This window comes from Larimichthys crocea, chromosome V (genome assembly GCF_000972845.2).
Source record: "Larimichthys crocea isolate SSNF chromosome V, L_crocea_2.0, whole genome shotgun sequence".
Taxonomy (NCBI): Eukaryota; Metazoa; Chordata; class Actinopteri; family Sciaenidae; genus Larimichthys; species Larimichthys crocea.
In genome coordinates this window covers 285,388-357,476 of record NC_040015.1, presented here as the reverse complement: position 1 = coordinate 357,476, position 72,089 = coordinate 285,388, and the positions used below count along the sequence as shown (strand labels likewise).

Below are 72,089 nucleotides of genomic sequence, written 5' to 3'. Positions count from 1 at the left end.
ACCAAAGCTGAGTCAGTTCTGTTAGCTACATGTCTAAGTTAATGACAGTTAGCAGTTCACTAGTAAAGTCTGTTGAACGTTATTCACTGTTGGTATGAGCTGTGCTTGAATCCGGTCCACTGGTTTTGTTGCCTGCTAATGGCAGATTGCCATAGAAGCAGCTATTTGGCAGGTAGCTACTTTTGCAAAAGCTAAAGCTATTGGCCCATCAGGAAATTCACTGAAATACCATTTCTTAACTTCATGGAGACTAACCTCACTTGATGCTGGTGGAGCAGCTTGGTGGGATTTTGACTCCACGTCTAAGAGCATCATCATGTCTGCCAAACCAGCTACAACTTCCTGAATGACTAACGTGCAGTCTAATCAGGTTACCGTTCGTCAGTGCCGTCACGCTGTGAGAAGAGTGACTTGGGTTTAGACGCTCAGCACGGGAGATCGTTTCACATTTAATCCTATAAACCATCTGTAACATGAGAACACCCACTTTAACCTTCCTCGTCTTTCCACTGATATCTACGCTGCCCTGTGGCCTCTCAGCACAGTTTACCAGCCCTGGAGATAGTTGAGTGGAAACTGCAGACCCTAGTCTGTCCCTACATCCTTCTTTCCTTCACTACATCCTCTTCTAGTTTGTTAGGATGTTTGTCTCCTGCTGCTAAGAGGAAAGTCACTTTGTGTGAAGAGTAGTCTGACAGGAAGTTTCTTTGATGCCTGGTCCATTTAATGACAGAGACATGTATTAGGTCAAAGCCTGCCCCACCCAGCCTCTGATCAGCAACAATAGACATGGCTGATGAACAGTGAACTTCCTCTACAGAAACATCAAAGGGAAATTCCTGTTTATTTCAACCTGATATTTTCCCATGAATGTGTAGAGTCATGCTGACTTTGCACTCACCTCCTCCTCCTCCAGAGAGATTCAGGTAAACAAGGACTCGTACAGCTCAGGGAGAAGTACGTAACACTTTACGGCACTAAGTCACACACCACCAACTATTTGACTGATTTTGGTGAAACTGGATCATATTTTATGGAGAAAATGTTTTCTGCTTTTCCCTCTGATGTCCTCCGGCTGCTCCGCCTCAACTCTCTGTGATTTACAGAGTTTCCTGATGGACAGTGAAGTAAACTGCTGCCAACTGTAGCTGCTGTTAGCTAAAGTTAGCTCAGAGCTGTGCAGGCCATGTAACCGGGCTCAGCAGCCTCTATGGACATAATGGCAGAGGAGAAGAGACTGAAGAGGACGTTGACGGAGGAAGAGTAAATGTGGGACTGACTTTTAGTGGTTGGTGAGAGCTTGGTGAAATAAAAGGCTGAAAGACAGACGCCGAGCTGGGCTGACTGCTGTTGGACTACTCAGTAATATTAGCTGCTGCTATGTCTGCTGTTGTTGACCTTGTAAAGTTGTCAACTCGCTAGTTTTGGATCATAAGTAATGTAATCAGAACAAATACACATGTACAGCTGTCCATATTTACTACAGTGGAATTACACAAATCACAACACTAAAGATTTCTATGTAATGTTGCTTTAAAATATAATAGATCAACTTATTCAGAAGTATGAGACCATGTGCTTTGTCACATTCAAATTAGTAGAAAAGTTCTAAGTAAGAAAAAGTTCATGCCGTCATCCATGTGACTCATCGATCAACATTATCACTGAAAGGTTTTTCAGTCAAACTGAAGGACCTGAACACAAGAATCAAAACATAACACAGAATATTGAAGTTGCAGTCATATTATTTATCATCAGCACCATGAAGTCTGGAAACAGCTGGAATTCATGAACACAAAAACACAAACGTGAACAGAACTGAGGAAACATTTCAGGTATGCTCACTCTTAAAAATCAGGATTAACTGCTGGTTTGTTTTCAACCTGTCTGATCTTGTTTCTCACTCAGCAGTTATCAGGAATCAGTACGACGTCTTGAACCCTTGACTGCACCCAATAAAATGTTTATAACTTCCTGAAAACGACAATCCAACAATCAAACCAGCATTCAGCTGCAATGGACCTTCTTCCCACAGCAGACTTTTTGTCACGTCATAGCAAGAAAAGCACAAGGTTCTGGTCTCTGTTGTGATGTCTGCCACGACAAAGGTCTACCGGTCAGGTGCGTTCGGAGACTCTTTGTTCACCCTTCACACAAACTCTTTGTGTGAAGGGTGAGTACAAACAACATCGCTGGAAGCGTTTTGTACAATAATTGCTTCCCTTCCTCTCCCTGTGACAGCAGACCGTTCGCCCCGCCTTCACACTTTTGCTTTTGAACGTTGCATCGTACAAGCAAACTTCGGAAAAAATACGAACTTTGAGAAAAGCTGAGATCGGGTCAGAAATACTCGCTTGGTAAACACCGATCACAAACCGACACATTCTGCCCTCACATGCTGGAACGACATGAGCAAACCAGTCCAGTGCAGCAGTCAAGACGGCCCAGTATGGAGCAGGGCAGCAGACTGGGAACAGAAGAGGAGGAGAGGTGTTGGCCTCTTTCTGTATGCAGCAGGCAGAGCGAGCTCTTCTGCAGAGCAGGCCTCCATAACAAAAGCTCAGAGAGAGAGAGAGGGGCACACTGGGAGTCACCTCCCTCTGCTTCTGTCTCTCTTTATCTTTTCCTCACATCATCCTGGCAGCGTTAGCATCAAACAGCCTCATTAAATCAGCATTCCACGAAGGATTAGGCTTGACACACACACACACACACACACACACACACACACACACACTTCCCTCTTTCATATACACAAAACAGGAAGGAGGGTTCACAGAGGAGCTTCAGCAGTACGTACCGCATCTCTCTTCTTCTCCTGCTGCTTTAGTCCATCTTCTCCTTCCTGAGTGTCGGATGTTGGAGGATGAACAGACAGACAGAGAGAGAGAGAGAGAGAGAGGGAGGGAGGGAGGTGCCTTTAATGTTGTGGCAACCTCACTGCAGAGAGAGAGAGAGAGATGCTAACAGAGAGGAGGCTAACGCTACACTAGCCACCAGCTCAGTTTGGGACGGGTGGGATGGACGGATGGGAGGGATGAGGATGATGATGCGGCACCTTTCAGTATGGAAACAGAGCGAGGGAGAGAGAGGGAGAGGGGTGCCCTGTTACCTTGGAAACTGAGATGATGTGATGGAGAAGGTGGAGCTGAGCTCTGATTGGCTCACAGGGTGTGGTGCTCCCCTTCCTGCAGGAGAAGGAGGGGGAGGAGGGGGGAGGAGGAGGATGACAGAGCAAAGGATGTGAGAAGCAGCTGCTCTCTCTTTTTCTGTGCCGGAGGAGAAAAATGCTGCACAGGGACGACAGGACGTCATCGACGCCCCCAACTGACGGCTCCTAGAAGTGCAGAAGAAGAAGAGAGAATATATCTGAATACTCAGATATGTAAGAAGGTTTCCAGACAAATAAATAAATACATATATGGATATATATGGAGCTAAATCAAATATCTGAGAACATTTAAGGGAACAAAAATTCAATTCTAATTCTGCATGACCATTGTTGAGCTGTGAATCATCCCCATTGTTTGCATTACTACACATCACAGTTTGATTAAAATTTTACACTGTACAGACGCCTCCTGCTGTTCAAAGATGGGACCAGAATTTAAACATTTAAATGCTTCACTTGTAAACACTGAGCACGAACCAGCACGACATGTTTAACATTACTGTGTAACTTTTCCCTCATAAAGTAACATCTGTTAAATCCTGTTGATGCTACACTGACTTGTAATCAGATGAATGGTGTCTCTGTCATTCGTACGTCTGTTTTCACACTATGCAACTTTGGGCTTCGGGTCAGGAGAAGTACGTAACACTTTGCGGCACTAAGTCACACACCACCAACTATTTGACTGATTTTGGTGAAACTGGATCATATTTTATGGAGAAAATCTTTTCTGCTTTTCCCTCTGATGTCCTCCAGCTGCTCCGCCTCAACTCTCTGTGATTTACAGAGTTTCCTGATGGACAGTGAAGTAAACTGCTGACAACTGTAGCTGCTGTTAGCTAATGTTAGCTCAGTTTGTTAGCCGGGCTGCCCAGACCGTGAGCTCAGAGCACCGGGGGAGTGTTAGTGTTTTCAGGCCTGGGGCACAGACGGAGAAATAGTATCCTAGAAAATATCTATATTACAGTGTATGTGCATTTCAGTACAATACAGCATAATTATTTCTTTAAAATATATATATACATGGATTCATGTATATCCATACAGTGTATATAACTTTTATTTATTTTTAAATTTTATTTGATCGATTTTTAGTATATTTTTGATTTATTTTTATTATGTATGAATATTTTATAAGTGTTGGTATTAAAATTCTTTTCAGAAATGTCTTTTGTTTCTCTTTAAACTCTGAAGTATTTTTTAAATATTTATAACTAAATTCATCCTGAATCGATGCATCTCGATTTTGCACTTTGGGAATATTTTTCAAATGAATCCTGTGAAATGCTTCTTAAAATCTCTTTTATCATTTCTATATATTTTAATCATTTTTTTGAACAGGTTATTGTTATAACCTATATTATGTTTTTACTTCTTTTATACTATGTTTATTCTAATGTACCAAAGCAAACTCCTTGGAGGTGATGAACTGGCAATAAATCTGCTCTGAAATGAACACGTTCAGGTTTTCTTAGAAACACATACAGTATAACTGATGCACAGCGCCACCTGCTGACGCATGACAGGAGAGTCGACATCATAAAACAGCTGCAGCTATGTGAAACACTAAGATGAAATCCTCTGTCTGTCTTCACTATGAGCACAGTGAGCACAGCAGAGACACAGCTGTCTCATTATGGAGGTCCATCTCTGTGTTTAACCACGTTAATGCTCATAGAGGTTTGTCAATCTGGCAGAATCACGTTAACTCTCTTGATCCACTTTCATAATTTTAATACAGTAAATGTGTTGAATGTTATTCATTAAGTACAATCTGGAGCTGTACTGTTACTGTTACTTTATACGTTTACATTTATTTGACAGCTTTAGTTGATTTTTGCAGATTCAGATAAATACAAAATCTCAACAGCAGCAAAAAAAAAAAAAAAAAAAAAAAAAAAAAAAAAAAGATTATGTATTATTACAAATGATGGTGCAGTCTCACATCACAGGAAGAAGATTCGTGGTTTGACCCCGAGTAAGGCCTGATGCATGTCCTCCCTGTTCTCTCCAGGTACTCCGACTTCCCCCCACAGTCCTGCAGACGTGCAGGTTATGGTGGGTGAACTTGTTCAGGGTGTACCAAAGTCAGCTGGGATTGGCTCGGGCCCCCCAAGTCTCTGATCAGGATTTTCTCGCAGTGATAAACACATTCAGTTAATCAAGCACAGAATATTTGAATAACAATTTGCACATAACACAAACACAAAAAAATCTAGATAATACATAATAAGAATAAAATAAAATACATTGAAATTTATTAATAAATAGACAAATAACTAAATACATAATAATAATATGAATGTAACAAATAATGAAATATAGTTTAGTCAAAGCTAGAACAAAAAGATCCATGCTGAGTTTGCTTCTCTCATTCATTCACGTATCACTGATTATAATCCAATGACATCATGACTATTTTTATTTTACCGTGTATTTTCATTTGAATGAGAATCGGTTTTGTACTTTTTTTGTGCCATGCAGTTCAGAGTTTAACCACCAGGTGGAGCCTGTCACCCTCTGAGCACCAGACAGGAAGTCATCTGTTAACAGCACAAACTACAAACTGTAAATCTTTGTCATACTCAGAAAATAAATATTTCTACTCTTTAGTGTTTCTAAACATAAGACTGCCACGACCACAAGAACTTCATCGACGGGGAGAACACACAGAACCACTGTAAAGACAGATTAGTTTTAGAATTGATTTTCAGATCCTGTAATTAGTTTTTAAATCACTGACTCTCTCAGACATATTACTATACCGAGCAGGTCGCTCAGATCCACTGCAAGACTATCATTATTATTATTAGACGATTATTGCACCGACATTCAGAACAATGAAGGTGCTAACTGGAAACAGAAATGGTTCTTCTGAGTGATGCCAGTAGTACGGCCCGGGGGCCAATCACAGCAGATTTCATGCGAGGCCCAAAGCTTCATATTTATAATATATTATATATGGCCTGTTAGGCTTTCAGACACTGTATGGCTGGAAGATTTGGCTTTTTTGGTTGACATAATGAAGCATTTTAAGATTTAAGGACATAACTGCTGGTGTCATGTACCTGTGGACGTGACACAAAATATTACTTTCTGAATGATTTTGAGCCATAGTATTATTTTTTAAACTCAAATGTTAACAGACTTTGCATTACTCATAATAAGTCATGTTTGAAATGAATATGTTCTTAAGATTTGTATCAACTTCATGCAAGTTTAACGTATTCCATACAATTTATTCTTTGTTATCTGACTCCAGATGTGAAAGAAAGAAGAGAGTAAAAATAAAAATTGTTAGAGACACTGCATTTGTATGTAACTTTTATTGGTAATTTTTTCATTTTTTAAATGTTAGTGTTGGCCCCTGGACATCTTCACATTGTCAAATCCGTCTTTAGAAAAAGTTTGGACAACCCTGCCATAGAAGAACCTTTTTATGAAGAAGATCTTTGAAGAAGCATTTCAGCAAACAGTAGAAAGGAGCCTTAAAGAAACTTAGAAATAAAGAAATTTCTTTATGGATCTGGACTGTTTGTCAGACACAACAATACATTTCAACATGTCCTCTTGGGATTTGGGAAATTGTGACAGATATTTAAAAAAAAAATTGTTTTCTGATGTTTTATCGACCAAAATTGAAAGTTTCATTGAGAGAATAATCATGAGCTGCAGCCTGAATTTCATACTATTACCCACTACCAAATAAGTCAATAAAAATAAGGAACCTTTCGTGCTTTACATAAAGTCTGTGATGAACCATCTTCTAAATAAAGAGGTTCTTCAACTGGTTGTGGCTCCTTGTGGAACCACAGAGCCTTTTGAAGAACCATTAAGTGTAGGACCTCAATAAAAACACACAGGGAGTTCGCCTTCAGTCACCGTAGCCCGTGAGACTTCACCTCTTTGAACATTTTTAAATAAACCTAAAGAGAGATCTTTTTTTTTTTTAAGGCTCCTCATCAGTTACTAAAATAGATTAGATGGGTGTGATGAGAGTTGTCATTCTGGACCTTTTCTAACACCCAGAGATGACTTTCTGAGACAGGTGAATTACAGTCATCTATCTGGGATGGTAATAAAGTGTAAGAGACAATAGAGTTTAGTGATGTTTCTAATGTCATTCCACATTTTATATATTGCTCGACGTACAGACTGATCGAAAATAACACCTAGACTTCAGTGTTTCAATCACAGGTATTCTTCATGATATTTTAGAGTTTGTCATTTCCTGATAAATCATAAAAACTTGTTGATGATGTCATCCTGCACTGGGGGGCGTGTACTAATTTTACATCCAATCAAACGTTTTCTCTCTTCTGACGCCGCCGGAGCAGAGTGCTTCCTGTTTGATACAGTCTATGAGTGATCCTGAGGACTGCTGCAGTCATCTATGGCCAGGCCTCACTGCTTACTGTACAAAAGCACAACTCTATAACTTTATTCAGTGATTTTGGTCAAACTTGGATCATATTTTATACAATATATATGCTGATTTTTTTTTTCTTTTAGTTTTACAGACTTTCCTGGTAGAAGGATTCTTAGTAGTGAAGAAATCCACCTCAGTAGGCTACTGTATTCACTGCCAGACTGACCACCGCTGGTTTCGTTCTTGGGTCTGAGTGCGTTTACTGGAAGGTAACGCTGACACTCAGAGTGGGGGGGTTTTTACCACACACTGCATATACAGTATAAGAAATAAGAGACTTTGAAGGAGCTTTGGAAAAAAAGAAACTTTATTTGGAAACATTATGGAGAGAAAACAGAAAAAAAACTGGTTTTAGAGTTTTTTCATTTCTGAAAATCATTTTTATTTACTATAATACACAGCGGGTGACGTTAAAGTCAGTTGGTTTGTACACCGGTGTGACTGTATGAGAGCAGATCTTATTGACAAAATGATTTAAAAAAAAAACAAAAACAACAAGTGGACTGATTGATTGATTGATGAAAAACTACAGACGGACAGCTTAATCTTTTATTATCTAGCAGCTGCTGAATCCCCCACCTCCCTCCTCACCCTCAAATCCCAAACCCCAAAAAAAGATTTAAGCATGTCGATCAGGGAGCTCCTGGCTCTGTTCCACTCTCACCATTCAATGTGCCCTCCAACGTCCTCTTCAGTCCCACATCATAAAACCTTAAAATGGGTTTTTGGCTACGTTCCATTCTGAATATTTATCCCCTTTAACACACCCTTTACCCTCTCATTCACATCTCAAAAAAAAATGATGTCTCATTTGTCTGCAGCGGGTCCCATTCCAAACACGTGTCCCCTTCAAAGTGCCCCTTAAAGTTCACTAAATCAGATTTGTGTCCGTGTTAAAGACAGGCCTCATTTCTTTCCTTCAGTATGACCTTTTGAACAAAACAAAACAAAAATATTTTACCCGTGTTTGGCTTTAATGTTTGAATGTTTGAATGTTTGAATTTAGCAAATTATCCAGAGTGAGAGCTTTTAATATCTTGTTATGTCTGACCAAAACACAGAGGATATAAGACCTAGAAGTCTATAAAACACAAACATCAAGCTCTAGTGAGCTGGAACCAGCAAATACCTGGAATTTTTGATTCATAAATGATCAAAATATATCTGCAGATAGCACTTGTGGGAACATAATTTGGGTTTTGTGAAGAAAAATGCGTCAATAAATCTAAATATGCCGTCAACGTTTGACAGAAAAGGAAAAGGAACACATGTTTAAAATGGGACACACCCCTACTCAACATTTTTGTATGGTTAGACTCATCCCCGATCGCTGACGCTCATCGAAACACTTCAAAACCTCTGGAAAGATTCAAGTGAAGCAGAATGTCCGTCACTTCCTCTCCATGTTTTCTACTTAGTAGCACCAAAAAGCCACTGGCAGAGCAATGCATTCTGGGTGTGATTCTTCCATGAAGCATCCAGCTGACAGATGCTGAGTTTTAAGGAATAATGTAGAAACAGCACCAGACTGCACAAAGAGCAGAGGGGAAAGTTAAAGCCTCAACTCTCTGTGATTTACAGAGTTTCCTGATGGACAGTGAAGTAAACTGCTGCCAACTGTAGCTGCTGTTAGCTAATGTTAGCTCAGTTTTTAGCTTCCCAGACTGTGAGCTCAGAGCACCGTGGGAGGTTTACAGGCAAGGGAATGCAGCCGGGGTGTCGTGCCAGAACTGGAGCTGGGTGAGCAGACAATGTAACCGGGCTCAGCAGCCTCTATGGACAAAATGACAGAGGAGAAGAGACCGAAGAGGACGTTGATGGAGAAAGCTAAGAAGCAGCCGGACAAGAGTAAATGAGGGACTGACTTTTAGTGGTTGGTGAGAGCTTGGTGAAATAAAACGCTGAAAGACAGACGCCGAGCTGGGCTGACTGCTGTTGGACTAGTCAGTAATATTAGCTGCTGCTATGTCTGCTGTTGTTGACCTTGCTTGATTTGGCTGTTGGCAAAGTTGTTGACTCGCTAGTTTTTCTTTTAATATTGCGATCAAACTTCTTTGTGTTTTATCTGTCCAAACATGACAAAAAAACTGAGGGCAGAAAAAAAAAACATGAATAGAAGTGAGTTGTGAATCGTTTTTCTACATCAGGAAGTTCAAAACGATCAGTATTTCATCTGTTCAGTACCTCACAGTGTGTGCCTCTCGTGTCAAAGCTCAGGTCAACCTTTTAAAACCCGTAAAGTCGTTTAACTACAACCAACACTGTTCTGTTGTTTCAACTCTTCAGTATGTGTGCATCAAATATTAGGTACGAATTCTCCTGCAGTATCTCCACATCACTGTATATAAATGTACGTATCGGGAATAGCATTAATACAAACACTATAACTGATAAAAGAGCTGAACAGAACGTCTGACGCGCTGTATTTAAGGTGTTTCAGGTGAAGAACTACGTCACTAATTAAAGGATGAACTCATTATTAATTTATTAGTTTTTTCTCTCCACATGTTGTTCGCCCGTCGACACATTTTGCACTTTTGCAGCTGACCTGCTGTGTCCTGATTAAAAGACTCTCTAGGTGACGCCGGCAATTAACTGAAATTAATTGATTAAAAGTGTGCTAATTTGACACTTTCTATTAGAACTATAATTAGTACCAAATTACCATTGTGGGACCAGTACTCAGGTAAAAGTGGGAATACCATCATGTAAAGAAACAAAAAAAACAACAACACTCTGTTACCATTTAAAGACCTGCAACAAAACGTGTTTGGATGCAAGGCATTTCCCTCTGAGATGCAGTAGAAGTAGCATGAATTGGAAATAAAGTACCTACAAATTGTACTTGAACACGGTACTTTCGTAATCGTGACTTCTTTCCAGGTCACTTGAAATCAGTGTAAAAAAAAAAAAGTATTACCAATATTTAACTTCCTCTTTGTTGCAACATGAAGAGCAAGGTAAAAGTCATTCTTGTGTTCATGTTTCAAGATTATCTGGGATTCATCAGTCATAAATTTATTTTATTTTTTAAAACGGAGCTCGGCCTGCGGACAAACGTGCGAAACAACAAGAGTTGACAATGTTACTGAATTTAGATTCAATTCTGTGTTATCGATGAAGAAAGCGAGGAGGGATGTTTGTTTTGGATTTAAATCTACCGATCTGTTTTTAAACCCCTCCCCTCTACACACGCACACACACACAGCATCAGGAAAAACAAAGAAATATGATTATAGCTTCTGACAGATTATACAGTCCAGTACCCCGTGAATTTCACTAAATCAGCAACCTCTGTCGCTGATAAATTTATATATATATTTATAATATTATATTATAATTATATATAATCTATATATACTTCTTTCCTCTATGTAGGGGAAAACTATTCAACATATAACCAAAAATATGATATTAAGAGTTGATTTTGCATGACGGAAAACAACAAATGCAAAAAAATGTAACCCCCTCTGAAGTTTTTCTGTGGCAATGTTCCCCTTAAACCGAAAGATTCAGATACAACGATGCAAATCTGAACAAGTGTTTCATTTTTTCTTTTTTTAACCCTTAAAGTTCTTTTTTCTTCATAGTGCCAAAAAACAGAGACATGCAAATTAATTTTAGTTTCACAAACCGACAACAAAAAAAAAAACAACAAAAAAATCGAAATGACAAAGCGGGAAGCATTAGTCGAACACTGAAGACGCCTCCTCGAACCGAACGGATCCCGAATGCAACGCGATGTAGTGGTTTCCTCACTATGTGCCATCATCGAGGGGTCGAGGAGAGGGTAGGGCGGGGGGTGGGGTCGTTGCGTTAAGGTTAGAGGCTCCAAAGACGAGACGGTTAGGCTGAAGGTTTGTGTGAAGTCCGTAAAGTCTGATTCTCTTGTCGGAGTGTTGCGAGTCCGTCAGTCCACATTTTTTTAAATTCCTTTTTCCCTCCTGAATCCCTCTCTCCCCTCTGCAGGGAAGTACAAACTGACCAACAACAGACCACAGGTCAGTTCACACAGATCACACACATCATCGTCATCACACACACGAAAACAAACAAAACAAAACGGTAAAAAAAAAACCAAAAAAAAAAAATATTAAAAAAAAAAAAAAAAAAAAAATCAAAATGATAAAAACATAAACTACACAAACAGACATGAAATTGGCATGTGGGACCTTTGACACAAATCGTGCATGTGCTGTTCTTTTGAGGGGGTCAATGTTCATGTTGCAGGTTGGGGGGGGTTACTTTCACTTTTGTCTTTAAGTATTTAAAACAAGCGTTCCCTCCCCCATCTCCCCGAGACTAAAAATAATCCACAATTTCTCAGATTTCTATGAGGCATCGAGTTCATAACACTGAGCCAGTTCACTGCCTCGCCTCCTCTTACTGACCGGGTTTGGGTCAAAGGGCAACAAAAGAAGAAGAAGGAGGAGAAGAAGGAGGAGAAGAAGAAGTTTTCCTGTGCCGAAATGTGGAGATCTGCAGGAAGACTGTGAAATCCTTTCAGCCAGCAAACAGTGTCGGTGAGTCGAGGAACCAGTCAGTCGAATAATCGAACGAGTCAGTTTCATGTTTCAGTTGCAGTCGTGGGGACTCTCAAAGTTTTAACTTCCCTTTTCTCTCGTCTCGGAGCACGGTGAAGGAGGGCAGGTCTTAAGGGGGGCTTGTTTAGGACCCCAGTGTGCTATTCCATCAGGGTAAGGTAGGAGGAGAATCTTTATGTTGCCCCACACGTGTCCCAGAATCCCCAGAGTCCAAGTCAGACCCTGCTGAACGATTAGTGTCGTTGTTATGTGCCAAATCAAATCAGTTCTTTCTTCAACTATCCTCAGTCTTCGTTTCATAAAAAGGGGCAGTCAGATCCAAAAATTGTAATTGTAATTCTCTAATCCGGGATTCACCGCGCAGGATGAGTCCATCTCACAGATTAGTTTTAATCCAACAAACGGTCGATGAAGCTAGTTCACCTCAAAGTCGATGAGAAACAGCAGCTGATGATTCCTCAAAATTCACCAACCGGGTTTTTTTATTTTATTTTATTTTTTTTTATTTCAACAGCCGACCAGCGTTTTGCAGAGCAGAAGGCGACCTACAAGTGACTGTTGGCCGAAAGCAGCCAGCAGCCGCACACAATCAACCCCAGACTTCATTTCCCATCATGCTCCTGGGGCTCTCAGATGAGCGGGTCGGGGTGCAGGGTGTGTTGGATCTGCTGCGGTTGCAGGGGCGGGGGCAGCTGCAGCGGGAGCAGAGCTTCCACCATGTTGTGGCAGTGTGGCGGCGGCGTGCCCTCGCTGCTGGAGCTCTCGGCCACCTCGCCGCCATGGAAGAAGTAGTCGCTCTGCACGATGAAGGACTCGATGACCGCCTGGTTCAGCTTGGTGGTGGACAGTGTGTCCTTGTTCTCGAAGTCGGGACGCATTAGTGTGGGCCAGAAACAGATGGACAGGTTGTCGGCCGTCATCAGGGTGGTCTTGCTGTGCTGGCTCACCCTGCAGCAGGAAACAGAAAGTCATCCACAAATTATCATCAGTGACAACAGCAGAACACTTCGAGGTCATCATGATGTCATCAAAGCAGCCTGTCACATCATCATCACATCAAACTAATGCCCATTAAATCCTGTTTGTGCTACACTGGCTTGTAATCAGGTGAATGGTGTCTCTGTCATTCGTACCTCTGTTCTCACACTATGTAACTTTGGGCTCCGGGTCGGGAGAAGTACATAACGCTTTACGGCACTAAGTCACACACCACCAACTATTTGACTGATTTTGGTGAAACTGGACCAAGAAGAGGAGGTTTTCAGGCCCAGGGCACGAGGGAATGCTGATGGGGAGTGGAGCCAGTGTTGTGCCAGAACCTGAGCTGGACAAAATAACCGGGTTTAGCAGGCTCTACGGAGGAAGCTAAGAAGAGAAAAGGAGAGAGTGAGCGAGCAAGAAGCCGCCGGACAAGAGTAAATGTGGGACTGAATTTTAGTGGTTGGTGAGAGCTTGGTGAAATAAAAGGCTGAAAGACAGACACCGAGCTGGGCTGACTGCTGTTGGACTAGTCAGTAATATTAGCTGCTGCTATGTCTGCTGTTGTTGACCTTGCTTGATGTTTGGCTGTTATCAAAGTTGTCGACTGACTAGTTTTTGATCATAAGTAATGTAATCAGAACAGATACACATGTACAGCTGTCCATATTTACCACAGTGGGATCTAACTCTAAAACTAGAGGAGACGAATCACTAAAATGTGAATTTCTATACAATGTTGCTTTGAAACAATCAACTGTGTTTCACAGTTTATATTACAGGAGCTAAAAGTGTCAAACTAAAACTGAAGTAATTGATGTTGTTTCACTTTAATTACAGTTTGCTCAGAATCATTACATGTGACAACAGGAATGTGTAGAGCGATAACACGATGAGATCAGATCATCAGAAATATTGAATTATCATCATGATGCGGCGTATTAATAAAAATAAACCTAAAAGCTCTTTCAGCCTTCATTAATGTGACTTCTCTCTCCTGGTTCACAGAAGCGCCTCCAGCTGTGAACACACTTGATTTATCACTAAGATTAAAACTCAAACTGAACGACGGTTCCATGCGTGGTCGAGGAAACAGAATTTGTCAGGCGTGACGAGCTCCATTTAAGAGGAAGAAGGAAATGAGCTGATTTCGCTGTGTCGGAGCGTCAGCGGCTCGGTCTGCGGCCTCATCAGGACACAAGCAGCGTCTGATCTTTGAAATCAATAACCGATGGAAGCGTGACATCATGATTGGGGTGCTGAAGCATTAAAAGTTAATCAAATTAATTTCAGCTGAACACTGTCCAACTTGTTGGCTAATGGAATCTGCTGCGAGGAGACAACTGTTGACATGATCATTTCATCAATTCATAGCTGCTGTTGGAGGATTTAACGCCAACACACACGCACACTAAACAACATCACACTGACTATGGAGTGTGTGTGTGTTTATATATGTGTGTATGCATCTTCTTACCTGTTGAGGTGTGTGATGATGTATTTAAAGACCTGGTAGTTGACGGAAGGAAACTTCTTCACGATCTCCCGTAAGACCTGCAGACGCTCGATGTAGTCCACGATTTCTGACACGCACACACACACACACACGGGGAAAAGACAGAAGGCGTTTTATATTTTACACACACTCTCTCTTGGGAACGGAAATTATACTCTGTGGAAAACAAAAGGCTGAGATGCTGCCAAAAGCAACTCCTACACTGTGCTAGCTCTCACACACACACACACACACACACACACACACACACACACACACACACACACACACACACACACACACACTAAAGCTTGTGGGCAGAAATGATTGTAGCCTGCATCATGTCTTACTCTGCATAGTTTTTTTTGCAGACTAAGAAAACAAACTTATTTGTGTTCGACTGTTTTAGAAAAAAAAACACAAAGAACTTTTACTGAACTTCTACTTTGGGAAATATTATTTGTATTAATAGTTTTGTTTTTTCCCCTGTATTGTTCAATATTTTAGTGTTCTTCCTGTTGTTAGGTTAGCACTGTTGTCTCACAGCAGTGAGAGAAGGTTCTGGGTTCAAACGTGCAGACGGGCTGTGACGAGTTTGGATGTTCTGCCCGTGTCTGCACGGGTTCTCTCCGGATTCCTCCCACAGTCCAAAGACATGCAGGTTAAGCAGTGAGCGTGAATTTGTCTTTATGTGTCAGCCCATGATGAACAACCACGCCTCTCCCCCAATGTCACCTCACCCCCGCAACCTTGATTAAGGATAAGTGGTCATGGAAAGTGGATGAAATATATTTTAATTTAATTGTTAGGTGTTCAAATCTGAAAAACGTGAGATGGCATGAGCTTAATGCTACGCTCACACACAAAATCAATCATAGTGACTCATCGTCTCAGCGGCTTTATTTCTATAAAAACAACTAGCAACAAACTCAGAGCCTTATTCAAACGATCAGGAACAGGTCTGCAGTTTGCAGCGATGAATTTATTGATCAAAGAAAAACAGGACGCAGAAATTCAACCAATAACTGAAGGAATCATGAAAACTGACTGTGGTCAAACACGTCCGGTGACCGACTGCCACAAAACTTACAAATGAATAGCTCAAGTTGCACCTGCTTATGTTATTATTCTATTATTATATTTATTTAACAGCATTAAAGAAGCAGCAGGACAGAAGATAATGATGTACAAGTAATATAATTATATCAGATTCTTTCTCTATTAATTAACTAGTTAGTCAACTTGTCTATAAGATGACACTGTGTTCCATCTCTCTCTAATAATATAGAATATATTTGAATATATTTGAATATTTGTAAATTAGTGATTAGAAGCTCGAGTTTCAAGTGGAAAAAGTGAAGCCTGAGAATATTTGGTTTGAGAAACGGTCCTGAAGCTGACGGTTGAAGCTGGTAGACATGAATATGAAGTGACAGGCAAACAAAAACAAACAGAGAACGTGTCCCATCATATTCATAAAAAAGTAAACCGTCACTGTGCACTTCCTCGATGTTCTTCGTCCTCCCGAGAGAATCCTTCACTTTTCCCGCCGGCGAACGCTCGTCGGAGCTGAAACGCTCCGCTAGGTTATAAAATATTTAAAGAGCAGACGTGAAATACGAGCTTTTACCTTTGTCACAACAAAGCTACCATAACACAAACCCTGAACTTCCTTCTCTGTCTGGAAATATTCTCCAGGATATTCCAGACATTCCAGGAGCAGCGGGGAAGCCTTTGAAATTTTTTAGACGGAAAAATTTACAGCTGCACACGTAACAGCAGATTTATTCGCCGTGCACGCGATCAATCATCTTAACGAGGAGCCGAGGCGAGCCTTTGACCCTCTAATGGCTGTAAGAGGTCAAAGGTCATTAATCCATGCAGCCATATGTCAACATTAACTGGGAATATAACAGACAGAAACATTACCAAGACAACTATTTAATCCCCTTTTATCAAATATAATATAGATATATGAGTCAGAAGAGAACAAACACTGCTGTCTACACTTTGCACCCACAATGCAATGAGTTCAATAAAGTGATAAAACTACAAAGGGTGAGTTTAGATGAAAATTTAATGATCCCTGCGCCAGGAAAAGAGCCTGCTGCTGCAGTGAAATCAAATATAGATTAAAAAAAAGGAAAGAAAATCTCAACCGACAATAAAAAGTGAAAAAAAAAAAAAGTCGAATCACTGAATGAACGGGTCAACAGATCAGACTTCTACCAACAAACAAACCCACTCAAAGTCTGTTCAGCGTTAAGATTTACCAACCGACGAGCCACGTTTTGATCTCGATGATCATATCGTACAAACACAACGAAGCAGCTGCTGGTGTTATCACTTCACTTCACGTTGTTTGAAACAACACCTAACAGCCCATAAAAGCGTCACATTTAAAATGATTTGTGTAATGCTGTTAACGGCCAACAGCAGTGAGTCAATCATTGGTGGACCTGAGGCGGCCTGAATGAAGCCTGGTTGCTCAAACAAGCCATCTGTAACAGCACCCACCTGTCAATCAAAGCGTCAACGCTGTTAATTCTGAATAACTATAAGTCTTAATATAATGTGAACAGGTGAGTTGTATATAAATTCACCCTCAGTACTGTTGTCATGAACGGGGAAATTAGCTACAGAGACCAAAACTGTTTGGAAGTGAAAGGGAAAGTAGGATAACAAGAAAAAAAGGGAGCAGGAATGCTGGAGCGATAAGAGAAAGTATGAAAGAAGAAGAGTTCCTGCTACGTATGACTCATGTTCCAGAGAAGAAGAGCTGCCTCAGTGCATGTGTACGAGTGTGTGTGCGCGCACGTGGGACGTCTTTTTTTACATTTCTTAGTGTTTAAGCGTGTGTGTGTGTGTATTTATGTCTCATTAATCTGCTGCTGTCAGCCTGGTGATTTCAGCACTCAGCATTACAGATACACGACCAGGAAACACACACACACACACACACACACACACACACACACACACACACACACACACACAGTATCCTGCGGCTGAAAAAAGCCTCTTACGAGTGTGTGATGTGACAGAAAGCTGTGTGTGTGTTTAAATTAAACTTTTCTGCAGTTACATTAGACAAGAGGTCGTAAGTACAGTTTTATATTTTTTTAATGGACAGATTTAGATCAGTGTTCAATTTCCGACCTCAAAGTTTTAATTGAATATATTTTAAAATGTGCCATCAGCAGGAGAACTGTTGATAATTTGTGTTTGTCGTTATTCTTACTTGCGGCCTCCACCAGCTCCGGGTGCAGGCTGTAGGGGATCAGCGGATCGGGCAGGTCGGCAAAGAAAGCCTTGAGCGCTCCGGCAGCAGCGTTCACCGCCACGTCCATCACCACAAAGTCGATGCTGTGATCTACAAAGAAAATGACATTTTGAGTTGAGTGTTGTCACCGTCTGCAGCTTATTCACAAGTTCATGTTCTTCATCTGTTTTTTTCGCTGCAGCCTCAGCTACAGCACGCCCTTCGTTTCATCCTCTGCATCACAAACAGGAAAACGGCTCCACCCGGGCAGAGCGTCTGGAAAACACAATCAAACTCACGGAGCTCTGAACTCTCTCTGCAGGATCTTATGTTCTCATAACCCTTCAGTTTAACACTTCCTCCATGTGCACAAACACATTGTTGACTTTCTTTTGTTTGTCTTGTTTCTTTTTATGATATTATTCTTTCAAATTATTTCAAACTGAAAGACATAATTATTTGGAGGAAACCTTCTTGAAGATGATTGAGAAAATGCAAATCCAAACTTGGAGTCTCTACAAAAACATACTTTCCTCTTGTGATCAGAGCACAGAGAGTCCACTAGGATGCACTCAGGCATCAGACACATCAATCTCTGAACAAATTAGCTATTGTCTAACGACTACTTAACCTCTGGGGATGATGGCCAATGTTTCTGGGCTTTCTCCATGAGCACAAACAAAGTGCTGACTTTCTTTTGCTATTTTCTTGGAGGAGAAAATTGCATTTCTTTCAAGAAAATTCCAATAGATTCCTATATTATTCCTACAATTAGTTCCATAATGGCATACGTCTTTAAGGTAAAACTTCACGGGATCCTTAAAATGAACATTCCCAATGTTACATTCTTTATTTTATCTGCATCCTGTGAAAGAAAGTTTGTGAATACACACGGCTTCACTGAATAATGAAACTCAATCAAGAAGAGGAGTTTCTTATTTCTTTCAGCCGAGTGAGTCGTCTCTGTGGGCAGATCACAGATGTCTCTTTTATTCTTGACGTTCACTTTGATGCTCAAACAGCTTCTTGTCATGGCAATACAACCAAACCCACTGCAGAGCTCGACAATAACGAGAATGCCCGGGGGGCAAGTAAAATGCCACATTGGGCTAGAGAATCTGGTAGTGTTATCACTTCAATCTGGGTTAGTGGTAAAAAAAAAAGAAGTATCAAACATAATTTTTTCTGGAGCTGAATATTTATGTCGCTAAGGAGTGACCCGTGAGAAAGTGGCGGGTTATGAGCTGAAGTACAGGCGAGCATTTTTATAGAAAGTTTAGTTCGGGGGAGTTAGATGATTAGGGCGGATAAAACGGTGTCATTGTTAAAAGGTACGTCAAGTTTCTAAAGAATGACGCCACAACAAGAGCCGACGGCACCTCATTTGCACGGAAGCTGAGAGTCATCGTTATTTGATATCCGCTAATCAGAACCCTGCACAGCCGTCTGTATAAACTTTCTTTTCTCATGCCGCCCATCCTTTCTTCACCAAAAGATAGATCATCAAGAAAAGTACGTTTATTGGTTTAAATGACAAAGACGACATTCCAAAGACCAAAACCTGCGTAGACGATCCTGCATTCACTCTTTGAAGCCCTTTTTACGACCATGTTAGACTTGAGTCTCAGACCTGGATCCGATAACCCTTGTGGATCCATTCAGATACAGATAACGATTCCGTCTGAAAGGATATCAAAGCAGCGGTGCTCACAGTTGAGCTTTGTGTCTGAGCAGGAGAACAGAGCTCCTCTCTGATCACAGCTAACAGAGGTTATCATCAGTCCGTCTGGAGGCACAGAGGCCTGAGTGTTTCTCTAATGTGAGGCAGCGGGGATCGAACAGAATACACGTCCAGCTCAAACAACCATTTTTCTGCATTGTCATTCCTCTGGAGAGAGGAGAGAGGCTCCGTCACAGTTTTCTGTTTGGAAGCTGCTGCCGTGTTCACGCAGAGAAAAAATCCAGCAGGTTGAGTCATCACTTCAGGCTGGAGTTGGAGATCAAACTGGTGTCAGCCTTCTTATTAACCCTCATTAAATACTGTGCAATGATGGCTTATTAAAGAAAACTAGCTCGTCAGCTACCAGAGGTACAGAATGAAAATAAATATTACTTCCTGTTTTGTCACACTGTACCAACCAAATGAAGACGGGAAGGAGGAGAAAGAGGGAGGAGAAAAGGGAGCAAAAAGAGGACAGAGCCCCGAGGTAACACGACAGCTGTCACACTCAATCCGAAAGACTGCCAACACACACACACACACACTCCGAGTTCACTGGAAATACTTGTCATGGAAATAAAGAGATAGGAGGTGAGGCAGTACAGAACAACAGGAAATGCATGTAGAAAAAAAAAAGGAGGAGAGAAAAAGAGGAGCGAGGAGACAAAATGAGGGACGATATCATAGGAAAGAGGGACAAATAAGACAAATACAGGAGAAGAGCGGAGGGAGGGGAGGAAGAGTAGCTGTGTTTAATAAAACGACCGACAAATGCTGCTTCAGCCGAAACTGATAACGAAGCAGCACCAGAAGAAACCCTGCGCTGCTCCCCAAGCAAACATATTTAAATCTTAAACTATTCCCATAAAAACGCGTCCAGTTTATTTGGTGTAAGTAGCCACAGCTGGCAGCCCACCGGCCGCTCGTACTGACACAGGAGCTAATTGGCTGAAATGGTGCTTTTCCACACACAGATATGATGGAGCTGCAGCGAGCAGGAGGAGCGCAGGATGAATGTGCGAAGTCTAAACACGTGAAGTCGCCTGCGGCAAACCATGAGGGGGTGAAAAACCTGAAGAGAATAACATTATTTAAGATGCATCTCTCTAATCTCTGACAGTTACAGCTGTGTTTGATTTATCAGATGTTTACTGAAATACTGACATCTGGTGAGATCCATCCAAGAAATAAAACACATCTGAAATGACTGAATGGAGCCAGAAACAAAGAATATCTAAAAAAAATAAAATAAATAAAATAAAATAAAACAAATCATATTTTTTTTTTTATCTGGGGCAACTGGACTTGGTTGTAGATCTGTAAAGACGTTTCATCTCTCATCCAAGAGGCATCTTCAGCTACAAAGCTAAGCGTGTTCTTTATGCTACGAGTGTTTCAGGCTCTTCAGGCAACTTTGCCACTATTTATGTGGATGTCCAATCAGTGTTGGTGGTACATGTAGTCAAATAAAGCATCAAATTCTGCGGTGCATGCTATATTATCCAATAAATAAGTGTTCTTCTTCCAGGACCAGCTGCACGTGAACAAGAAGTGATCAACCTGTGGGAATTCATTTGTTTAGCATTGTTATGTAACTATTAGCATCCAGCTGCTAACTTTGGCTTGCTCAGTGGACGTCAGAAGCTGATGGCAATGCATCCTGGTATATGTAGGCATTGCTGGTACAGCTCTGCAAGCAAGAACTCTGCTTTCTCAGACAATGTAGCACACACTGAGGAATTTATTGTTTTAATTTACCATCGAAACTGACCGGATATCCATATAAAACTTGGCAAATTTTCATGCATATTATTATTTCCAAGAAATGCCATCAATTAGCATTTCAGTGGTTCTATCCAGGTACTGGGATTCTTTTATGGAAAGAAAAACTTTGAAACTGTTTGAATCTTTTCTTGTATGACCACATTTTGTGCACATCATAAATATCTAAAAAAAAGTATGAGAGATATAAAAACCATAAAGTTCATTTTTATGACTTCTATTCTGTTCTTCTATCAGCATTCTAAGTTTTTGTTACTACATTTTCCATTGCGGTCTCCCTGCAAACAGAGACAATAATAGTCAGTGAGTTAGCTCTGGACTTTCACCGTGAGTCCAGTATTTATCTTTTTAAAATTAGCATCATGAAAAGTCTCGATGTATGAGCTACAGGCAGTTTCTGTTTCCACAGTAACCATGGATACACACAAGTATCACTGAATTACTTCTGATACTAAAAGAACACAACAGACCTAAAAGATTATTGGGTAAGGATTGCTATGCTATGGATTATTTTTTGGATTATTACTTTCTAACTTTTCAGATTGATCCAAACCAAAATTACAGATGTAAAACCTCCCTCAGATCGCCTGAACTGATGAAAAGAGGTGGTCCTGGTCCAGACTGACCCAGCGTTTGTTCGTTTCTAGTCTGAAAGCAGTTTTAGTTTTAGGTTCGGGTATTCCGGCCAGTTGCTCGAAGTTACATAGACAACAACAAAATAAAATGAGTCTTGGAATTTTTTAACTAAATAAAAAGTCATCAGAAAAAAACATGCCGATATTTTCCAGGTTGTTTTGTTAGAGATATATCACATCATATCTATGAGAATGGGAGGCATTTCAAATAAAAACGTAGTTTAATGACAGGCCTTTATTTTTAATTCACTGTTTGAGGATTCACTCATATTTTGGTATGATGCCTCCTTGTTTCCTCATCCGTTCCTGTTGAACACAAACTTGACACTTCCTGTCGCTTTTCAAATTAAAAGCAGCCTCTAGCAACATAAAAAAAGATTTCACACAAAGCTTTTATTGTGAAACATTTTCAGGAACGTGTCTCATAAATGACTTTATAAATGCGCTAGCTACGTTACTGTTTTGAATGAAACTGGACCCAAATATCGCGCTCAAAGTTCTGCTGGAAATAATTAAATAACAATCTCATTTTCGTGCATCCCACTGATGCACGTCCGTCCACAAACCAATCAGTTTGTCAAGTATTGGGAGACTCAGGGCACAATGGTGTGGACGACAAGATGTACAGTATATCATCTAAGTTGTGTTTATACGATGTCAGCTTGTTGCAGTCAGATTTATGACACAGTGAGGTGTGTCATTTGTTCCATTACTCCTTTAAAATAACATAATTATTTAAAACACTATGTTAGACTGAAAAAACAATACTCTTTTATCCAGATTTCAGCGCCTGGCTGTAAAATGATTGACCGTGTGCTGGTGATTTCTGCCTGTGGTGACTTTATTTATCCTAACAGCCGGTTTGGCAGCTCACCAGCCCTCGCGCAGGTTCGACTCTGCTCCACGGGGCATGTGTTTCTCTTTAAGCGCTTCTGCTGCGTGGTCAGAATTGGAATCAGTTTTCTCTGTGGGTTGAATTTTATTGCACACATCACACAAACACCACTCGAATTGGTAACATGTTTTTCAAGGAACTCCTGAGTTCTTAAATGTTCATGGGAAAATAATTTAGGATCACAATCTGTGAAAATAATAAGAACCAGCGGCGTCTGCGCTTTGAAACTACAGTTCCACATGTGCTCTCGGTATATCAGTGTGTATTTATGATGTTGTGCCATCTGTGCAGGTGTGTTTTACCTTGATCAAACTGTTTCTGTATGTTGTCCTGGTCCGTCTTGTTCCCACTGACACGATACAGACCTTCTGTCGTCAGACCTGCGAACACAAACAAGCTACGTTTCAGGAACAGCTCTGACTGACTTTATTCATGTGGAATTTCAGCAGCGTTACACAAGAACTGTGGACTAACAGGAGCTGTGTAATGGCTTTTAGCCATTTGTGGTTTTCTGAAACCACAGAGTGAGATTTCTTTGGGGATTAAGGCTAAAAATGCCATGTTCATGCCATAAATTCCTGAAGTCTCTCGGAACTTTCACTTTCTGCCCCTCAAACCGTATTCACTGTTTATTGACTAACTTTGCCTTTTTCTCATTAAAGCCTTGATCATTTCTGGTTTCCTGTGAATGTGCACCCCGTGAAAGGATGACAGAATGAAAGATGTTTATGGTGCGTTGGCATCATCAGTTCACGGGATATATTGTTTGGCATATTTTATTAGAAGATAATGGCCTATCACAGATATTACTGGTATTGACCAGGACATAACTCAGAAAAGGACTCATTCTAAGGTAACAGAAACATTCAGTTGATTATACACTAATGAAAACATAGTTATAATGATTACATGATATTTTGTAAATAGAGCTCCCTTACACACTGGACCTTTAATTATGTTCCATTTGTGTGTTGTTTTTTTTTATTTATATAAATTCAAAATTATTAAATGCCCAGTGAAATTTACTGTTACAGTGCACTGATATCACCTCAGTCGATCAAACTTTATTTGTACAACACTTTCACACAAACAAAATGTAACAAAAAGAGCTTCAAACTGTAAAATAACCCCCCCCCATTTATAAATAAAAAATGACGAAACACTATCTCATCATTTTGCAGTGTGGAAACACCAGAGGCTCAAGGTTCAATAATAAAAAATAATAGTAAATCTTTTTAAAAAGGCAAAAAAAAAAAAGAAAGAAATGTTCTAATAAATAAATCGGTTTAAATAGATAAAATAGACAGAAAGAAAGGTAAAAACAGATTTGGAGAATTGTTGAATGTTTTTAACTGTCCTGCCTCCATCACATAGTAAGATCAGAATCTGCCCTAAAAAACAGTATCGGTCACACTACAGTATTTTTCTGAGCACTCTACTTTGGGTTGTCCATCACTAACAGCACTGAACACAGACATCATACTGTTAAAAGGTAGATGGTAATTCATTACTCAATGATAAAAAAGTTGAAGCATGCAGCAGAGAAAAGAAGGGAAAAAGGTGAAGATGGAGGAGTCGAGCCGCTTTTATCAGTATTTAAATGAAGAAATAAGAGGAGGAGATTTTGTCCGGCTTTTAATGCATAAATTATCTCAGTATTGAAGTCGTTCTTTCCAGCTCACTGCACTCTGCAATTTGTATCCTCCTGTTTATCGTGTTTTATTCCAGTGTAGCCCATTTATTTGTGTCTTTTTATATCTCCTCTTTGTTTCTTTCGTACTTTATCTTTTTGTGGACTTTGAACTACGTTTGTCTTTTGCCTTTTTTGAGTAATTGCCTTTTTGGTTTGCTGCTGTATTAAAGCAAAAACACAAACAATAGTTCTCGTTATTTCTTCATATGCGCTAATATGTCTCTTCTAGCTTGTTAATAAATTCAGTATATTGTTTGTGTCAGGTCAGGTGGACGCAATAAGCTCTCTAAGCTTCAACCTTTAACCAGTTTTTGACATTACGTTGTGTTTGTTGAAGTACTCAGGTGCTTGACAGTTATTATTATTGAATTAAAGGATAAATTAATTTTATTATTTGTGGAAGACATACAGTATGTGATGATAGAATGGTGGTACAAAACATTACAGCTTCACCGGCAGGTGCGGTTCCATTCATTCATAACTCAACATCAAAAACGTGTCAAACACAAATTTCAACCTAAATGTGCCGATGGAGCCAACAGTTATTTGGAGCAACAATAACACACACAGTAAATCAACAAATGAGTTATTTTGTGTTTGAGCCATCAGCTGGTCTGAGAGGGGCATTTGTTAGTCTCCAAACACAAATATCACAGCCAGCTGGCGCCTGACAGCTGATCTCAGACCAGCACATATGGAGACAGAGTGTCTTAATTAGAGCTATAATGTGTGTGCTGGCTGCAGGGATGAGCGCAAAACACATACGATCCGCTCAGGTTTGTAGTTCTGCTCTGTTGCTGCTGCAAGGTCATTTATACTGCAGTATACATGCCTGCATGAGAGTGTGTGTGCATGTGTGTGTGTGCATGTGTGTGTGGTCCCTGCAGAGGCAGTTGAGCAGAGACAGTATTATGTAAATTCAGCTTTAATGGATTCAAGTAAATCATGTCAAGTGTAAGCAACTGTGGGAGAATGTGTGTGTTCATTGGTATCTGAGTGTTTATCTTTGCCTATTTATGTCTTTGTGTGTGTGTGTGTGTGTTGACTCAGGTGTGTGACAGAACAGTTCGTTAAAAGAAATCTGACGAAAGAAGCGTTTTCGCTTAATGACCTCCGTCTAATCAGCAACCAACTGAACCCTGTGTGTGTGTGTGTGTGTGTGTGTGTGTGTGTGTGTGTGTGTGTGTGTGTGTGAGAGAGAGAGAGAGAGAGAGAGAGATGTAGCAGTGCCTCACACAGTCAGCAGAATGTCAGAGCTAATCCTTAAATATGTTCTGTAATATGTTCAGATTCCTATACAGGTGAGGACCGACTTGCAGTTCCACAGTTAAATTCTCCATGAAGTCAAACTTGTTTCTATCTCATCTGTCCTCTGGACCAACAGTAACACGAAGTCATGTTTTCAGTATTTTCAGGTATTCTTCATGATATTTTAGAGTTTGTCATTTCCTGATAAACCATAAAAACTTGCTGATGATGTCATCAAGCACTCTGGGGCGTGTACTAATTTTACATCCAATCAAACGCTTTCTCTCTTCTGCCGCCGCCGGAGCGGAGCGGAGTGCTTCCTGTTTGATACAGTCTACAGAAGTTTGGAAAGCCGATATTAAAAGGGTAGATCTGGTTTAGGGTAAAAGGATAAAAGATTAAGAGATGAAAGGATAAAAATAGACGACGACATAAAAATGTTAAAATTAGTTTTTGGAATTGATTTAAACGAGTTAATTGATTCAGTGAGCCTTCATTCTGAAGCCGAGGAGCCCTGATGGACAAGGCAAGGTCAACTGGTGCAACTAGCCAACGGAGCTAAAATCAGTGACGTGACGTCGTCTGTTAAAGCTGGTTAGAAGTCGAGTGGCTGCATTCTGGACGAGCTGGAGGCGTTAGAGGGATTCTTCATTGAGAGTTGCAGTTAAAATATAAAGGTGTGCATTAAGCTACTGTATTCTCTGTCTGACTGGTCGCCGCTGGTTTCAGAGGTGGTGTTTGAACTGGGTCCTGCCATGTTCAAAGTTGGCTCTGGCACTAGCTCACAGCAGTGGGGGTGTAATACAAACTCACTATTGGCTACTGTAAACGGCTATCAATATCCACGACAAGTCCCTCCCTATCTGACCGTCTTCACAGGAAGCACATCAAAATGAGGAAGTCAACAGAGCTTCCTGTTCCATGAGGACTTTAAGGAGCCGAAGCTTCGACCTTCAGCCTTATGACACGCTGATATCAGAGACATTACTCTGAGTCACAGCTGTGCCGCTTCACACTGAGCACACCTTAATGAGTTTCATGTTTCACAGGAAACTGAACATTGAGACGTCGACACCTGACAAAGTGTAATCTGATCCTCTTAGTTAAATATTTGTCAGAATTTTTCTAAGATCCAATGAAATGACTGCCAACTTCATGCTTCCTGAAAACAGCTCTACCCGTTCAAACGTTCCTCCATGACACAGCTCGTCCTTTAATTAGATCGACCCCTTGCTGACCCGACATCACGCTGAGGAAGTAATGTTGTTTTTATTGTAAAATATTCACAAAACCAGCTGACGACTATCAGTAAACAAATCATTTGTGTGTTTTCCAGCTGAATCCGGTTTCCTGGTGCATTGACCAGCTGATGAGCGTCACTCATTCACATCTGATCTTAAAATGACCTGTCCAAATGTCACCACCATGTACGTCTCTGTGTCCTTTGTGAGGACATCTGATTCTCAACAGGATGGCGCGCGCACACACACACACACACACACACACACACACACACACACACACACACACACACACAGGACGTGAGGGGAAGGAAGTTAACAGTGCAGCTCATGTTTGCATGTTGGGATCTGATAAGACTCGTCCTGCTGTGATATGATCTAATATCCTGATGCACACACACACAGTTACTTTATCACAGCTCCTCTCATCACTCTCTCTCTTCTTCCATCCGTCTGTTTGTCTCTCATTCCAAAGATGTCTGTCTGTCTGTCTTTTGGACACGTGCCACAGTTATTTCATTGCTATGACAACCATCTGCTGTCGGAGGAGACAGGAATCCAGTTCAATAAGTGTAAGTCAATCACACACACACACACACACTAACATTAGTTTGTTATTTCATTGCTCGAGCTGCAGATGTAAACTTCACACTGTAGATGATGATGCTGCTGATGCTGGTCTGAGACCAGTCGATGGTGATTTTGTCTATTTTAACAAATTTTATGGTCTAACATGGACCGTGATTACTGCGTTTGTTTTCCTGCGTCACAAAAACAAACGCAGCGTTTCGTGGTGAAAACCACATTAAATGTTCCAACAGAGAGTCGATGTGTTCAATAATGGAACACAGCCGCACACAAACCAAATAACTCCTCGACTGTTCGACGCATACAGACACTGACAAACACTGTTCATGCTCTGAGGATCACACTTTTAAAACAGCCTCAGCTGTTGTTCAGAAAACACAACTGTGCTGTTTCATCAAACCGACATCTGCATCACCATGTATGGTGACCTTTGACCTGCGCTCCTTGACACCAACGCATTTACTTGTCTTTATAAACAGACAAACTGAGCACAAGCGTCCGACTGTTCCAAAGCATGTTCTTCACATTACGATAATGGCTTTAAGGTGTTGACATGGCTGAGATAATCAGATTTGAGATAAAGCAGCTGAACTGTGTAAACGGTCTCAGTGTTTACACGGTGCTGAAGAACTATTTTCAGAACAGCCACAGAGGAACAGGAAAGCATTTTTAACAAGATCTAAGAATTATCAAGTCAATTCACTACATCACATGTTCACCTGCCATTGTATTATGGCCTTGTTAGATCCTTCGAATACAAAGCTTCTTCCTCTGTGCCATAAAGCTCCATTGTTGTCCAAAACACACCAGTTAACCACACTGTTACACTGGGTGACATGTTCTTTTAATATCCATGAATACACAGTTCATGTATACATCATCCTGCTGCCACAAACACTTACTACAGCACCGAACGTGGATTAATCTGCTGCTGGAAATAGTCCCCAACCACTGAGAACCAGAGAGCAGTCGTTTTAGGGAGTTACTGAACCTGAACTTTAAAAAAATAAACAAAACTAGAAATGTGATGGTGTTTCTTCAGGTATTAAGTGGGAAGTAATGAGTTTGAAGTCAGAGAGCACTAAGGGACGGACGACACATTAAAATTGAGGAAAAAAGTCTAAATATTCCCACATTATCATATGCAGAAAGGTTTTTGCCATGAAACCAAAACTAAAGTATCATATCGGGACTGATATTGATCATTTCCTGAGTCCCGCCCCTTTTTGGTCTGTGCTCCAATCACAGTCGAGCAAGCCTCAGTCAACTTCCCTGTACTTAGATATGTTACATGCTAGCTCGTCTACATAGAAATTCTAAAAATCTGAGGATGACATCATACAGCTAAACATTAGCATCAACTGTTAGCCACCTAATGCAGGCTAACAAGTACTAGCAAATTACTATCTGGTTTATGTTCATCAATCCCTGGCTTGTTAATGATAGAGCATTTCAACAACATTAGCTAACTTAAGATGTGACTATGCATCTTCAAAATGTCGCTGTCCTTTCAACGTGGACAACAGCATTTAGCATGTCCAAGTATAGGAAAGGAGGAAGTTGGCCGAGGCTTCCTCGACTGTGCTTGGAGTACAAAGTGAAAAGGAGAGGGGCTGGGATTTGTGAAAGTGATAAATGAGATAGTCTAATCTGAGGGGTTTGAAGGTCAAACAAAGGTTAAATCAAAGTAATGGGATTTATATTCATAACGTGCTAAAAGACAGATAGTGTCAGGTGTTTATTCACTTTTGAGTGAATGGCCCCTTTAATACTCTGAACAAAAGCTTTATTCTGGATCTAAATACATTTTTTATCTCCCTGTGCACATGTCAACAGTCTGATGTTCTGTGTGTCACCTGTGTGTTAGTTTGTTCATCCTGAACACACAGAAACACACACATATTAGCCAGCATTGGTCAAACCCGATGGTAAACAGGATCTGCTGCTTCCACTTCATATCAGTAGATCCCAGCCCGCCGTGCTCCACTTTCTCATATCGAGGACATTAAAGCCTTATCCCGCTCATTATAAAACGGGACATGACATGCTAACATGCACCGACTCCTGTACGGAAGATGAATGTGCAGGGAAAGGCGCTCCTTTTCCCCAGAGGAGACCGGACGCAGCTTTTTCCCACAATCCTCAGGCTGAGAAATGAGCCGAGCCTTTCTGGTCTGGAAGTCATTCTGCTGCCGATACTCTCCTCCAGAGAGAAGAGTGTCAGAGAGAGAGTGCAGCTTTATGTGTGTGGAACTAATGACCTAAGGTGAGCACTTTCTTTGTCTTTTTTTTTTCCATCACACACACACACACACACACACACACACACACACACACAGAGTTGTGGTCTGGTGGAGTCATCAGTTTCCCTGTTGGTGTGTTAATTTAATGACCGGCCCTTCTCACAACCATGGGTCAATATAAATCAATACAAAGGCTGCATGGAGAGTGTGTGTGTGTGTGCGCGAGTATGATTTAATATCTGGGCACCTTGGGTAACGAGATCCATAACCACACACACACACATCAGGTCCACAGCTGCAGTCAGCTTTCAGACTGAGATCTCTACAGTCTGGAGGTATCTACAGTTTTGGCTAAAAACTCAACTAAAAATCTAAAACATGACGAGCAGAGCTACAGAGGGGAGTGAGCTGCACAGGAAGCTCCGTCAGATATTGTCTCATGTTACTGTGTTGTAATTTCAGAGGCAAATCAGCTCGCTCACTCACACTGTAAGACCACCGATGGAAATATCAAGCCGACCCCTCAGGACATCGGAGGCGCATCAACCTCAGGATGTGAAAACAGCTGCATAAGGTCTTCTGGATCTCTGGAGGAGCCTTGTTAAAGTCGAGGAAAATAACCTAAGTGGACCTGGACATCGGGGTCGCAGCTCTAGAGACAACAAATTTTAGCAGACTGTCTGGGAGCATGAGGGTTTAAACATATCTACCTGCACTGAATGTCAGGATGTCTGAATTCCCCAGAAGAAAGAGGAAGGAGGCACCCTCACATGGAGCGAAAGTCAGCCAACACGTCCTCTGGCTTTAGTCCGACCAACAACAGTGCTGACTTTATTAAAGCATTACATTAAACACCCCAGAGGAGAGGAGAGGAGAGGAGAGGAGAGGAGAGGAGAGGAGAGGAGAGGAATCTTGTAGCAGGGAGGATTCAGATGACCACCCACTCCTCCTCCGCCTCCTTCCTTCTCTGCATTTAACTCCCTCTCCTCGTCTCTTAGCACCCGTTTCACTTTCACTTTGCTTCACTGGTGTAACATCAATATATCTGTGTTGCCAAAACACATCATGGAAGATAGTGGACAGCAAAAAGGAAAGCAAAACGATGGCAATACAACCTTGTTAGAAAAGATCGTAATTATACTCAGTATGTTATGATGACCGTTCACTATCACACCGACATGTTTAGTGGTTCACATTAAAACCCACTTATAAAGGAACAAGTGTTGCGTTAGCATCAACAACTAGCCTCATAGCTTATCTTTAGTGTAATGATGTGAATGACGAGGCGTCATGTCATGATACCTTCCCTAAGCAGTAATTATCTTCAAAATGTAGTTTTCTTTTCAACACAGACAAGCTAGCACGTAACATATTCAAGTAGAGGAACGGAGGAAGTTGACTGACTGACTGTGGCTTGCTCAACTGTGATTGGAGGACACAGTGGAAAGGGGGCGGGGCTTAGCATAGTCAAACTGACTCGTTTCAGGAGTGTAGATACATGCAGGGTATTGTTACCTTTATTTATGTAAGTAAAGAAAGAAAAGTTCTCCACTAAACGTTTATGTGCAGTGACAGTCTGACATCCACCTTTCATTGCGTGTGTGTGTGTGCGTGTGCGTGTGTGTGTGTGTGTGTGTGTGTGTGTGTGTGTGTGTGTGTGTGTGTTGACAATAGGACAGATGTCCAGCTTTCAGGAAGCGACAGGAGCAGCCGACAACACACCCACACAGTCACACACACTAATTTCTAATGTAACAAAGACAGATGGGCTGGTATTATAAATAGAGCCGTCAAGCTGCAGCTACCTAGCTACTGCTCTATTTACCCACACACACACACACACACACTGCAACAGAGTGTAATGAACAATATTGAGACATAATAAATTTGATTTATCAACCATCATCACTTATTTTTGGACTGCAGAAGTTTCTATAGGTGGCACTTTTTTCTTTATCTGTGCAACTCAAACTAACAACCAAGTTTTCTTCTTTTCAGTAACCGGCTTTATCGATGCCGGCACTCACTAACTCTTATTTACTGTCTACGTCACTCAACCACTGCTCAGTCTCTCGGACACGAATCAAATTAAACTTCTTCATGTCACCATTTCGCAGTAAACTGCGAGCCAGACACAGATTTAGCAACTCGACAACAGATAGATTATCAGAGTTTAGTCCATGAATCCACCTGGACAGTCTCAGTCTCAGAGACATTTCAGGTTTGGACCCGTTTAATCGTCTGATTAATGACCCAATCGTGACATTGGGCTGTGTTTCTCTAAAGATAGATCTGGCTCAACTTCTCCTCCCTTGTTTGGACGACCACCGTTTAAACTGACTGGAAAAACCTGCGTTATCTGAAAGTATCACTATGACCAATAATCACGCTATGAAAATATTGTCATAACTAAAAGTCCTGCACTGAAAATGTGACACGCCAACACAATAAGTGACCGCTCAGTCCAAACCTCAAAGTTATTCAGTCATTTAAGACGAATGCGAATAGAAAAAACTAAAAGTAAAATCCATGAACTGCTGACATTGAATGACTGAATGTTTAGTCGTGAGGAAACCTGGTGTAATAGTCCTTAAAAGTTTGATTCGATGACGAGGAGAAGAGCACAAACCACATTTTTACGACAGGCACAAACATCTACAACAACTGTGGGCAGGGATGTTTCAACATTGCCAACGTTAATGAGTCAGTTTTTACAGCACACAAAGCTGAACTCTGCAGTTTACAACCTGAGCATTTTTTTTGATTGGGCTATGTGACGACACGAGGGAGAAAGAGGATGGAGAGGTGAGGCATGATGAGATGGAGAGGACAGAAGGAAGAGTTGAAAAGAGGAAGATGAAAAGAAAGAAAGGGAAGACGGAAGAGGACAGGAGTCAGCACCTTGTTGTACAACATGGCCGATTAAATGCCCTCCAGAGACCTTCATCAAAGCTACTGCATCATCAGAAACACACCACCACTACTGCTGCTGCTGAGTGTGTGTGTGTGTGTGTGTGTGTGTGTGTGTGTGTGTTAAGCCTGCAGCAAAGTGATTGGGGAGGTCAGTGGCTCTCAGAAAGGTGACAGACTGACATGTCTGTAATAGCAGGCCTTCAAAATCCTCTCAACACTTTCCTGTTTAAAGCAAAAGTCCAGCTGTTCACGCGAGCGCCGCCAAGACTGACACTTTGTTTGAATAAAAACTACAAGATGTTCAGTCCACGTCTGCTCCTTAATATGTTACTGATGTTTTCTGAAGCTTAGAAACCTTTTATGTTTTCTCTTTAGTACCTTCTGAGCATGTAGACCTCTGACCGCCATCACCACACTGGTATATTATTCACACAGATTTCAGCGCACTGTAAATGCACAGTGAACACTTCATGATATATTTCACTGAGTCAAGAACTGTAATCACCGTATCACTGTGTTTATTTAAAGTCAAAAACCAGGAGGCTTTGTCGATTCAGGTGACTGAAGGACGATTGTATATCGTTCTATTAGGAAAAGACTTAACGAACTGGTGAAGAGGTCCAGCTTTGTCCTGGACTGCCTTGCTAGACTCTACGGAGGAAGTGGGGGAGAGGAGGATGTTAGCAAAGCTCCATCATGAACAACTCCTCTCACCTCCTGCATGAGACTGTGGAGGCCTTAAACAGCTCCTTCAGCAACAGACTGCTACTCCCACCATGTAAGAAGGAGCTCTACCACAGGTCCTTCATTCCCACAGCTGTCAGACTCTTTAACACCAGCATGACTTCATGACTTTTTCTATATACTACTTGTGAATAATTCATTATCCACCGTGTGTATACAAGCTGCTAGGACAAGTGAATTTCCGCACTGAGAGAGTCATAGTGCATCAGTCCCACTGTGTCGGACAGGTGGAGGCTGTGGCTTAATACCAATTTTTACCACTATGACTTGTCCCTGTAACTTTTGGTTGTTTTTTCTGAGTGTACTGGAAATAATAAAACAAAAATGTTTCAAAAAACACCTGGACTTACACCTGTTCAAGGCTTCACCTTCAGACGCGGATATATATTTTCGATATATTTCACTGCTTACGACAACACTCATTACCCATGAACGTGATGAAAAGGGAGACAGTTCGATCAATTCCTGGAATACGAACATGCAGAATTTCGATGTCTTCGTCCACCCTGTGATCGTAAACAGCTCATTCATTAAAAAAACATTTAGCACTCTGAGTGTGACGCTCCTTTCTCCATCAGAGGCCTGTGGGACGACAGAGAGCTGGCAAAGCCTTATTTGTGTAAAGAGAAAAAGTTCCATCTTCATCAGACACACACCTGCAAGTAAATGGGAGTACTTTTTATTTCTCCCCACTTGAAGCACTGCTTGTGAACAATGAAATTATATATGATTACAGATGGGGGGCGCTATACTGGGTGACTATTCCACTTTAGTTTTTATTGGGCCCCTTTAATGGTGTTTCTCACTGTTTTTTCAATCAGTAATTCCCACTCAGGCTCGGTTAGAGCTGAATGTAGTCCATCACTGTGCCTAAAATGCTGGCAATTTTAAAAATTCAACCAATTATGGATGTTTCTGTGGTTATGCGAGGCTATAATCACAAACCAATTAACAAGAAAACACTGCCAGCTGGAGTCATGAGCCATACACATTGTTTATCTCTAACCATTTACACACGAGACGTGAAACAAAAAGCAGATGTATCCCTAATGCGACAAAAGCTACAAACACTCAGTGGGAAGCGGCGAGGGAGAGGAAGAGGAGGAGGGAGAGACTTTAAAAAGGCTAAAAATAAAGACGTGTTCAGCAGACTCAGTCACTGCTGGACCAAACTCGAAGGAAACGATCATTCATAATGTTCAACATGACACTGATCAGCCAGAACTGCAGTTACAGCTGAAAACAAGGTGACATTTCACTCCTGATTGGCTGAGACAGGGATGACATTACCAGTGAGCCGGGACATTTTATTTATTTATTTAGTTTTGACTGCTGTCTTGTTAACTGCTGGAGTTCATTTTAATATTTCAATTTCAGCTGAATGTCAAAAAATGATCAATTTGAGTGCAGATGTGCTCGTCAAAATGTTCAACTGAGACGACTCAACGCGTCGGGAAGGCTCACCTCGTCATACATCACTTGTGCAAACTCTTACTGAATAACTTTTGCTGGTGTGCACTGAAAACGCTCCCTGAATGTTAGAGCCGCAGTTTGAAACCTGACCCATCTGTCCCTCATCATTCCTTTAAAAGATCCGAGGTGCATTCAGGGGGTGAGGCAGGTGTCGCTCTGTGTGGTTGGATGTAGGTGAAATTAAATATTTTATTTATTTTACCAGAGTTGGGTGAAGAGAAGCAATTCTGATCTGAATGTTAGATCACACTGCGGCGGGTACAGAGTATATTTATGGCTAAATTCCACCGGGCCTGGCGAAGGCGGATTTAAGCTGCATCTTGGCGGCTGGAGCTGAACGTGTCCGGTCTTGACTGTCAGTCTAGACTGTATTTGATTCCACGGCACGTTTCAGAAACGTCAGACACAAAAACGACACCAAGAAGCCAGTCAATTGTCAAAATAAAACAGACACAAGGAGAAACAGTTTTACTACGGAGCCTTCTTACTCACAGAAAATTCAATCAGAGAGTAGAAGCACATAAACTGACTAAAAATTTGAGTAAGTCTGGTGGACAAAACACTTCTCCAGCTGCTCCTTGTGGGATATGAAGTGCACGGAGAGCAGACCAATAAAGTGTCGCAGCCAGCATTAATAGACGTGAAGTCAGCGATGGTAACTACATACTTCCACCAAAGAGGCAGCTCAGTAAGTGAAAGTGAAAAATATATATGTAAAATACATAATGATAATATATAAAAACGTAATGTATAATGTAATATACAATTGCAAAATGATTTGGTAGGGAATATTAATCAGCTTTAATTTAATTTAAAACGACTGGTTAATAATACAGGTCACAGATTTCTGTGGTCGTTTAATAAAGAAGTCGGGCAATGAGCAGCTGTGATGTGATTATAAACTGCACACAGCATGAGTCTGAAAGTGAAAGGAACCTCGCTGAGCAGTTGGAGGTGTGCCGCTCGTCATCTCCTTGGTCAAACTGGTTCAGATTTTAGTCACAATGTATTTGCTGCTTTTCCCTCTGCCAACCACTTGCCAAAGTAGCCAACTGCTAATTAACTGAATCTGCCGTTAGCAGGCGACAGAACCGGGCTCAGCAGCAGGACTGGACCGGGTTCAAGCACAGCCTGATTACACTACAGAGGTGATTTACTGACGTTCCTGATAGAAAGATGGCTAAGTAACATGACGCTAGCTGACGTTAGCTCAGCCAAACTGACCGAGCCCCGGGATGTCAGGAGCCAAACCCAGCAAGAAAAACCACCTCGGCAGGCTACTGTATTCACTGTGAACCTGGACACGGCTGGTTTCAGAGGTTGTGTCCAAGTTTAAGGAATTGATATCTAAAAATCTGAGCAGATGAAACCACAACGATTTGGAAGAGAAGATACCAGAAAGTGTGTTGCTTTGTCATTTGGGTGATCTTTGCTATGTTTGGTAAATGGCCAGCGATGCAATCCAAGGTGCCCCAATTACAAAGACATAAAGGAGTTGGCAGAGGGAAGGTCTTACGCTCCACTTCATATATCATGTTATTGTTGCTCATACTGAAGTCCGTGCAAACGTGGTCACTTTCTCCGCCGCTTTACGTGTTTGCTTTCCGCACGCTCACATGTGGCTCGTGGCAGAAAACATGAGACTTTTTTTTAAAAAGAGAGAGAGAAGGGCAACATAAGGGCTTTTCAAGACAAACTAATGGAAGACTGGACTGTTCAAATACAGCCACAGGACACACACACACACACACACACACAAACCCCATTAGACCAGATGACTGCCTTGGAGCTAGGTGGCAAAGCACTAGCCTCTCTCTCTCACCCTTTTTTCCTCTTTCTCCCTGCACAGCCTGCCCTCAAGACACACACACACACACACACACACACACACACACACACACACGATCCATCCCGGGTCTGATGTAGCCCCCGGTCCGGCTCAAACTGGCCTCGTCTGTCCCCCTTTAATACTCTGCTGCACACACATGCTAGGGGCCATAACCAATTGCCTTAATGTAATCCTTGCACTGGCTGCTCTCACTTTAAGCAATATAAAGAGGGGAGGAAAGAGGGAGAGAGACTTCATCACTTCATCCTGCTGCTCTCTTTGTTTCAACACAGCTAGAGCCAAAAAAAAAAAAAACCCAGCGATAATCGTCCTTCATGATGAAAGTTGTTGAAAGTTGGTGCAACCTCCAATTTACCATCCTATAACGCGCAGAACAGCGTGTCTTCATTGAAAGGCTACAGACGGAACATTTCTGCCATTTTTTGCTTCTTTTTGCTTGATGTACTATCAAAACTCTTGCAGATTCATTTTCTGTTTCAACTCTAAACACAGCCTGGGTTTTTCGTCGTGCATGGAGACACAGTGAGCCAATAGGAAACTCTTGCTGCTGCAGAGAGATATCAATCAAGACGATCTCTGGTGATCGTGGACCGGTTTGATAAAGCCAACGTAAATACGGGTTAGTGACAATAGAGGGTTTCATTCCCACACATCTTCTGACTCATCCTGTGTCATCGCTTTCCCACCAAAACAAAACATTTCACATTTCGCTGATCTGTCATGGACGTAGTCGTGGAAGATCGTGGTTTGGATATGATCAAAAACAGGCAATCACATTTCATTAACTAAACTATAAAAGGCGGCACCAAGGCCACTTTAGTCTCTCGGCACACGAGAGAGAGAGAGAGAACAAACACACAGAAAGAAAAATACAGACAGGCCGGGGCGAGGAAGGCAGAAAGAGCAAAGTCTGCCCAGAGGGAGGAGGGCGCCTGGATGAAAGAGGTTAGAGTCCAAGATTCACCTATTTACCAGGAAGAGAGAGAGATGAGTGAGGAGGAGGAGGATGGGGGGAGGAGGAGGGTTAATGGAAGAGTTGGAGGGGTGGCTGCTCAAATATTCAGCCACAGGCATCACACACACACACATTTTCCTATCTATTACTGTCTCTGTCGGTGACCAGGAAATCCACAGGGAAGAGATTAAGACTACGGGCTAGGGAGCAGGATGTAATACTGAACGTGTGTGTGTGTGTGTGTGTGTGTGTGTGTGTGTGTGTGTGTGTGTGTGAAAAATGAAAAGAAATGTGCATTTAAGGGGCAGTCTGTAGGATTTAGTGGCATCTAGCAGTTTAGTTGCTGATTGCAACCCTTTTGTCTCACCCTCTCCTTCCTAGCATGAAGGAGAACCTGTGGAACAAAATGAACTAATCTGGAGCCAGTGTTTAGTTTGTCTATTATGTACTACTGTAGAAAACAAGGTGGCTCAACATGGTGGACTCCCTGTAAGAGGATCTAGTGGTCAATTTGTTGTTGTTTTTTAAATGGCCTCCTATGTCCTTTCCTAAACACTTTTCCTTGACCTCAATGGAAAACATCATGAAGAAAGATGTGAAGGAAAACTGTGACTGTTACTGATATGGGTACTGATGTTTAAAGAATAGACTACAAGAATGTTAGATACTTCTCACTGTGTTTTCTTGGGGTACATTCAGAGAGGATCTGGCAAAAAACACATTGTGTTTTGGCTGTGGCGGAGCGGGCCATGTACACCGAGAAAAAACAAAACAAAACACAGTGACCTGTGGCAGAGAAGCTGAGCCGCTTTTGGAAAACACTGAAATAATAGGAAAGGAATACTGGCCACTCAGAAACGTGAAACAAAGTGTTTGTCACACTGAGAATGGTCGCTCCCGCCCACCCTGCTGTCCACAGGGCCATATTAGCAGATTATGGGGAACGACGGATGCTTAATAAGACACAGTAACTTTTATGATGACCTGCAGGGACACTGAACGTCTGTCACAGCTGTGAGTTTTTATAGATCGGTCTAATGAGCGTGAATTTGTGTTGCCAGAATAACTTGTAGTTATTAACAATTTAAAAATGTTTGCAGAACAACACACAGCCAACTTTAGAAGCACTTTATGTCAAAGCAGCCACAGCAACACAAAGCAAATGCAGGAGATGAAGAGGAACGAGCCACCAACAGTTCATCAGAGACACTAAAGTAAGGTCGTTTTAATCCGGTACAGTTTACCCATCCGTCACAACAGCCGTCCTCAGAACGATGTTTCACTCCATAACATTTCTCCAGGATCACTCCAAAGCGACTGTGTTGTCAAGTGTCTACAGAAGCCGGCTGTTCAATTACAACTCAGGCCGGACCTTTGAACTGACTCAGTAAGTTACTATAAGTTTTTTTCTTTTTCTCATATGAACTGAAATTGGTTGGCCTTTGAAACTGAACTTTTTTGTTTTGTTGTTTGTTTTGTTTTCTTTTGGGAATTGGGCTGACGATATAAATGTGAAAAGAAAACCCTGTTTTTTATTTTTTATGACTGATTTGTGTGCATCCTTGTGAGATTTGATTTCAAAACAAAATGACAATCTAAACCTTAAATAAATCTTAAATGCCAAAAGAGAGACTCGGCAGGTACACCAATAATAATATTATATTCTGTAAATCTGACGCTCTGGAGCTTAAAAACTGAGCTGAGACACTCGAGAACCTAAAATTAGTTTGTTAAGTTGACGCAAACACACATACACAGTGTATGTGTCTGAGCTCCAACAGCCAACGACAACCCAGAACGGCACCACAAATACATCCTGTCACACACACAAACACACATTATCTGCTCAGGAACCACAGGCAACACAAATAGCTCCCATCACCTCTCCGCCTCTCAGCTGGTGGTTTATTGCATGCAGTTAAGACTCAACCGACCATCAGCCCCTGAGCCCCCAGTTCATCTCTCTAACTGGAAGAAAGACCCGCCAGTGATTCATATACGGGAAGAATTAAGAAACACAGCCTTATCTGTGACTCAGCTCCAGTTACTGGATCACGGTCAAGGTCAAAGGTTACAGGCGCAGCAGGAAGTTAATCAGTAAATCACTGCACTGTAAAAAGTGTCGTATGAAAACACCTGCCAGGGCTGAAATATCGCAGAGCGCAGAGTTTCACCGAGCGCGCCCATGTGAGAAAATGAAATTCACCGGTGATCCGGACGTAATCGTAAAAAAAGGTCAAGCTTTTGTACTCGCCGGCTCCCTGGTTCAGCGGAGAAAAACTCAAAAAGTCGAGAGAATTAATGTGTGAAAGTAATGAGAGAAACTGCTCAACAAGAAGAAACTAAAAATAGCCGGGGGGAAGAAAAAAAAAATCAGAAAGTGTTTAACTTTGGATCAGAAACTGTAAACAGAGCTGCACTCTTAAATGACATACATGACATGATCCCCACAGGATTCACACTGTCAATTCACAATATTAGTCTTGTGTGAAAATGTGCAGCGTTCACATGAACAAACAGACACACACAGTATCTAAACGAGGCTGACATGTTGCACTTTTTTCCATTTAATGTGTTGATATGATGGAAATTGAAAAAAAAAAAAGTGCCTGTTGTTTTGGTTCAAAGTGGCTGCAGGTTATTATTCTTTGTTTGTAATATTTCAAACTGATCTGCTGACACACCTGTCATCAACAAACAACGTGTTAGCCTTGCTGATGTGTTAGACATGGCTGAACTTCCTGTAGCTGCTTCATAATTAGGACCTTACAGTGTTTCCTCTGCGGAAAAAAAAGAAAAGCCTTTCAGCGGCAGGAAGTGTTTGGTTTTCATTAACAGCAGCTGATGAGAGCACACAAGCCATGCTGCCTGCAAATAAGCATTGTTTTCATTATCGATTAATCTTTTTCTCAAATAGAGGGGAAAAAAACAATCCATAATGATCAACGGGTCTTCTGCTTTTCGTTGTTTGTGACTCATGGAGCTGTGGACGGTTTGTCTCATGAGAACCATTTACGAGAAGTGTTCATCTCATTCGTCTTCCCAGATAGACAGCAACACCAGAAGGCTGTGTCAGACAGTCAGACCAGTCCCATCAGGCTGCTGGGAGCACTGGCCGCTCTGACCATTGAACAGGAAGCTCAGTCAGTGTGTTTCCATTGGACATGACGTCAGACCAGCTGCCAGCAGGAAAACAACCCACACGATCACATCACAACACACACACACACACACACAGTGAAAGAGAGTGTAAAGAATGGGATGCACGCCAACCGTCAATCAATTTTCAACCTGAACTTAGCTGATTTCGACACTCAGCTGGAGGCAGAGGTAAAATAAAGAGAAGAGGAGAGAATGATGGATGGAGAACACCGTATATTAAGATTATTTCTCATCTCGTGTCAGTTGTGTTTATGTAGCCTCTTATATCATTGTGAAGGTTCTCATCCTCTGGCTCATTCTTCGCGAACTCGCTGAAAGATGAACTCTAAAACTCTGAATGAATTATTTTTATAAAACCTCTTTCACTTGAGCGAAAATCCCTCTATTCCGTTACAAAGTCAAGAGCGGTGATCTGACTTCAAAGTGGGCTGAAAATAGCCAATAATCAGCTTTGTACGCGGCCTGGTTGACATGGCTGCTGTATAATTCTCCGGCAGAGCTCAGAGTGGAAGTTAAAAACCGGTCTGCTGGGGTTTCGCTGCCTTTTCCTGAGAGAGCGCTGCAAAATTTGGCATCGTTACACGTGTGCAAAAGATGTCAGTGACATAAGAAAATTAGATATTCAGTGTGACAGTGTTGTCAATTGTGAGTACTGAACATTAAAACCGAGCTTTTAAAAAGCATGTATGAGGAATAATACTCCCTAAGCGAAACATTTACGCAATATTACGAGAGGGTGTTGCTTTACCGACATTATCAGCAGGGCGGTGATGCGGTCCGGGCCAAGCTGCTTGCATTCACCCTCGACTCTAATACTGAGATCATACAACAGTTACCAACTAAATTAAACATAGAATCAAAATGTTTTCATATTTTCAGGCATTTATATTATATATATATATATATATATATATACCTGAGCTCTGACTAATAACTGGTAAACGATCAATCAAGTCAGTAGACTCCTATATGTAATAGAATCCAGTTTACTACTTCAGCAAGTAGCGACCTGCAACAGAGATGATTTCTACTCCCATACAGCTAACGTGAAAACTTTCTAGAGATCTGAATAAACGGCACACAAGAGAAATAATGCATGTAATGCAAACGCTACACTGATGAGCAAATGTGAAATTTATTTGACCGTTTTACTAAACTTGTCTCAGCCTGTTATTTCTTTGTTTTCCTAATCTATTTTTCAGTATTTGACGGCTACGAAATGAATTAAAACTTGTTTATTAGAAGAAAGCGTCGGGAATAAGCAGTGTGATAAATCTCTACATTCATTAACGGACGTGAAATTTGATTAGACCATTTATTCTAAATTAATCTTAATCTTTTAATCGGAGCAATATGATCTTCAGTATTTAATGCTTGTTAAGCATCTCAAATGTAAAATAACACTTGCTCTGTGCGGTTATGAAATATTAAAGCCAGCTATCGGGGGATTTGATTCAGAAATGATTACACAATGAGAGAAGCAGAGAAAATTAAAAAGTAAAAACCCTTAATTACATGGACTGACTGAAAAATACCTTCAACATGATTTCAAAAGTGCAATTCTTCCACAAGTAAACTTTAAGACTTGTTTTACTCAGTCAAATAGCAGTCGGAAGTTCTTTTGAAAACAGAAACTGCTTTCCTCTCTCCCTCCCTCCATCCATCCATCCATCCATCCCTCCTCACATTATACTAAGTGCCGGGGAAGATAACAACCAATGGGACTTCCAAATGCATCAACATCAAAAGGCTATTTAATCATTGCTCTGCCCCTCACTCTCTCTCTCATAGCTCCAGCCTTCGTGCCAAATACCATTTCAGGTCTCTGGGGAACAGGAAACATTTAATAAAACTTCTCTAATCGAGTTCGGCAGCAGAGAGCCGTGTGGCCTCGCTGGCGCAGTCGCAGCCGTCTGCTCGTCATCTGAAAGACTCCGCTTCTTTTCCGAGACTCGGTTCGTCAAAAAGGTTTTATTCTCAGAAGCCAGACCGATGTTCTGAGGGCTTTTATGTAAGCAGACCTGACGTAAAAAAAAAAAATAAAAAAAATCAACCCCATTGTGACTTTTTGCGTTTTGGCTTCAGGCCCAGAGGTTGCCAAAAATGAAGCGCTCCTAGGGGTACCACAGAGGGCTGGATAGTTAAATTTGATTGATACTCCACATCCACTGGATGTCATCACAAATGTGCGATTCAAATAGGGGCTCACTATTACTGACATTAAAATATATGCAGCCTGAACTGGTGCAGACTAGAGCCTGGGGGGGGGGTTGCTTAAGCCACTTAAAAATACCAAGACGTCAGCCATTTGGGATCAACAAAGAACATTTTGGAAGAAGAATCCAGCTGCGTTCCAAACCCTTTTCACCTATTTTTGAAGCTCTTTAGCATAAAGACAAATGGAACAAGAGAATTGTTGAACTGTTTTCCATCAGATGAGACGCACAAACGTGGTTTCATTTGTTTTACGGGTCTTTTTAGAAGCTGGCTTGTGCAGTGATGTGGTTTTATTTTTAAAAAACTGCTACTGTGCTGCTAAAAAGCCAACATGGTTGGCATATAAAATATGAAGAATTTGCATCAGTACCCTGCATCCATGAGCACTCAAAGTTAATTATTCACTCCGGTGCTGTATATTCATAAAACGGTTTAAGGATGAGTAATTAAATTTATAATTTACTGGTGAAACCATCTTTATATTTTAAAAGATAATCAGTGTTTTTCTGCCTAAATGTTAGCACTGAAACATCATCGAGAAGATCAGGAGACACAAAAACTCTCCTTCATTTCACAACTGACATCATTTTATGCTAAACAGCTCAACACTTCAGCAGCAAGAAAAAAGCAGGAGGTCCTCCTGTCTCCCTGTAGGACATTTGGACGGTGTGACTTTTTGTTAACAGGGACGTCCTCCTGTAACCACTGAGCCGCTCCGCCACCTGAGACTCTGCCGGAGGACATGTAACACACTGCACTTCCCCTCACTGAAGAAGTCATTTTTCAGAAACTACGACTTGTGTCTGAATATCTGTGAGAGTTCGCCTTTCATGCAGAGTGCGTGGGCTTGAAACTTTTTGAGAAGCAACTCATGTCACCGTCTCTCCGCTCACTATTCATTCTCATCTTTCTTTTTTTATAAAAGAAAGTCTTTTTTTTAACCATCATTTCAGCTTTTATTTCTTTTCCACAGCACTTTTCCCTCAGGAGGATTATCAGGTCTCTGCGGCTCCGACCCCTTCACCTCCTGAATATTTGATTCTAGTAGAAATTGAAGTTCTTCCTGCTGGTGACCTCACTGTATGTCATTCTAGATAACGGCGCAGGCTCAGTGCAGAAAATACAGAGCAGAAATGTGTGCTCAACCTTGTATGGTTGAATAAAACCGCAGTGATTCTAAAGACACGATCCCCTGACTGCTGCATTATGGAGAAATGTAAGTTCAGGACTTATCGCAGTGCTGTGAAGACCGCACACAAACACAAAGAGCTTGAGATACAATCATTTTGACTCTCATACATAAACACAGAGTCACTTAAGCTGACGTATATGACGCTTAAGTATATTTACACACAGATTCTCAAAGAAGATAAATGTGCACGTGAGGTTGACACAGACAGGTACAATTTAACCCTCTACTGAAAACCAACAAACAGCTCCATCTCAAAAATAGAAAAAAATCATCAGTCCTTCCTGCCGACTCTTCGGTGAACCAAATGTCTTTGTCTCTTTCCACTCTGCACAGTGGATCAGGATCTCCTTCACAACACAATCTGACAGCTTCTATAAGATTGTAAACCCAGAGACGCTTTGTCAACAGAGACATTTTTAGATTTACAGAGGAAACCGGGTGGAAACCCTCCAGAATAAAATCATTTATATCAACGTAATGATGTATATTCCTGGTTCTGGTTAGTGATGACAACTGTAAAACAAACATCAGGACTTAATTTTCTGTGTTTTGGGAATGATTTTAAATTTATAATTGGAAATTTATGGGCAGCCCGGGGAACTATGGTGTCTAGAGGGTTATAGGAGGGAATATCCCCATCATCTATAGCGTTTTCACCCCTGACTGTATCCCAGTCCTAAGGGGAATTTTGACACAATGACCATGAAAGAAATGATTATGCAAAAATGTGCTTACTTTACTCCACCAGCTTTTCCCAAGTTCTTTCCGTGTAAGCCTTTTATTATTATTAGAAGTCCATACATGCTTTCTTGTACGTTTCTTCCTGTGTCCTCAAATATCGAACCAGCAATCCAAAAGTATAATGAGAAGAACACGAGCACGCAGATAAAAAGATCCTAAAAGCTTATCTAGCAGCTGAACATTCAGATGAATGGACAAAGCCGTCATCTCTGAAGAACAGTACAGTTAAGACAGCCAGAAATACTTGTGAATGTGAATCACATTAATGATTACTCCAAAAGGACATTCTTATCACGTCGGAATCACCTTGGCCGACAAATTCAAGGATAATGTTTTTCTCCGTCTTTTTTGAAATAAGATTCAGAGTGGACTTGCATTTTATTATCTAGTTTGTAAGATCATGCTTAAATATGTCATGTCAAACGAGTAACGCCCAGGGTTTTTCCTCTGGAGGCATGTTGACGAATGCGTTTGCTCAGTTCTAATTCTAACAGTCTTTTCAAGGCCGTCTTTTTCAGAAACCCTGAAGGCTTTGTTTAATTTTTCTAAAGATCGACAAACCTTCAGAGTTTTAAGACCCTTGGGGAGCCTGTTAAGTTGCATTATAATTAGAATGTGGTGACCGGAAAGCACTAAAAATGATAACGAGTAGATCTCTCCTAACAGGAAACAAAGACACAGCGAGTACAGAGCAAGCATCATCCTTATTTAATGGAGGCATTTTATCTCAAGAGTTCCTTTAAAGGCTCTTTAACGCTACACATAACTCTTGACACAGACGTGCACTTAATTTTTTCAGATTCCGGGAAAGTTTTCACCATAAAAAAAAACCCAGAAAAGTTTTGCATCTGCATTACATTTCCCCCGGCTGGAAGGAGATGTGACGTACAGACCACATGGCGCTTATCTTATCACTTACACAATCTCACCAAATAAAAAAGGTCACACACAGAATCACAGTTTCACGTCTTCACACTTTCAGTCACATTTATAGCCACGCTTAGCCACACACACACACACTTAAGTCACACACACACACGTGAATTCACAGTTTTTCCTCTCACACTTTCTGGTCTGAAACCAAATGCCACAAACAGCATCATCACCTCTCTGCCTCTGCGCCTCTCGGCTGGCAGCTTATTACATGTGGTTAAACTAAACCAACCAGCAGTCTGGCCTCCCAGAGATTAGCGTTCCTCACTGCAACCAAAGAAAATTATAAAAATGGGACCATACAGGGGCTGCAACTAAGGTTTGTTTTTAATTGTGGATTCAACTAGTGAATGATTTTCTGTAGAGGCGAAACCATTAGTTGACTGATCCAACAGTCTATCAACAAATGATTAATCAGGATTGCTTTTAATAACAGATTAAGACGTTTCAGCAGAAAAGCCAATTTCTGATATTTTATGGACCAAAAAAACACAATATGTCGCCTTTGGTTCTGATCAGAGCTCCAGTGATTAATCCATTAATTGAATATCTGTCAACTACTAAATTAACTGCCAGCTATTCAGATAACTGATTAATTGTTGAGTCATTTTTAATAGAAAATACCCACATTCTCTGTTTTCAGCGTCTTAAATGTGAATATTTTCTACTTTTTTTATTCCTCTGCGGCAGTAAACTGAATATCTTTGGATTGTGGACAAAACAAGGAGCCTCCTCTGGTTTTGGGAAAGCAATACTAATCGTCATTTTCAAAGAATATATCCATTAATGGAGAAAATTATTGACAGATTAATCAATCGTGAAAATAAACATTAGATGCAGGTCTGGGTGCATTTTTCACAATTTTCTGACATTCTATTGAGTATGTCAGTGAGTAATCAATCAAGAAATAATCTACATATTCATTAGTATCGGAAATAATCATTAGTTGTGTTGTTTTTCTGGTTCATCAATCATCATTTAGTCACTCAAACGTCCAAATGGCCATCACCAGTCCCCATAGGCCAAGGTGGCGTCTTCAAATTACTTGTTTTATCCAACCATTCATCTAAAATTGGCATTAATCAAAGTATAAGCCTACAAGTTTTCCAAACTGACATATAATGCGTCATGATATTTGAACACAACTTTGGGTATTTATCTGTTGTCGTTAAAAAACTGGCCATACTTTAATTAATGTCTTTTCTGAAACTCCAAGAGATTCAGTCAAACAGTGTGGGTGGTATTGTGGCATCATTTCCCTCAAACTGATTAAGTTTCTGTCGGTGACACTTACGGAGACCGTAAACATAAAACAAACGCTTTTCTGTGTGAGTATCAGTCCAGAAAGAATCGCACTAAACGGCTCACCAGGGAGGGAAGGAGTTGAAGCAGTCTTCAACACTTTGACTTCCAACCCCAATTAATGTGACAAGTGTCTGGAATTTGATGGCAAGGCCACCAATGACACAATCTAATGGTGATGTTTTAATGATTCCCGTTGGGATGGGCTCTCTCTTTCCTACCCTGCTCAGAGGTCAGAGGTCAGATAGAGCAGCAGCTCTGCAGTTTGGCAGAGATTCAACATCTTATTTTAGCAGACATTAGTATTAGCAGGGTGGATCTCTGCAGACAGTTTTTTCCACCGAAGGAGGGTCTTTCTAACCACAGAGTTATCATGCCAACACCCACAATCACTTACAGCTTTCTACATTCACACGGCAACCCCACCCTCCGAGCTATGGACTCAAATATGTCATACAGGCAGATTAAACCTCTACCTCAGCTCCTGAGACAGAAAAAACCTGAAGGGTTTCATCAAGTTGTAAAAGCCCTTAAAAAGAAGCACTTCACACATCAGCAGCCTTTAAAATAAAAATTAAAAAAAACACACAAAGATGTTCTCGTTGCATCTGGTGAGGAACAATATTCCACGAAAAGAAGGGAGAGGGGGAAAGCTGTTAAATCCACCCAACAGACCGTCTGGACTTAAAGGGTTTCACGGCACTAGCCATGAAATCTCCTATACGCTGCTGTCAGCTGGCAGGCGTCCGCACACACGCAAAAATCCACACACATACAGCGCTGGGATTAATCCTAAATTTGGTTGGCAGCCACCAGCGGGCTCATGTAGATCCAGCTGAATATCAAAACATATTCGAAAGGGATTTTCAGGACAGGAATTAACAGCACCAGAATGGGGAGAGAAAAAAAAACAAGAGCTCAGACACAAACCTACCTTCAAGAGAGAACGCGAACACACAGGAAATACCTCCTTTTAATGGACGTACTATACATTTGTTGCCCATGTGGCTTCAGGTGGAGGAGAGAGGAGGGAATATGGTGATAAGACATGTGTTTTCAGTCTTGTGTTGAAGGGATTTTTATGTGGACAGCTGAAGGGCTCTTACATTCGCTTAGCCACAGTGGGTACAAAAACAACTGTCCTCAAAACAAAATGAAACACCTTAAAGAGACTTACAACAACGCACACATAACAGGCAGCAGCAACAACTTGACGGGAAACATCATGTCACTTGATATTTTAAAGATTCTGACTGAAGGGAAAGTTGCTTCTTATACCTTATTCAAAAGGCACTAAACATGGAAAAGTGCAGTGGACCATGAGTAAATACATTATGCAACGAGATGATGAAAAATTAAATATGTTTGAAATATTCATTTCTGTGGTCAGAAGGAAAAAGTTTGGGTAGCTGCGTGCGTGTTTAATAGGCAAAGGGAAAGATTTACGCCTTGTTTGGTAGAACGTGAGAAGCAAGGCATTCATAACTGGTTAGGTTGGGGGTTTGAATCTCACTGTGTGGTGTATAAATATCTATCAGACTGATCCATGACTTCACTGAGGAATCTCTCTTTTGGGGCGTAGGCCTTCTTTACGACAGCTGGGCAGGAAGCCAGATGCATACCCAGCATGCACTGGGTGACTGCGTCACAAGTTACACACGTCCAGGCATGTCGTATTTAAAACTTTATTTACTTTCTGTGTGTCTGTGCTTCTGATGTAACCACTGACTTTTGCAGCTGGCTAATTGAGCAGTATCAAAGGAGTCGAGGGGGGTGATGAGCCTTGCTTAAGGGCATCAACAACTGTCTGTGAATAGAAAAGAGGATTTATTATCCACATTTTCAACATCCTCTTAACATCTTTTGCCAAACCAAGAGAAATGTGCGTGATGTGCTTTCAAGAGGCTTTTCTACGAGTCTTTCAAAACCGCCTTTGCCTGGGTAGTCTGAATATTTGAACTAACAACCTTGATGCTGGCTGATGGGATAAATCACACAAATACTAATCAATGTTTACCAAAACCCAAAGTGTCACATGGCTGGAGTGAAGTGAAGCCTGCAGTTCTCCATAAGTCCCCATGTTAAAATGTCCAACTTCACAGCAGGGTGAATTTTAAATGGACCTGACCTGTTCAATTTATATTAAGGCTTAAATTTCTTCAGAATTAACAGCATGGACGCTTTGATTAAAAGATGGGTGGTGTTACAGGTGATTTGTTTGAGCACCCAGGCGTCATTCAGCCCACCTCTGGTCCACTAGTGACCAGTGAGTCACATGTGGGTGACGTCATCCTTACGCTTCACCAACAAAGGTCAAAGATAATCAAACCCTTTCCACATCTGCAACTTGTCTTATATTCTTCTTATGTAAATGTCTTGATTAATGGATGGCACGTACCTATGTAAATCTCTCTATTGCTGTTCCTCATGATCTTGGTAATCTTTTACCATCTTATTTTGCAATCATCCCAGCAGTGCTTTGGCAAAACATCAAATGCTGTGCCAATAAAGCCCAATGAATTGAAACTGACTTGTATTGAGTGGCAGCCCGGCAGGCTGGCTGACAGACCAGACAAAACATGTTTGACGGCTGACATCAGAGCCAAGGAGTGAACCTTCATGGAATTTAGATTCACGTGCTCCCTCCCCTCCCACCTTAAATCACCCCCTCACCCATTCGTCGCTCCTCGTCTCGTTCAAATAATCATTTGGAAAGACATGAGAGGCTTTTTCACAGAAAATAACCGCAAAAGCAGGTAACAACAAACCGGCCATACCTCGCAGGAGTTACAAAATACCAGAGAGAGCCTGGTTGCACCTGAACACACAGGCAACAACAGAAGCAGAGAAAAGAGGTATATAGGACAGAGAGAGAGAGAAGACAGATGAAAACACGTGACTCACCTGTGCGTTCGATGTAATCGACACATTTTTCAATGAAGAGTGGGATAGGTCGATCCGAGGTCACCAGGTTCTGCAGGGGAACGCCAAAGTAGTTGCTCTCCCAGGTTCTCCGGGTGGGGGGGTAGAGGGGTTTGGGGGGCTTGGAAGATTTTGGCTATAGTGGGGAAGAAATGAGATAATAAGAAGAGGGGTGAGAAATGATGACAGCAGCCAAGGTGAAGTAAGAGAGTGAGGGTGAAAGAACAGGAAAGATGGAAGGAATAAGTTTATTAGAGAAGTAATAAAGGAAGGAAAAGGAGAGGATGATGGCAAATAAGGGTGAAGGAATGGAAGAACAGAGATTAGAGAAAAGAGACGCACAGACAGTGAGAAAGAAGGAAATAAGTGATGAGTGATGAAATGAGAAAACATGAGGATGGAAAAACAGAGAGACGGAATGGGGAAGTAAACATGAAGAAAACAAGAAAAAGCATATTTAAGAGATTCGGGAATGCGAAACGAGGAAATAAGCCAAATGGGAGGAGAGAGGAGGGACAGGAGTAGGTTGGGATGAGAATAATGGATGAGTGGAAAGAAAAATAGAGACGAGAAAGGAAAAATAAGTTTTAGAAGAGAAAAGAGAGGAGAGGGGGAAGGAATGAAGGAAGAGGGAATTGAGAAAAAGGGAGACACAAGGGAGAATAGAGATGGAAGAGAGAGGGTGAAGAGGAGGCAGAACATATCAGAGAAAAGGAGAAGGAAGAGGAGGAGGAGGAGGATGGCAATCGGGAAATGGATCAGAAAGAAAGTTAGGAGGTAGAAGGGAGAGAGAGAGGGAGAAAACAGAGGGAGGTCCATGTGGGGGAAGACGGGAAGAAAGAAGACAACAGACAAACCCATTATTCAAGACCGAAGCTGGGATGAGTAACGAGGTAGCGAGGTGGCTTTGATTTCCCACACTCCTCTGCTCTTCAAAGTGTTGTCATGCCTACAGCGGTTCGGGCTCCTCTCTAATTGGCCAGGACGGCGACTAAACACCTTCCATTTTGTACCTTGTGGTTCTCTTTTCGCTCTCCTCTCTGATTATCAAAGACAGTCTGAATGTTCCAACAATGCCCTGTATTCATGACGCCCATGTAGCGCCGGCGGCTGTTTCTGTACTGATTTGCACACTGTTATCTGATTCGCGCCGCTTGCTCGTTCGTGGGCGTGCTCGCCACTGTTTGTGCACACACGTGCTGCAATTGCAAAATAGTAACGCTGCAAACAGCCAGCTGACTGTATCTTTTGCTACAAATGTTCTAAATATAAATTCAGATGTTCCTGACTAAGACTTAAAGTCTCAGTTTAATTCATAAAAAACTGGATCCATTTCCGTCTTTCAGTCTTAATGTTTAATTGCTACATGTGTATGCACACAGTATTTGTTTTGCCGTTTAGATGATACCAGCTGGATCAAATGCACTCGCTTATATATTGGCGCTCTGCAGTCTCCGACAAGTCTTTTGAGAGTTGTAAAGGATAAAGCAGGCATCATATCGCAGATGCAGCCTCTGCTGCACCGTCTTTAACAGTGTATCTCCTATAGAGCTTTTTATTTGCTGTCTGGGGCTTGTAAGGTGGGGGAGGCTCATAAACCACTTCAGCAGTGAGGCCAATCAATCAATTATCAAATTAGTTTATTCTCACTCCGAGTCTCGGGCCTATTAAAGACAGAAATCTGCTCATACCTCACACCCACATACACCTGCCCTCACACTACTATAGAGAATCTAATCTGCTCTCATTCACATACACACTCTTTCATTCCCTCACTCATATCCATTGCATTGAAGCACTCTTTCAGTTACTCTTGATAAAAACTTGACTTGGAGAAGCTCTGGCATTAAAGCTGTGCACAAGACTCACCTTCTTCGGCTCCTTTGGCGTCTTGGGCGTCTTCTTCTTCTTCATCTTCTTGTCCTCCTGCTCAGGGTCAGAGGTGATTGCAGGGTTATCTATCCCACCCTTCCAAGGGTCAGCAGGGGACAGCAGTGGGTCCTCCTCGCTGCCCCGATGGGCTCTTCCCTTTTTCTTTTTCTGCGTGGCGGGGCCAGACTCCTCCCCGTCGCTGTCAGAGTGGAATCGTCTTTGGTAGGCCTTTGTCTTGCTGAACAATATTTTAGAACGGTGTTTGTATTTTGACGGCCGTCGTCCAGCCTGAGACTTCCTGTCAAATCCATTCTCTTCCTCTCCTCCTCCATGTAGGCCATGTAACCCACCAAAGGAGTTTCTAATTTTGACCAAACGGCTGTGTGTGTCATCAGGCACAGCATAAATGTCGTCGTTGTGGAAGCCCCTGGACCTTAGCAATGTGTCCACAGGGTCTGCATAGTTTTCTGATGCCTCCACATCCTCGGCGTGTGTCATTGGGCCACGTGGCGTCCTACGGTTGCTTCGCATGCCAGCCTCAATTGTTTTGAGCAGGTTGGGGTCCAGCTTTTTGACATTAGGTTTGGGGAGCACTGGCTTGGGCCGAACAGGTGGAGGCACTTTGTGGTTGCGTTCATGGTCTCCGACAGGCGTGCTATGGACTGGGTACTCATTGCCTTCAAGGTCGATCCGGTACTTGGCCCTCTCGCTAGGTGTAGGGAGAAGCTGAACGTCGTCACCTATTGGACTGTAAGGTGGGGGGGCCTCATTATCATCGTCTGATTCTGGGTAATAGGTATTGTAGGCCGGGGAATGGCTATGCGGCGAGGTGGGGAAGACGTCTTCGCTGGCACCAGTGGTGCACTCCCGTGACGAGTTGTCAAACAGGAAGGAACTCTCAATACTCGGCTTTTTCTCCAGCACTTCATTGAAGAAGGGTGTAAAAACCTCTGTCTGACGATGATACTGTGACAGTGAGTACAGTGCTGTAAATTTGGCAGCAATCTCTGTAGCAATGTGCTCCCCCTCTGTCATCAGCTCCTTGATGGCATCATTCTCAAAGAAGTCTGCCTGGCTGTCTGTGATCGCTACCATCTGGACCGGGATAACATCCTGGACTTCAGCCAAGAACGCCCGCAGGGTCGCCATAGACGCCTTGCGTTTGGCGGAGTAGACCAGAATGTAGCCATGCACCAGTTCATCTTTGCGGACGCCAATGGCAGAGTGGTAGGAGAGGACAGTGACCTGGATCCTCCTCCTGCTGTCCCCGATGATCTTGTCTAGTATCAGTGTGTTGCTCTGGCCTGGTTGCCCTGCGCTACAGCAATGTGAGTCTAGGAAAGGCGAGAGGATGAGGTCAACGCTGAAAGGATCCCAGCACATGGCGCACATGACTATCCTAAGGTCTGTCTCTGACATGTCCTTGATAGAAGGCAGTGGAGCCAAGACATCAAAGTTATGTTTAAGCCCCTCCAGCACTGCCCGGAGACCCTGCTTAATTTGGAATTCTGTGAATTTACGTGGAAACGCTCCAGAGGGGATGTCGACAAAGGTGCACTGCAACTTGTTTGCCAGCTGTTGGCCCTGGTGCCTCAGGATAGGTATGTTTTTACAAACACTGTCCCTTTGATTTGCCAGAATGAGAATGAATGGTAGTGGCTGAGCAAACCTATCTCTCCTACTCTGTGCTATCTCCGCTCTGATCCTGCCTATGCAATCTCCAATACAGTTGAGGGACTCTATGGAGTTGAAGACACAAAAGCAGCCATGTGGCTTGAAAGTGTTGACCCATGTATGGCTGAAGAGCAGTGTGGAGTTGACGTCCACAGGAAGAAGCTCCAGTTCATATATTTTACCGTCCAGGGTGTACTCATCATCTGTGGACTGAGCTCGGATCTCATTGGCTAGTTCCTGTGAAAGACCTTCCCTTCCCAAGAGGCATAGGTTGATCTTATCGATGTTGGCACTGTTGTAGTAGAGGTTGGAGCGTCCGTGGTCAAGCTGCACTAGCCTGTTTGCTAAAACCTGCTCCACTTTCAGATCCACACAGTTCTGCCCGCTCAGGCATGTCTCCTTGGTGGGATGGTAAACAAACCCTATGTGTTTGAGGAGTAGCGACTCTCTATCTGGGGCAAGTTTCTGCAGCGCTCTGTATCTGGGCTCCTCGTTCAGCACACTGTGAATTTCACTCATCTTATCACAGCTAGGGGTGGCATTCAGATCCAAGTCATAGAATAGCTCAGCATGCTCAAAAAGCATTTCCTGAAAATCCTCTTTGGCCCTTTCAACTATTTCCTGCTGATGTCTACAATAAACATCCCTCCTATCTGATTCTGTGATGTACTTGTAGGCCTCATCCTCCATAACAAAGCACATCACTTCCTCCCAAGGCTGACCCGCACTGATAAAATGAACCCTCTCCAACGTTTTCTTGAACCTCTCTTTCATCTCCACCCTTCTCTTCTCAGACAACAGGTGCTGGACATGGTTATGGTAAATTCTCTCACCATCGGGTGTCTCGAGAAGGTCAAAAGGTATCCTGCGGTCACTTATGTCTATGTGGTCCGTCTCATCCCACGGCGTATGCTCCAGAATCACAAACCAGTACTGGAAATCAGGCCGGTTCCGGATGACACTCTGCGCCTCGGGCCATGAGAGGTGTTCAACCTCCTCCAGGTTATTGAGGAGGTTGTTAAGGGTTTTCGGTAGTGTTGTCAGGTACTCTTCCCTCCTCCTCTTGATGTGCTCCTGCTTCAGTTGTGCAATGTGCTTTGTGAACATGTTGCGTGCTTTCCTGGAGCCTTCCAAGGTGATGAACTCGTCATAGTCTGGTTGGCCCTTAAGATTATTGACCACTGTTGTCCACGTGGTGTGGTAATCTCTCAGCGTGTGCAGCATCAATTTCTCAAATCTATCTGTTACTGAGGCAACAAGCTGCCGTTGGATTTTATAGGCCTCCAGGTATGGCACAGTTTTTGGCTTCCCCCTTGTTTTATCCAGCTGCTGGATGAGGGCGTTGAAGCAGAGCTCTGCATTGACATTAGAGCGTGCTGACGTCTCAATTAACTGCAGGTTCTTCTTGCTGGCAACAAAAGCCTGCAGGTCCCTCAGGTGCTGGTCCACACACTCATCACATTTTGTGGCAGCGACGACAATAGGCTTCTTTGACTTGACAATTTGGGAGTAGAGGCTGTTAACAAACTTCATTTGGTCATCAAACTTCCTATTGCAACCCTTGCTAACATCAATGCAGAGCACAAAGCCATCAATGTTCAGCTTCCCATCAGGCATCTGCTTCTGGTCAAAGTCCTGCTCCAAGCCCAGCTGGTCCGTGCAGATGTACATGAGCTTCTCTGCTGACTGGAGCTTGGTTGCCGCCGCTCGTTTGGTGTATGGCTGCAGGTTCGTACTCCGATGCGGAAGAAACGTCTGGTCATCAATGAACTCTGTCTGTTCAATGATTTGGATTTTACAGTCCAACCCATCATCCCCTCGATGGGACACTTCCCCCCAGTACAGGAAGTGGTCATTGTTAACCACACGTCCCCCAAAGTCTATTGTGCTCAGCACTGAGGTGTGCTCCAAGTAGTAACCGTCCGCATCAGGACGGACATAACGGTTGCATAGGCAGGATTTGCCCACACCACAATTTCCCTTCTCTTTCTCCGTCCCCGAGAGGCCAACCACACTGACGGCGAATGTCGGGGGGCGCGCATCCTTGTTCTTGGCCATTATATCCCCCCACTCATCGCTAACTTGGTCACTTCCAGGAAAAAAGGTCAAGATATCATTCCAGTTCTACTTGTCAGTGGTACAGAGGCACTTTCATTCTGATTTTCCCTCAGTAGTGGTGAATCCCCCTTCAGCTCTTCGTAGCTCTTTCAGTTTCTATCCTGGGTCTTCTTTAAGCTGGGATAGAACAGCCGACTTCTCCTCTTATCACCTGCCTGCAAGACATGGAATTCACAATTAGAAAAAGATAAAAGCAAAACAAACAAAAACATATTTGCTCTGATTTGTCCTTAGAGCACTGGAGTCTCCTTATCACAAATAATATAATTAGCCTTTTGTTTCTCTGCATATCCCTCTGGGACACATACATATGTGTGTATGGTCTCATGATTTAAAACAACAAATCAGACATGTTAATCTGCCATTACACAGTTACAAGAAAATTAGACAAAAAGGTACACATTATCACACTTGTGCAGAACAAAATAATCCCTCCTAAAAGCTTAATAAAAGGTTTTATTGGCCTTTCATGTAATAAAATGCGCTGGTCTTACACTGTTGTAATATAAAAATGTAATGGGAAAACCCTGCAGCATTTCTTGAAATAAAAATAAAAATTTTGTTTGAAAAAATTGCAGCATCCAAACAGACTTTGGAGAAAACAAAAGCCAAAGTGTGACAGTACAACTTATATAAGAGAAAAGAAGAGTAATTCAATCATGGACCGTGCTAAGCAATGTCACTTTTCCCCTTGCAGAGAAAAAGAAGTGCTTTCAACCAATTTGTGCAGAGGCAGGATAAAAATGGCATGCAACTCCAGCCCTTTGACAGTCACTGACCTAGAAATGATTTGCTTCGCTGTGAGAATGAAACAGAGAAAATAAATCAGTTCACAGATTTGCTATCATCATCGGCACATCCTAAGGCTACATGATTAGGGCTAAATTTATAATCCTGATTATTCTGCCGGTTGTTCTCATTATATAATTTGCCTGAAACTGATGGTCATGGTTATTAGTCGTAACTGACTTGATTATTTGTGGGGCAAAATTATTTTGCTGCTTGAACCCTGGACAGCATGATGAAATAAGATGTTTCACTAATGACAATACTAATACTCAACAATTACAGACGGTAGAAACTACTGACATTGGAACCTTTCTGTCAGTTTTATCTGGGATTGCCACAGTCAAATAAGCCTGAACCGTTCCATGACCTAACTCGAGGCTGATAACTGATAACCGCAGAGAGAATTACAGTCATTGTTGTGTTTTTCAGAACGATGGCAATCAGCCAGTGAATTTGCCTGCGTGAGCTGGAACTGCTAGCTGCAGCACGATGGCATGCTGAGCCTGAGAAACTGCACCAGAGTAGGAATTCGGTCCACTGAGACGCTGCAATGAGGTTTCCCCTGACTGTTCATGAAGGCAGAGGCGATGATCACCTGTGCTGGGTTTTGTGCAAGAAAACAGACGTTCACCAGATCGACACTGACCTTAAGGGACAAACAACACTCATGGAAATTTATTCAGAATTTCCAAAGCAGGGAGGATACATGGATATTACTGGATTTAATTCACATATAAGAGGTTACAAAATGTGTTTGAGAAATCTGTGTAAGACTGCAGATAAACCTGCAGTGAGTAAACTGAGGGAATGTGGCTCAATTAACTGCAGTAAATGTGTCATAAATGTTCAGTCAACTGATCTCGAATTTATGCGCCTCCAACGAGGAGCACTTCAAACACACCTAGGACATTAGATGATGTCAGAGAGCAAACCGAGCAGCAGGTCAGTCAGGTTTACCAATCTAACCACTATCCTCTACAACAGCCTCTGCGCTGCTATATGAGCCACACCTGCCTGTGGCAGCCAGCCAGGGAGAAGCGCATACGAGCCGCTGAACACGTGATGCACACACAATTATCATTTCTCGATATAGACTGACTGATAATTCTGGTAATTAACGTTGCTGTTAATTAACAGTTGACTTAAAAACATCAAAAATGCCCATTTCAAATTAGCGAGCTAGCTTCCATACAGCCAAAACAATCAACATTGGAATCAAACATTGGATTTAACACTAAATGATCCACTCTTCTCACTGCCGCACTGAAAATTTGTGATCTTTACATGGCAGTAGACTAAAACCATCAATTACAACAACTGAAATCTATTAATTTTCTGTTGATCAACTAACCAGCTGATAATTACAGCCCTACGTTCCTACCCATCCAAACCACAGTGTTTGAGAAGATCAGTCACCCAAATCCAGACATCTGTTTTGCATTTTTGTCCAACGTTATCAAAGTCACTTTTCTGTCAACACGCGGGGTCGATATAAGGTTATGGATTAACATGCATGAAGAGAAGAGAGCTAGTCGTACAGCTGTATACCTAACCCTTGTGCATCATGATTAGTCTATTCACTGTGAGGCTGCAGGCGAGATTAAGGTATCACTTGGCAAGCTGTTTTTTAGTGATGACTAAATGCTGTTAAGCCCTGAAACACAGCAGAACACACCGCCAAGGATGGAAGAACTTTTAAAAGATGCACCCAGCTGAATTTTTTGGTAAAAATAAACTTTGTGTTTTCAGCCTGAATCACGATGCGGGGCTCCAACGGTGAAGATCTACTTTAAATGAGGCGCCACGCACTCATTATGTTTCCCCACTATGATTTCTGATCTGGAGTACAGACAACTCTCCTCCCACAGGAAGAGATGAATCAAAACATGTGAGCGAAATCCAAACGGCCTCCTATTAAGCAAAGAGGGAGCTCTCCGGCCAGAGAAAAATGGACTGCCCAAACATTACATCTTTCCCTCTTTTCTCTTAGAATAAATCGTGTCAGACGAGCCAGAGCTGTGGCAGTTTACTAACCCCGCCTCGCAAGACTTCTGGGCGCTCACTTTCAAATTTTTAACCCATTACCTGTCTCCGCCATTTTTCAGCTGCTAGCGCACAAGGTTGCGTAACGTGGTTTTAAATTTCAGCTACCTCATCAGATTACAGTTGTAGTACAAAGCAAACAAACAGAACACAGAAACTACTCAAACTTCCTGTCTCCGTTTGTAACCAAAATCCAGCGCTCCAAGTGTGTAAGAAGAGAGGCCATCTTAATTTAAGTGGACTGCGAATAATTTTGTTATAACTACACTAACTGGTGACACTGTCTTAATTTTCTCACCGTCACAGGACAGTAATCCTTCGATTCACTGTGCAGCCGTACAACAAAGCATCTTTGTTAACACAAAACTATGTAAAAGGCGCCCGACTGGTGCTTCTAACATAATTTGCTTTACAAGTACCTCCGATGTTTTCAAAGACAAAGTTCATCTGAAATTTTAAAATCAATTATGTCACCCTGCACGAAAGTCAGGTCCAGACCTGAGGTCGAGCATCACTCATCTGACTTGGTGTCGATGACGCAAGAACAATAGTTTATATGACACCATCAACCATGCCAGGGCTCTTCAGTAGCGATGCCCTTATGTGGTTTGTTAAAGCCGATACTAATATTGACTATTTCCCAACATATTAGCATATGTCAATACCAATAAGCATTTTTTGTTTAGTCATTAAGCGGGTGCAGGTGCAAAGCTGTTAATACATGCCTATCCATTCTGATATCAGCAACTAGGTCAAACAGACAAGGAAATAAATGTTTCTCACACATTATCTGAACACTGGATCAGAAAATTGCCTGCGTGTCTGTTGATGGGAAGATTAAATTCAATAGCTTTGCTGCAAACAGCCCATCAAAGAGAAAAGGCTGAGGAGAAACCCTCCTGAACAGGCACTGAAAAAAGATAATAGGTAAATAAGAAAGAAACACTAATACTCCATAACTCATAATTAGGATATTTTACATGAGGATGCACTGAGGAGGACTGCAAAGGGCTGGAGAACCAGCACCAGGGTGGATAAAAGCCGGACTGCCCCTTTAAAACGAGAGTTTGGGAAAAGGGCAAAGGGAGCTGCAGCAGTCCGACTCAATGCAAATGGCATGCGGAGCCGCAGCAGGACAAACCCCCTGACCTGACCGACTGCAAGACACAATGTTAGAAACAAAAAAAAAGTTAATAAGCTGATAATGACAGATGTAGTTACAGCTTTACAGACATGTGTGTGTGACAAAAGGCAGCGAGAAAAGCCAGTGTAATGCCTGGCGGCACTCCCCCATCCATCCCCGACGCTAGTGTTAGCGGCTAGCCGGACATTAACGCTGAAAACTGGAAACTTTCAAACGAACTTATATAAATATTAAAAAATGAGCGATAAAAGCGACACAGCCCGGACCCTGGCATCAATACGCGAACACAGAGGCTAAGCTATGATTTTTTTCTTTCCTACTCGCAAAGTATCTTCTCTTCTGGAAGGTTTCCCGTCTGTAAAAACCCAGAGAAATCACGGAAAACGTCCAAAGATAAAGGCAGCAGGACGAGTTACGGGAGTTGACGACACGGTGAGTGAGTTTGTCACCAGCACGTTAATGTTAATGCGTCAATGCACCGTGCTAACATCCACACACACTGGGTCTGATACGGCGGCTATCCTGCTCTCCTGTGCGGGGGGGAAAGGAGAAGATGAAGCCCGGCTCGGCCTGTCTCGGCCCTGATAGTCCACGGGAGGAAAAAACAAACCCACCTTTCCAACCCCGACTAGCTTTAACATTAGCCGAGCTGTGTTAGCCTCGCATGCCAAGAGGGATAGTTAGCTAGCTAGCGTTAGCAGCAGCAAACCCAGCTGAGCTTCAGCAGAAAGCGTTTTAAAAATCACAACCCGGGCCAAGTTTACCAGCCCGGGCTCCTATCCACACCCCGGTGTCCTCTAACCCGGGATAGCGCAAGCCTGGACCCCTCAGAGAAAAGAGTGCTAGCGAAGCTAATGAAGTCCCAATCCCAGTCCAAATACATTCCCCTACCCACCTAATAACATGGTCGCTCCCAGATCCACATACCACGGAAAAGAGGAGAAAGCATTCCCACGTTACGAGGCAAAAAAAAAAACTCCGTGTACAATCCACGAGCTGCGATCATTAGTGTCCTCCGACAAAACACGAAGTTTGCTGTAGTCCTCTGTAACTCCGAGCGGCCGGGCAGCCTGTATTTTAGTGTATTTTGGTGTTGTTAGTGTGGTATGCGCTGTAAGCCGAAACCCTGCTCCTCTCTGCTCCTCTCTGCTGCTCCCTCCCCTCTCAGCACCACCGCCAGGCAGTAATGGCGACTCTCTCTCTCTCCTCCTCCTCTCCCCACATACTGTCTATGTCGCTCTACCTTCCCATCCAGCCTCTATCACTCACTCTCTCTCTCTCACCTGTCTCTCTTTCATGTCATATATTCATATTCATTTGATTTTTTTCAAAGCCGAAATAAACACGATGGCCCTTTTTATTTCCAATGAAGAAACATGCCAACCACTTGACTTTTATTGTCCCCTAAAGGACAATTTAGACATATCACACAGAGAACTGAACATAAGATACATAAAACATAATACAATCTCTAAAATATGTTATATAAAACTCACATAGAGCATAATGTACATTAGTTATATCATCCAGTACAACCTAATCTATACCATGACTTGCCATGGCTGTCTTTAATAATCATTTATTCATTTTTAGTTTATAGGATGATCAAAACAATAATAAATGCCCACCAGAGTCCTCAGAGACATAATTCATGTCATCAAATCTCTTATTGTCAAAAGTAGAGACAGAATAAACCACCACAAGGGGGCCTCAGGGCAGATATAAGGCTATCTACCTCTGTGTGTACATTAGATAAATGGCATGTGGTAACTTGATTAAGCTCAATTTTATTAAGTAAAATGCAGCAAATAAATACAAGATTAACTGAAACAATTAACTTTAGGTTAGATTTTTATTCAGTTCCCCTCTGCAGAATTGGTCTTTGAGATTGTGTCCCATGTGTATTATTAATTTTTTTTATTCAGCTCTATATATTTAAGCTAGAAAAAAAAAAACTGAATAAAACTGAAAAAAACCTGCACATTATCTCAACTCTGGATATTTATTTATTTGCTTTAACATTTTTCAGCTTCTTAACCCCTTATCAGGTATATAATATATAATATATATGTATATATTATTATCCACAATAGGTGTAAAATATGTAATATGTAATATGATAAAGGTTGAGAAGACCAAAACATTGTAAATTAATAAATATACCAATAGTGAGTGATACAGTGAGCAGGTTTTTGTCATTTTTATTGAATGTATGAAAACAGGATTAACAAACAGATTTGCAGCTAATTTAATTACTGCCAACTAATTAGCTCATGGTAAAGCTGGAGCCTTCAGGCCCCATGAGGGCATCAGACCTCAGGCCAGTTGCACACTTTGCTTAATTTGTAGTTTAATTAGCTAAAAAAATATTTTTGTTGTTCATTTTTGTTCTGTGTTTGTTTTTTGTCTCAGAATTTGAATCAGTTTTATCAGAGTTTAAACATGCATGTAGGTTGACTGGCCTTTTTCTCGTCTAATATCATTAACAATGGCCTTAGTGTCCCAGTGAGCCATGACAGTGTGGCAATGCAGAACCCTGAAACTGAAGCAGCACATCCTTTAAGTCCTGTAAGTTGCGAGGTGAGACCATGATTGATCGGGCTTGTTTGTCCAGCACATCCCGCAGACGCGTGATTAGATTGGGATCTGGGACATTTGGAGGCCAAGTCAACATCTTGACCTTGTTGTTGTGTTCCTCAAACCATTCCTGAACCATTTGCTTTGTGGCAAGGCACATTATCCTGCTGGAAGACGTCACTTCCATCAGGGAATACCGTTTCCATTAAAGGTTGTTCATGGTTTACAACAATTATGTAGGTGTCAAAGTAACATCCACATGAATGGCAGGACCCAAGGTTTCCCAGCAGATGCTGTCACCATGATAGAAAGTGTGCTAAATATGAAAGAAAAAAACATTTTGCATGAGGAGCTGCAGCAGTAGTTTTTACTTGCTCAATGATAAATACTGTCCACACATTGTGACATTTGTTTCAACTATTCGGTGTTGTTTTTCTGCATGCTGATGTTTTTGGTATTTTGGCTGTTATCCATCCATTTATTTTCAGCCTCCCAGGGCCACACGTCCCTCTCCCCAGCAGCATCTTCCAGCTCCTCCAGGGGGATCTAGTGCAATTTCCAAGCCAGATGAGATATATAACCTCTCTAATTTTCTGGCTCTATCCCAGGGGCTCTTACCAGTTTAGCTCATAGCAAATGAAGGTACACAGAAGTAATTCTGATCAGATACTACCTCAAACTACGTCAACTGGCTCCTTTTGACAAGAAGTAGTAGCAGCTCTACTCTGTATGTCTCATCTTTTAACCCTGTAAAGGTATGCCCAGTGACGAGTACTTTGAGGAAGTCCCGAACCCAAGCAAGACATCCTCTTTGGAGGAGGTGGAGTTCAAAGACTCTGAGAAAGTCTTATCCATCTCCCTGTCTTGGTTGACGTCCCTCTGCAATGTTGTATGGTGGTTAGAGACAGTGCAGTATGGCAGGCTAGGGTGGTGATTCCCATTTTTTAAAGAGGGGGACCAAAGGGTGTGCTCCAACTATCACTGCTCAGTCATGATGCTTGAAAGAAGGCTCAGAATGATTGTCGAACCTCAGATCCAGGACAAGCAATGCAGATTCTATCCTGGTTGTGGACCAGCCCTTTGTAGAGTTACTGGAGGGTTAATGAGTGTTTGCACTTCTTAAAAAATGTATCTGCATGCATATGCAGATATATGTTTATGAGATTAGCCAAAATGTGTTTTTCTTATTATTGTTATAACAAGTTGCTAATTGGACAGTTGAGGAAGTTTTGGTCTGGCTAGACCGAAAGCACCGAAACATTCACCATGACCCTAAGACTAGGGACTAAATCTTCATCAGGGTTTCAAGGTTGTGGACTTCGTCTGGTGAGTCTTCTGGGGGCTACTGCAGAAGTCTGCACCTGTACCTGGACTGTTGCTACGAGCCATCCAGTCCTCATATTACCATTGTGAGATCTGTGTCTATAAGTAAGTTTTGTTTTCATGGATGTCCCTTTTTTTTCCCACAGATTAATTAACATATCGACTCATTGTTTCAGTACTCCTGGCAGATTAAAACATCCAAGCTGCCAACATAAGAGTAAAAAGACAATGATGTAAAATCTGCTTCTGGAAACAAACAAACCTGCAATATTTATATTAAGTGACCCTAACCCTAACCCTTTCCCATTGTATAACTGTCTTTCTCATCCTATTCATATTCACTTATAATAAACGTCTCTTTATCTCTTTCTGTCTTTGTGCCTCTTTTCTTCATTTCAGTAATCCTCTTTATTGGCATCGGTGTTGGATGGACCATGATGCCAAAGCATCTAAATACAAATTAAAAACACTCTCTCACACTCCATCTATCACTCTCTCTGCGATGTAATTATGTTAGGGGGGTTTTCCATGAAAATTGTTTAATTACGTGTGACCCTGTAAATGAAAAAAGCAATTTTGCTCCATGCAGGGTGAGATGGTGGATGAATGTGTAATTATCGTTATAAAGTAGCCTCAGCTTTGTTTTCTGGCTTTTCAAACAGAAAAAACAAAGTAATCAGTTTATCAATCAGGTGATCAGAATATTTAATTTAATTTAACTCAATTGTTTTCCTACTAATTCTCATCTCACGCTGCATGCTCAATTTACCTTAATAAGTGAGTTAAAACAACATTTCTGTGATGCTGCAGTCACAATGTTGACAGTAATGAAAAGAAATGCTGCAGCCACTGTTAGATAATGGTGGGCCGTGGGTGCACAAAGGAGTCCTCAGTGAAAATCCCTCATTTATATTTCAGTTGTTCTGGGTTGGGATCAATATGGGGCTGCTGGTTCCAGATTCCCTTGAGTGCAATGCTGTGTTAATGAGCCTCAGAGCTCAGAAAGAATACACTCACCCGGATAAGAGTGAACAGACTCAGCAGGGATGGGTCAGGAGATCTAAAATTAACCCAGAACGAAGTGAAATTAAAAGACATATAAAGCATAAAATGGTTGCTAAGCTCCCTTTTTTATGAGAAAAATCTAAACTGGCCAAAATCTTATTGGAGATGCTGAGGCGTCATTCTCCATTCAGTAGTTTGGTGTATTGTTCTTCTTCCTCTGGATAACCGTCCCAAATGTAATCAATCACTGTGAAATATATCAAGCAGCTACACCATGATCTGATATAAGAAAATGTTTCAGTTATGTACAACAATGATGATTAAACGTCTTTATTTGAGGTTCAGTGTGTCAGAGTTAAAGAGTGAGGTCCTTTTTCTAGAGACGCCATTTTGCACCAATGATGTAACAATCCCACGGGGACAGATCTGTCAGAGAAGAGGAAACACAGAGACCACTTTGTATACCCACGGGACACAGACCAGAATGCAATGTGGTTCAGGGACAGCTATCCAAAATAATAAATAGACGTGTCCAGAACCTCTGCAACGTGTCCTGCTGTCTAGATGGCCATGTTTATGTCCTTTTCATTTATTTATTTGTATTCAATCAAGTTTTTTTATAAAAATATTTTTGTATTTACATGTATATTCAATTTACAGCCAGTTAGCAGAGATCAGCATAAAAACTTGAAACAAGTACAACAGCTATCCTGTCTAAAAGTAACAGTAATTAACATGTTATATGTCTTTGAGGGGTAGGTGGGGGTTCTGTGTAGAATTCTCAGTCTTGCAACTGCTCAGAGCCAATAAATTAGTTTAGCACGTACTGTACACCCACTGCAGCCTCCCCCAACAAATAACACAGACTTACACCGTCAAAGTTCTGTCAGGTGATGTTTCATAAAAGGCAGCAAAGTTTGCACATGGAGTAAGTTGGAGTCAATGTATGGGTCAAAGAAGGCCTTTCACCCAAGAGACTGCTGTTTGTGTTCTGTTAGAAACCAAAAGTTAACATTGACTTACTATAACTTATATACCTAAGTTAATTTATATAACGTATTTAACTTTCATCATGATCTTTTCTTATAAAATGTTCCATTTGTACAAGCTGCACAGAGGTTAATGGAAAGGACCACCTGGACATTGGTGCATGCAGATTGAAGCTTCAACAGATCAACAAACGTGTTGACTTTTTAAGCTAAAATTCTAAATATGTACTTGTTTTAGCTTCTCAGTTTTACTTACTTTACTTACTGTTGTAAATCTTCAGGTCATGGACTGTTGCCTGGATAATGTCAATTTGTGCTTTGGTAAAGTGCCAAAATAAAAATCAATTTTTCACTTTTCTGTTTTATGAACCAACTGTTGAACTGATTAACCGAGGAAATAACTGTTGAATTAGCCATTAATGGGAGTAACCAATAGTTGCGCCTGTGCTGCGTTTGTGAGTCACACGTGGTGTGAAAAAGTACAAAATGCAGCTAACAGCAGTGCAGCATGAGATTCAGAATAATCAGCAGCCTGCAGAGATTAAAATGCACCTGCTTTCCCACAGGAATTGTGGGACAGCATTATTATCTTTCTTTTGGTAAAGGATGGTCTGGTTTATCCTCTGCTTATTTAGAGAATTCAAACAGCTCTTATGATGTCAACATGTAAATGAGTAGTGTCGTTTCACTCAAGTAACCTCCTCGACTGTGAAATGAAGCCAACACAGGAAGTGCCACTAACTGGAATTCCTCAAACGTCCACTTGAGTCTGGCTCCAGAAGTGAGTCAGTCTCCATAAGTCCCCATGTTCAAATGTCCAACTTCACAACAGAAATAAACATGTTTACAGCCTGGTACAAAAAACAGTTTTGGTCTCTGTAGCTAATTTCCCCGTTCATGACAACTGTACTGAGGGTGAATTTATATACAACTCACCTGTTCTAATTATATAAACTAACGACTTAAAGTTATCCAGGACTTTGCTGGTCTCAGGATTCTTTACTAACCCTATGCTGTTGAAAGGCATTTTGGGAAATGTAGTAAATCCAGAGTAACATAGAAGTTGCTGAGAGACTTGAGTTGTGTGTATGTATGTGTGTTATTTGAGGAATTGTGTGCAGTGCAGTCAGTTGCTGCCACAGGCGACCCCTGCTACAGGCGCTGCATCAGCACCTCCATATGGAATCTGCAGATTTTTCACTTTCTGTCAGCCTTTCATGTTTCACACCTTTCTGGTTTGTGAAATCCTGACTGGGCTTTTTTTCCTTTTCCCAGCATGCATTCAGATCCTTCAGTCACAAACTTGGTGGTGTTGCAACACAGTATTGTCAGGGAACGACTGCAGCAGGCAGCACAGGCCTGTTGACTGGCCGGCAAAGAAGAGAAGGAGCCAGGCTCTTGATCTCTTCAATCTCTGCAGACAAGGTTCCTTTGAGCAAGGCAGGATGTAGTGATCCTTTTTGCAAAGAAAGAGGAAGTTCAGTTTTAGGTCAAGAGAATCAAAACAGTTTCTGTTAAGTAAATAGGAGTTGTAAATTCAACACAGCAGCTCTACCTTCATCAGAAGTAGCATTCACACGTATATTCTGTATTTTATATACAGTTTTGGAGTTGGTGAAAGCTGTAAGTTTTTCCCTGATTCATGTCTGTGTGCTTCTCATGTTTGTCCATCATAGTTGTGGCTCACTGGACAGGTCAGGGTAGACAGAGGATTGTGAGGTGTAGCCACAAGTCCCTGCATGGCAGGATTTCACAAAAGATGCACATACCTGCGCTCTAGAGGTCCCACCTTTTCAGGATGATCTCTAAAGCTCTTCAAGGTGGCTTTCAGGGCGTTTTTGTAGCACCATTTGGGACCAACTTTTGCTTGTTTGCCATTTTTCAGCTTGCAAAAGAAATCTTTTTTTTTTTCAGTCATGCAAGGCTAAACACACCCAATTAGTGCTCTGTACTGTAGGCTGTAGGTGGGATTTAGAATGGAGACACTGCCTTCATAGCTAGCTGTATATATTTTATATTTGACTGTCTTCAGCCTGAATATGAAGCAATTTATTCGCATCGATAAGAGAACTTGTAATGAATTACTTACTGCCCGTTAAGACAGCAATGTAAAGCATCATGTGCAAAACATACACAGCGACTGCCGTCGAACACATTAGCAGTCATTAGCATTGCAAATGTAGCACTCTCTGCTGAGGCGTGGAGCAAAAGACACATAATTATTCTTGTAAAGTGACAGATGTGATAAATGAAACAGAGGCACATCTTCAGTAACGGGTTCAGTGACGGGTTGTGTGGAAGCTGGTTTATGTGTGTTCACTTTGGCAGTGGCTATCTGAGGGCCAAAAAACACAAAAGGGCACCAGCTGCATGTTGTGGGGCGCAAGCAAGCAGAAAGTCACGATGCTTTCATGGTGACACGGTTACAAATCCTGGTTATGATTAAAATTCTCAAAAACTCGGAAGTATAACTACTCTACTACACTTTTATAGAAACACTTTTTATAGTAAAATTAAAAGTTAGCCCAGTGGACATGACATCTTCAATTTCTAAAACCATGTCCTTGTTGCACTGTACCTTGATTATTTTCCTTTTTGTAAGTCGCTTTGGATAAAATCACCCAGCTGAATGACTAAGTAGTAAGTATATTTGTAGACAACTGTCAAATATACGATTTCCAGCATCCTCCCCATGTGCTCCATGTGTGTCAGATTTAGAGTGCTTTATTTACAGAATATAATATTTATTACTGTGTTTTTATTTGTTTAAAATCACCTGAAAATAAGAATAGTTATGTTTTTGTTACCTTAGAATGAGACTTTTATATCTATAGACACTACAGGTCCACTTCCACAGAGTCGCCATGTTGGACCACCATGTTTCTACAGGAGCCCAGAACAGGCAAACTAAAAACTGTCTCTAGATAGTACCACCATAGTTTGTCATTCAGGCTAGAAAGAAGAGGGTGAGATGAGGGGGTTGTAATCAGCTTCACCACTAAATGCCACTAATTCCTACACACTGGTCCTTTAAATTATATGCCAGAAAATAAATAAATCAATTTTAATATATGTGTTCATGTCATTTTCAGATATTTTACATGTGAATATCAGAAAATAAAAACATGTTTTACATTTAATATTACATTCAAATCATGTTTCCTATATGATGGATTCACATATGTGCACCTGTATACATTTTACGTTGTTACCTTTTTTGAATGTTTATTTAATTTTTTTTACAGTAGTGAAATAATACTAAACTGGATCAATTACTTTAAAAAAAGGTTTACTGGGTTTATTATTAGGTTCAGTTCAGTCTGTCTCCAGCTCCGTTAATGGCTGTGTTACTGTGCCTGATGTGAAGAGGTTTTTTTGAAGTCAAGAACTGTCTCTTCTGTCTTGTTGACTTTGAGAGAGAGATTGTTGTGCTTGCACCAGATCTCTGTAGGCTGACTCATCCTTGTTAGTGAAGAGCTGTTCTGCTGTGTTGTCATCAGCAGATTTAATGACACGATCGCTCTAATGTGTAGTGATGCAGGCCTGGGTCAGCGAGAGGGGGTGGCAGGAAAACCAGACCGTCTGAGGCCTGTTGCTAGGAGCTGCACAGTGATGGACTATTTTGTCATCAGTGTGTGTGAGTGGGTTGATGCCAAGCAGCGTTCTCCGTGGCTGTGAAGTGAAGCCAACACCAGAAGACTGCCAAAAATTGCAGTTCCTCGAACATCCACTTGAGGCTGGCTCCAGAAGTGAGTCAGTCTCCATTAGCCCCCATGCTAAAATGACATAATAAACATGTTCACAGCCTGGTAGAAAAAAAAATGCTCTAAATATGCTTCAGCCCTCACCTATGCTCACGAAATTTGGTTAGCAAAAATTAGATCACAGGTGCAAGCGACCGAAATGAGCTTCCTCCACAGGGTGTCTGGGCTCAGCCTAAAAGATGGAGTGAGGAGTGAGGACATCTGGAGGGAGCTCAGAGCAGAGTCACTGCTAGCTGAGGTGATTTGGGTACATGATTAGGATGGAGTGTACATCCAACTGGTAGAAGACCTCCAGGCAGACCATGGATAGACAACATAGCCCATCTAGCCTGGGAGCACCTCGGATCTCCCAGGAGGAGCTGGAATGCGTTGCTGCAGAGAGGGTCATCTGGAATGCCCTGCTAAAACTGCTGCCACCACAACCTGACCCCAGTAGAGGGGGGAAAAATTTTGTTGGCAGCTGTGATAAAAATGAACAAAACTAAAGCCCCACTGGTTTATTCGATACCCTGGTTTATTGCACTCCCTCTCCTCATTCACTGTCCATGTTGCGTGACCACTGCTCGCTTCTGATTGACTGATTGACTGCAGGATGTTGCAGAGCTATGCCACTAGCATATTTACAGAATAATAATAATAAAAAAGAAAACAGATAACACAACTTACATAGTATGTTATGAATGTTGAACGATGCTGAGTCTGCATTACATTTACACTGCAGAGGCTTCTCAAATCATACTGTGATGGTAAAACAGCGAGATTGCCTTGTGTTGGATTTAATCATGTAATCTCCTACCCTGCTCCTCACCCTGAACCCTGCAGTCTGTCTGAGATACAGGAAGAAGAAAAAACACAACAAGCTCACTGAAATAGCACTGATCGTAGAAAGAGGCTCACACACACATCATTCAGGAACACTCGAGGGCTCACGAAATTTACATTTTTTTTCTTGGGAAAATCTTATTAAAACCCACTGAAAGTAAAACGAGTCTGAGAGCTTTGAAAAAGACATCAGATCAGCTGAGAGGACGTCTTGTCCTCCCCTCCAGTTCTGTACAGTGTGCAGCAGCTCTGCAGTTAACAGGGTCAGCTGGTGTTTCATTAACGGCACAAGTGTTTCTGGCCAGCTGCTCCTTCACAGGCAGGATTTCCCCTCATGTCGTGATGTAATGTCCACATATTTACTTTACACATGCATTTGATTTATGCTGACAAATTATATCAAACTGTTATTTTAACCCTCTAAACCCCGGTATAATGTTGCAGCAGTTCACTGAGAACCATCACTGAAAATAAGATTGTTATGTCTATCTATGTGGAAAAGTCACTGCAACCCGGTCAGTCCTCCCTATTGACTCTTTGGTGAACTGTCCCTCGGAAAACAGCCTCTGTCTGGGCAGTGAGAGCTGGTATGTCCCTCTGTTTACTGATGGTGATTATGTGATGTGATGTGAGCAAAACTTTGGACTCATAATGTCTTCATCTCTTTTCACTCTGCACGGTGGGTCAGGATCTCCCTCATAACGCAATCAGGGGACTTTTTTGTCAGCGGTGACAAAATAAAATTAGATATCAACATAATGATGTATATTTCTGGTTCTTAAACTTAAAACTACCTTCAATGCAAAGATCAGGACTTTATTTAACGTATTTTGATTCACTGGAATTAAAATGAAGCACGTTCTCGGGCACTATGGGGTCTATATAGTTAATATTATTCTGGATTTTTAAAAACTTAACATAACACACATATTAACATCTTTCCTTATTCAGCTTCTTATGTTTGAACCCTGTAGTTTTTGTTGCTTTTAAGTCTCTTATACTATTAGATTTGTAGAAATAATTCAGATCATTCACAACACATTTCCACATGACTTCATTAACTCGTGTGATTTTAAAACACAAGTGACTAAATAAATATTTCTCAGTCTTTGTGTCTGTACTCCTGTCACGCTCTAAATGAAACTATGAAGGAGACTTGTGTGGGATAATCCCCTATGAAGGCCTCCTTCAAGCCTGCCCGGGCTTCATGAAGCCGTCCAGGCCGGGCTATTGTGTCTGGGTGTGTGCTCAGCTGGGACGGCTGTAATGCTGAACCCCAGCAGGGAGAAGCAGGAAGCTGTCTGAGTATTTTTATCTCCCTCCTCTCCAACAATACAGAGCTGTGAACGAGCCAAGTCCAGCAGGATCTCACACTGACTCACCCCTAAGGATCACAGAACTCTGCTCTGTTTGGGTTTTGGATTATTATTATCTTAGCATTTCATCTTTATGGAGGCTTTCTTCTGCTATTCGCTGTCAAGTTACTGAAAAGTTTACACACAAATTCAGTATTTGAAAGTGTACAGAAGTACATGGTGTTGTAATTTTCTCTATAAAATATGATCCAGTTTCACCAAACTCAGTCAAAAAAAGAAAAGTAAAAAAAAGAAAAAGAAGCAGGTAAGCAGAGTTTTATGATTC

General features: G+C 41.7%; 2 protein-coding genes across 6 annotated transcripts in view; both read right to left on the bottom strand.

Annotated features, from left to right (window-relative positions):
- akap6 (A kinase (PRKA) anchor protein 6) overlaps positions 1 to 3,189 on the bottom strand; it is a 208,912-nt gene extending 205,723 nt beyond the window's left edge. For both annotated transcript variants that reach the window (XM_019260384.2, XM_019260387.2), the window contains exon 1: positions 2,801 to 3,189. The gene's annotated coding sequence lies outside the window, so the exon portion shown is untranslated. The remainder of the gene's footprint in view (positions 1 to 2,800) is intronic.
- Positions 3,190 to 12,288: 9,099 nt separating this feature from the next.
- Positions 12,289 to 61,241, bottom strand: arhgap5 (Rho GTPase activating protein 5). Of its 4 annotated transcripts, none has more exons than XM_010738283.3 (7): positions 60,864 to 61,241; positions 52,198 to 56,147; positions 50,311 to 50,464; positions 23,215 to 23,292; positions 17,860 to 17,991; positions 14,601 to 14,706; positions 12,289 to 13,093 (listed from the first exon to the last, which is right to left on the bottom strand). In XM_010738283.3, exons 2-7 carry the CDS (start codon positions 55,930 to 55,932, stop codon positions 12,775 to 12,777), a joined length of 4,524 nt encoding a protein of 1,507 aa, XP_010736585.1. In that variant the 5' UTR covers positions 55,933 to 56,147; positions 60,864 to 61,241; the 3' UTR covers positions 12,289 to 12,774. The 4 variants fall into 4 exon arrangements, with proteins under 4 accessions (XP_010736585.1, XP_019115935.1, XP_027134517.1 ...); XM_019260390.2 differs by having other exon boundaries at positions 60,896 to 61,241; XM_027278716.1 differs by lacking the exon at positions 60,864 to 61,241 and adding an exon at positions 60,583 to 60,831.
- Positions 61,242 to 72,089: the final 10,848 nt, after the last annotated feature.

Bases quoted from the DNA above. Each gene is read 5' to 3' on its own strand.
- arhgap5 (XM_010738283.3), bottom strand. From the start codon at position 55,932: ATGGCCAAGAACAAGGATGCGCGCCCCCCGACATTCGCCGTCAGTGTG. The intron at 17,992-23,214 runs GTAAAACACACC...TTTTCTTTGTAG, and splicing joins ACAGAAACAGTTTGATCAAG to ATCACAGCATCGACTTTGTG. The intron at 13,094-14,600 runs GTAAGAAGATGC...TTCCTGCTGCAG, and splicing joins ATCATCACACACCTCAACAG to GGTGAGCCAGCACAGCAAGA.